The sequence below is a fragment of the Silene latifolia genome, chromosome 1 (assembly GCF_048544455.1).
Source record: "Silene latifolia isolate original U9 population chromosome 1, ASM4854445v1, whole genome shotgun sequence".
Taxonomy (NCBI): domain Eukaryota; kingdom Viridiplantae; phylum Streptophyta; class Magnoliopsida; order Caryophyllales; family Caryophyllaceae; genus Silene; species Silene latifolia.
In genome coordinates, this window is record NC_133526.1 from 29,156,869 (window position 1) to 29,228,957 (window position 72,089).

The window sequence follows — 72,089 nt, forward strand, 5'->3', positions numbered from 1 at the left end:
CATGAAATAGCACCTGATAGTTCAATTTCAGATGACGACTGAACAACTACGAACATGATGGTATTAAAATAATAATGTTAATAGTACATAAAGAATACAACTATCGTATAATATCGTATAATATATCCCGTGTGTGTTTTCTATGTACTTTAAAAGAGCATTTCAGATCATTTGTGAGATATCGCGTGCCGCGCACGCGCATTTCCAGCTAGTACCTTAAAAAAGTGTACAGAAGTAGCATAGTAAGCAAAATAAAAATGGAGGATTCTTATTAGCAAAGGTGACGTACTGTAATTGTATACTCCGTAGTTTCTATTGTATACATGGTCTATTTTAGAATTTTTCTAATTATTTATGTTATCGGGGAGGAGAATATAGGAGAAGGTTGGAAAGAAAAAAGTCCATTTTAATGGTTAGGCCCGTCTAATAGGGGGCGCTCTATGTGCATTTGCACTGGGCCTCAAATTTTTGGGGCCAAACTTGACATTACCCATATACTAATTGAGTAATTGAAAAAAAAAAGGGAAAGTAATGAAGTAAAGAAGACGGAAGGCACGCATACTTTGCACATTCCAAATTCCAATCCTCAATCTTCTCCTTTCCCAAATATAATTAAATTTCTTTCCAAAAAAAACTAAACTTGCTCTTTAATCCCATGAACCTATCTATCTAATCTAATCTTTTTTTAATCTTTAAATATGATTACAAAACATCACAAATCATTCCAAGTTTACAATTAGAGAGATTAGAATCAAAACTTTGTCACTTATCAGTTTAAATCGTCTACAAAAATCTCATATTTACACTTGGTTTCATGGAAATCGAAATAGGTACTATTTCTTCTCAATCTTAAATTCTTAAGGAATTTTAATGAATTTGATTATAATTTTAATGAATTTAACAATAATGTATTTGCAGCCATTGGAGGTAGGATAAGGAGTCGGAGATCAATCGATCGGACAGTCGTGACGCCAACTATAGTTCTGAAATTCGTTCTTTGATTTTGTAAATTTGAGGCCTCAATTTTTTTTGCACCGGGTCTCCACTTTTCTTGGGACGGCCCTGTTAATGGTGTTCGGTGAGGTTTAAGGTTAGTACTAAATAATTAGAAAACTTCAAAGGAATCGAACACCATGACCGCGAGACAGTTCATTTTTATAAATCAATAAAAAATAAACATTCAAAGGAATCACAGCTAATAAACGAGTTATCTTTGTAGGACCGTCTTATTTAAAGCCGTTTCGCATAATCTTTAGCATATCGCCCGTAAGGGTGAAGTTTAATGGTAAAACCTTAGTGAAATTTTCAGGAGACTCAGGTTCAAGCTCCTCAAAAGCAATTAGGGATGTCATTGGGGCGGGGCGGTGGTGGATATAAGCTCCCCCGTACCCGTACCCACCAAGAAAAACTTGTACCCATCCCCGCCCCACCACCCGTGGCGGGTACAAGTTTCCAAAACCATCCCCGCCCCAACAGGTGGAAATATAAAACCGTACCCGCCCCGCTTACTCATTAACCCGGCCAAGGATACCAGGTTCGGGGTTCGCCCCCACGAGCCACGACCCAGTTCGGTCGAACCGAATCTGGGTTCGTTCGCGAACGGTCCGGCGGAATTCGTGGACCAGGTCGGTCTTTCCGGCGAACCCTTGTCGGAAGAAGAAACAAGCCCAAGCGAAGCAAAGTGGGATAAAAATGAAGTGTAAATTAATGTTAGTATGGTACCTTGGATTGTTGGACGCCATTGTTGAAAGGATGGAAGCCATTGAAGAAGGCGAGCGGAAGGAGATGACTTGTTTTTTAATGTTTTAGAGGGAAAGGAGAAAGAGAGACGTGGTAGGTTTATGGGGAAAAGGAAATTGTTTATTATTTTTTATGTTTGCTTTTACTAGAAGGAATATACTTATATACTAATAAATAGGAGTAGGTGGGAGTGTGGGACAGTAAGTGGGTTGGATTTTTCTTTTTTTATTCTCTTTTATTAGTATCTCTTTTAGTCTTTTACAGCTGTCCATTTCAACTAAGCATATAATACTTTCCCACCTATATTTTCAACAAGCAATTATACATATTGAGTTTTATTTTATTTTATTTTAATTATAAACTAATAAAAATAATAATTTGGAAATAGATTGACCGTGTCCAAATTTGAAAAGTGGATACATTGTTTTGGAATTTGGAATTTATTTTATGTTATTTAAAGAAAGTTATTTTTGGAAAGCGAACCCAATTCTGAGCTTTAATACACTCTTCCGAACCGAGTTCACCATAAGTAGCGAACTCCGAACTCGAACTACGAACTCGAACCGGACCGAATCCCGAACCATGTAACCTTGAACCCGGCACACCATAATTTTATTCGATAATTTTTTTCGTAAAAGTTGGTTTAATCACTACTCCCTCCGACCCAGACCAAAGGTAACAGTTACCTAAAATGGACGAACCATACCAAAGGTAACATACTATAAATGGCATATTTTTGGACAATATAATCCTTATACCCTCCTCATATTTACACAAATGCCATCATGTGGCCCACCCACTAACTCCTTATTTAACTCACCTAAACTCATTTAATAATACCCACTACTCATGTGGCCCACTCACCAATCTTTCCATTTTTGCCCCTCCTTTTTACCTCTTTTCTTAAATAACCCATTTTTCACCATGTTACCTTTCGTCTGGGTCGGAGGGAGTATTAATTTCCATTTTTTTTGAATTTATCTTTATAATTTTATTTTTTCACCAAGTAAGTTAGTAAAAAACTTTATAAAATAGTTATTATTAACATTATATCTTAATTATAACTAAATAAGATTTATAAAATTATCATAATCCTACTAGTTTTTTTAATAATTTGTGGGTAGGCGGGTATTACGTGGATAAGATGCAAAATTCATCCCCGCCCCATGACCCATGACGGGTACAAGTTTCGTACCCGCACCCGCCCCACCACCCGCCAAAGCTCTACCCATCCCCGCCCCAACTGGGGCGGGTGCGGGGCGGTACCCACTTATACCCGCCCTGCTGACATCCCTAAGAGCAATCATGTGGAGTATTTATTATCTGTCACACTCGGGTGCCTTACCTGATATACGTGGTTTTCATGCATGGTATCACGTATATCTGAGGGTTTACCAGAGCGCACCAAAAGTAGTGGCTGCGGGTTCCCTCGTTACAAAAAAAAAATTAAAAAAATTTAGCATATATAGAACAAAAATTAATTAGTCTCATTATAGACGGGTATATCCGTCTAGAGATGTAGACGGGTCAAATAATCTCATTTTTGCATGAATAGTAACCCCATCACACTTGTTGTATGTCTTATTATGTAAGTGGTACATATTTGACCCGTCTACAACTTTAGACAGATAGGAGATTTTGTGAACAAAAATATGGTTGTCTATAATCAATTAACCACCATGAAAGCCACCACGAACTACCATGTTCAGTCCTCTGCTCGCACATTGATAGGAAAAGACTACGGTGTCGTGAATCCGCTAATTAACCTATCAAACAAACAATTTATAACCTTAGCTTGACTCTACTAACTTCTAAACAAGATAATAGTAAAGTGGAAGTAAAGGTCGAACCCAAGAGAAGAACTTTTAACTGACTTGAATTGTGAACTATTGACTACTAATGACAATTAAGACTGAACAATTAAAGCTAATCACAAACAATAGATATTAACAATGGTCAACATGTAGGAAACATAAAAGGAGAAACTTGATTTGGAAAATTCATGGAGATTGATTAAGAGATGAAAACTTTGCTAGAGAGACAATTCAACAAACAAGTATATTGGCAAGAATTCAATAATGGGAAGATGGGAAGAGACTTGGTGTAATCTCACTTTAATAACAACAAATGATAAGTTAGATTCTCCTTACATACCCTTCCTAAATTATTAACCTATTACCACCATATCAAGATTGTAACACACACAAATGACCATTCATATGCATCCATCAAAATTTACCCAACAACTCAATACCATGAGAGGTGACTAAACCTGAGCACAAAGATTTATACCAAGATATGTAGGCTAGGATCAATTCTCATAAGATGAACCCATACAAATGAGAAAAGACATAAACTTTCCTACTTATAATGTAAATCCTTTAATCAAATTCAACACACAACAAGTTTGCTTAAACAATCCTAGACACATGAACCCACTTCTCTAGAATTTGCACTAATTAAGTAAACAACATGAAGGGTAGCTAATCCATACATTCATTCACTTAACTAAGAAAGGATTAAGGAGTCTTACAAACACCAAAGTTGAAAACTTTGGAGGAATTACACCAAGAAAAAGGAACTTAGCCAACCATAGTCATCATATAACCCAAAGTTTTTATGGAATGGTTAAAGTTCAATTATTACAAGATTGATGCGAAATGCGGAAGCGGAATAACAGAAAAATAAAACAAAAGGGATATTTGCCTTGAATTCATGTGTCGAATTCAAGTCAATGGGATATTTACTCGGTGCTAGACCTATAACACGAGTAATGGTAATCGAACTCAAGACCTATTGAGTTACGATAGAGTTAGACTCGAAATGCGTCGAAAACTAACGGATTTTTGGTATGTAAACTACATACTCAAAAACAACAAAAACACAAGTGTTTTCTTTTCTTAATTTTTCATATATTTCTGAATTCCTATTATTGAAAAACTCATGGCCTTATATAATAAGGCACAATCGAAACTCCTAGGTAAGTGAAGAGTTGTCATCACTCTTTCACCAATTACAATCATAAAAGTGAGTAAAATGAAAAGCCTAAAAGCAATTATAAGCTTTTATTGAATACATTATTAGCAATAAGTAAATAAAAGATAAACATTTTATTAGCTTGCATTGGACCGTGTGCCAGTAGCTCCTTTTGGACCGTGTCCGTACTCGTATCAAAGATTAAGAGCGAAGTCTAAGATAAAATGTTCTTTGGGGTATTTATAGTGCTGCACACGAATCTAGGTTAAACCGTTACACAAAAGCCCAATTGCGGAAAATTAGGCCAGTGTTTCATTAAAAATGCGTAGGCTCTGGAGAAAGGCCGCAGGCTTCGCCCGGCTCGGAAGTCCTTCAGAATTCGATCATAACCTTGATCCTTTGCTTCTCCGTCTTCACTTGACCATGCTTGATTAGCTGAACTTCATGTCTTGGTTAGTGCAAAATGAAATCTCCATCTCGACTCATTGATATAGAAGCTTGAATTAACCTTGTAAGATGTGTAAACCAAGAAAAAGCTAAATATGTCCAACTAAAATCAAATTGAATATGCCTGTGTATGTCAAGCATTAGTGCACAAAATTGGCCTCACAACTCTCATAGACGTGAAGTGTGGGTGGTCGCTGGGTCTGTCGGTTCGTCTGGAATGAGTTTACGGTTGAAGGTTTGGGGTATGTGAAGTGTCATGGTTGGGTTGAGTAGGGGTCTGGAATCTGTGTTGGTTTGGTTGGCTGCGGTGGTCTCTTCTACAAGCTCATGGTTTTTAAATTTTCTTTCAGTCTTTTTATGTTCTTCCGAATAATTTTAGCCGTCATAATCCCAATAAGGGTAAGTGTAACACCCCCATATCCGGAGGAGCCTTAACTAGGCCTTCCTTAGTACATAAGGGCGTTACCATCTCGGTTACCCGAGGAAAGTAGTTATCAAACGTCAATAAAAGAACTATTAAGCTATATTACAAGTGATTCAAACCAAAATACAATACAAGGTACAACTCAAAGACTACTCGCTGTGACCATCATATCTCGTGAAGACTCATCCCTGCCCGGACTCCAGCTATCCACAACATCAACACCTGCTAAGACCGACTGCTCACCATAAGGGATCACGGCAGACACATAACAAACAAACAACCAAACAAGGTCAGTACTGAGATAAGACAAGACAATGGCAACTACAATCGACAATACAACCAATGATATCAGACTCAACCGCAATCACAATAATCCAACCAAACCTGTCACTGACTGTCCACTGGACCAGCCCTGCCAGTGGGGGACCGCAGTCGTTCCCACCTAAGCCCCGCTCATCATACGAGCGATAACCCTGTCCCATTAATGTGCACATCCCCTTCCGTGGCGGGTTCCACGAAGGACGAAACTAGGGCGTGAAGTCACTCCCGCAAGTGACCCCACTCAGCCGAGAACGCATCTCGAGAACCGTCAACAGCCGTCACAACCACAATCACAACACACACAATTACTATATCAAACAACCACAATACTACCACAACGACCGACACACTAGACCATCTACAGAAACTGAGTAGGCGAACCTACCTTTAAGCAACCGCAACCAATTCACGCCGACAGATAGCACATCCAGCGACCAAGCAAAGCCTATAACCATCATACAAATATCTATTACCAACAAGCAATCCTAACTATAGGGAACCAAGGCACGGATGATGATTATGACATACCTATTAGGGAGAAACTCAGCAAAAGACCGCTACCCGACACCAGTGACGCCCTCCCAAGGTTCAAAGATCTTCAAAAAGGCTTCCATGGAGGTTTTGAGGTGAAGGGAAGGGAAAGGGGCGACTGAAGGATAGGAGGAAAGTGGCGGAAGTGATTTGCGGATTTAACAAAACGCGATATAAAACCCTCGCTGAAAACCCGGTACTCGATCGAGTACCCAACCTACTCGATCGAGTGGCCCCCTACTCGATCGAGTACCCTAGCTACTCGATCGAGTAGCCCCTACTCTATCGAGTACCACTCTTAACACGAAGCTCAAACAGGTTTTGACACACTTCCCTAAGACTACTTCCGCTCCCAAGGTCGGTCAACGGTGGTCAAAGGGTCCCTAAAAGGGCGGGTATTACAGTCTTCCCCCCTTAAAAAGAACTTCGTCCCCGAAGTTCACCTCACCCATCTCCCGCTCGAGACACGAGAACAACACGTCCTCACTCATCCTCCCGCTCAACCCATTACTCCCTGGAAACACCATTCCCCCCCATGTCATCATCATCACCGTCTATACTTATATCTAATGACTTTTACTATTATCATGCAAGCACTATTACCGTTAACCGTTACCCTATATACCTATGAAACATCAAACTCGCCATGCGAATCACCACCTACGATCACCCGACATACGGTATCGACATACAGTATCGACTATCAAACTATCGATCAGGACATGTCTCATATCAATTATCATATGGTACAACCAACGCCCCCATGTTACTTAGCAACGTGGTTCGAGTACGATTTATCACACTATAACTATATTTATTATTATTTTTTTTATGACCGTCTCTTGAAACATACAACCCCTTCACTTTAAGTAATTAAAGCAAAACATAATACCAACAACATTATAAACAAGCAAAGCATTATTCCAAAATAGCCTTTTTATTTCGCGACATTACTCTTCCCCTCTAAAAAGGAACTTCGTCCCGGAAGTTCACCACCCTAATTATAACGCATTTTATTTATTATTTGTATCTTAACATTAAAGAAAACCATACTATTTGTTGTGGACATTACTCGCTAACTACATACTCGTTAAATTAGAAATCGTGCTCAAGTCACCGGAACAACTAGTTACTGTTGACAACATACGTTAAAATGATATGCACAAATATAGGCAGAGTTACAACTCCGACAAATAAATCGTAATGGGGCGTATCAATATTAAGGTAACAAGAAATTATGACCTCCTCACTAATTGTAACAAATATGCTTATAAAACTTCAATCATGACTTGTAACATATGAAATTAACGGTTCAAAGATGTTACTACGTACTCACAACTACTTTAAACATTAAACTCGCAAATATAAAACAATTGAGCATTTTTAATTTCCAAAAACCTCCTGTAACAGTGCTACTCGATCGAGTATGTAGCGTTACTCGATCGAGTGCCATGCTACTCGATCGAGTGTCTTGGCTACTCGATCGAGTAGCCCGAGATCAGAATGTTTCCTTTCTTCCTTTCCTGCAGCTACTCGATAGAGTGTGGGGTACTCTGTCGAGTACCTGCAGGTCAAGTACCTTACATAACCCGTCGTAAACCAACATATAACAACATGTCTGTCACATAAATTGAGTCGGGATGATGCCCCGACTCTCAATCATCCTGCAAAAGGTTAGAGTAGCAATTCCGGCCTTATGGCCAATCATACAAATCCAACTAAGTCTCAATAATAAAAGGAAATAGCTACCAAAGTCTAACAACAATATCACCATCTAACATCAACTACTACCAACAAAGATAAGAACGAGGAGTATCACTCCTCCTGCTGCTGCTGCTGCTGCTCGAACATCACCTCATCATTACCACCACCACCTCCAGCCATACCCGCACCTGATGAACCCACTCCCGCATCACCTCCTGCTCCTGCTCCCGGGCCCACGTACCATGGGGTCAAGCCACCGTAAGGGAAGGACTGAGGTGCCCCCCATGTCGACTGATCCACCCCGTAGGAATGGAAAACCCCTGTGTAGTCCCCGACTCCACTCCACCACACCGGATGCGGTCCCTCGGTCCCTATCCCCTGTGCGTAGGCCATCTCGTGCATGTTCCGGAGTGTCAAGGTAGATGACACTCTCTCCGCCGAGGAATCGGATCGCGTCTCCGGGGTGTCGAGGTAAGGGTAGCATGGAAAAGGCTGCTGCTGCTGCGGTGCTACTGGCTGTGGCCTAGTCTCTGAGGCCCTCTCTCTCACTCGACGGGGTCCCCTCACCACTCTAGGCCTCTCTGCCGCCTGAACTCCCGCATTCTCGCCCTTCGTCGGCTCCGGCATCTCCTCAAGGATGGTACCGTCGATGAGATAGGTCTGTAGTCAAGCGGGGTCCGTCATCCTCCTCCTCCTCCTCGTCATCGGAGTCCACCGTCACTACCGTCGGCTCCAAGGGCTCCGTGGGTGGGAGGTGCTCGGGAGCGGAATCTTCATCCAACTCATCCCATGTGCACCCTCCATGCTAGGGCTGCCGTCGACCAAGGTCCTCAACCATTTCAGGTCGAGATAGTATTCACGATCCATGGTAGGCATTGGGGTAGCTAGAGGCACGTACGCCGAAGAAGCCTCAAAGGAGGTTAGCTTTTCAGCTAACCGAGTGGCAATGGCACCACAACTCGTGCCGGAAGAGGAAGAAGCCATCAAGGCAAGGGCAGCACAAACTATAGAAGGAGCATTAAAGACCACTTTCCTGGCCCGCTCCGGGTTGAGGTACGACATCAAAAGTAAAACCTCATGATTGTTCAATTTACTGATATCCTTTCGGTCATAGAGGAGGTTCGAGAGAGAACGGAGGAAGACCCTCAGGGTAATGTGCTGAACATCATTAATCAGCATGTTGCTCAAGGTGGGAGCTTGCTTCCCAGTCAAGCAAGGCATTAGGCGGCAAACGCCGCACTCAGCTGGAATGTCAGTAAAGGAGTCCTTGGGAGGCTTGGCCAACCCAAGGTGAGAGGCAAACAGGTCCATAGTCAACAGAAAATTGGTATTCATCAATCTAAACTCGACAGTCTGACCCGCCGGGTCATAGTTAAAAGAGCTCATGAACTCCAAGGTAAGAAAAGGGTAAGTATGCTTCCTCAGCCTATACAAACCCGTAAAACCCAAGGTCTCGAATATGTGACGGACATCCGTCTCTATCTCCAACTCCTCTAATACACTAGTGTCTATACACTTTGTAGGTCTCAATTTGCGTTTTTGTAAGGCTACAAAACGCTCCCTTTGCTTGAAGTCAACAAAGACAACTGTAGGGTATTCGGGGACTGCGGGTACCACAGGTCCACTTCCTTCCCCTAACTCAGGTGGGTTACCCCTCCCCCGTTTGCTTTGGCGGGTTCCAAGGTTCGATCTCGGCATCTCGCTTTAGGTATAAGGTCAAACAATTTGTATAAAACATGTAGGCATATACTTCATACAATTTGAGTTCTATATACTTAGCAAGTTCACTAACTCATCAACCAGTTCAATATTGAAGCACATAAATCATGCAATTAAGCTTAGATGTTCAGCTAAGTACACACCTTTCATTAATGGTTTCCTCAATTTTAACATATAGTCTCAGTTTGTAGCCACTTATAAACCGCAATTATGAAAATTTGGCATGTGAACACATATTCTCAGCAATTCCAATATCCTAGCATGCTTCTAAAGGTCGTTCCATTTACATTGCTAATTACATGTTACTAATTCAAGAGAAAGAATAATTTATGGTATATCATCATCACTTTCATATCATGTTCAACAACTCAACTAAAATTTTCAGACGGTCTTTACAGCTGTGAAAATTTCGGCATATATTCATCACTCATCGATTCTATTAGCATAATGAAGTTCAACTCATGCTTATACTGTCAATTACAACATCAATTTTTCAATTATAAATCCCGAATTTCCATGTAAGGCACTTTTAAGACGGAGTTTTAAGGCAACTTTCTAAGGTAAAATCATCAAAATCTATCCCCCAACATGGTATAAACAATACTTAAGGCTCAATTCTACCATCTAACCATTGTAAAACAATCAAAAATCGATTTCAATTTTGGGAACCCTAGAAATTTCGGGTTCAATTTTGCAATTTTCTAATCTAATTTACAGCAATTAACCACCAACAAACATGGAAAGAAGGCATGTGAATCATGTTTCAACAATTAAAAGCACCAAATTGGTCATTATAATCGAAAATTTCAGTTTGTTTTTCTTTCCTAGCACATTCAAAGCAATAAACTATGTACATTAGGAAGGATAGCATACCTTGATTGATGAACAAAGTAGAGAAACGAAATTAAACCAAGAAATCAACCCCAAGATTCACTACTAACTCAAGAGAAAGAGAGGATTTGAGAGGAAATAAGGAATTGGAAGTAGGTTAAGTGTCGAAATATAGAGGAATAAGAAGAAGAAATAGAAAGATGAAGGGTTTTAAGAAAACCCGTAGGAATTACTGCACAGTAACCTACTCGATCGAGTGCCTGGGGTACTCGATCGAGTACCACCCTACTCGATCGAGTAGGAGCTAAATCATCGAGTAACTGCAGGAATTTTCCCACATCCCGACATCATAGCTTCCTAATTAGATCGAGTGAGGTCTACTCGGTCAAGTAAGCACTCGCACTCGGTCAAGTATAGTTAAGTACTCGATTATAAGTACGAAGTAACTTGAAGATTCCTGCAAAAACAACACCGCGTGTCGATTCCAACTAAGTTCGGAATTCGGCACTCATTATCAAGTTCATTCACGCACTACTATTATTAACAAAGCCTACCATATCGCCAAACAAATGAAGTTTATTCCACGTACACTACACCCATTACCCTACTCGGTTTACCTGCTACCGAGCCTTCCGTAAGCATGATCACGGCATCGTATTACATTTAAGCTTACTTTATATATTACCACTAAATTGAAACATTTAAATTAACATTAGTTCATTCTTTCATTTGACATATAATTGCATAATTTTCATAATAAACGAATCTATCACTTCTCGCATAAATGCATACTTTTAAACAACTTATTCGATCATGTCTTACATTCTATCATAAGCAATTCACCTTGCACGAATCAAATATTACGCAGCGGAAAAATTTCGACCATCCTATAAGGCAATAACGCATTACCATATGCTATGTCTCGAATTATAACTCACTATTCTATAATTATCATCATAGCAGCTACATAAACTTTCGTCTCATATCTCATAACCATCATATAAGCTCATTAATCACCCAACGAGCTTCAATAATCTCATCAATAATTACCATACTCGGCCCAAACATTACTATCACACCTCTATTAATTCTAACAAAAACTTAACCGGAGGTAGCTCCGGCACAATTAACACACATAGCACACATAGACACACGGACTCCACATTCCCATCCCATGTGACTGGCTTAAGTGTCATGGGGCCAAGATTTTGAAATGAGGGCGCCTACTCACCCAAAATCTAGCATCAGCCGGGGCTCCCATTACACATACACCAGGTTCATTTTATTAGACTCTCTACGTTCATTATGTTCATTTGTTACAGGTTCCAAAATCGTCGCTCTGATACCACTTTGTAACACCCCCATATCCGGAGGAGCCTTAACTAGGCCTTCCTTAGTACATAAGGGCGTTACCATCTCGGTTACCCGAGGAAAGTAGTTATCAAACGTCAATAAAAGAACTATTAAGCTATATTACAAGTGATTCAAACCAAAATACAATACAAGGTACAACTCAAAGACTACTCGCTGTGACCATCATATCTCGTGAAGACTCATCCCTGCCCGGACTCCAGCTATCCACAACATCAACACCTGCTAAGACCGACTGCTCACCATAAGGGATCACGGCAGACACATAACAAACAACCAAACAAGGTCAGTACTGAGATAAGACAAGACAATGGCAACTACAATCGACAATACAACCAATGATATCAGACTCAACCGCAATCACAATAATCCAACCAAACCTGTCACTGACTGTCCACTGGACCAGCCCTGCCAGTGGGGGACCGCAGCCGTTCCCACCTAAGCCCCGCTCATCATACGAGCGATAACCCTGTCCCATTAATGTGCACATCCCCTTCCGTGGCGGGTTCCACGAAGGGCGAAACTAGGGCGTGAAGTCACTCCCGCAAGTGACCCCACTCAGCCGAGAACGCATCTCGAGAACCGTCAACAGCCGTCACAACCACAATCACAACACACACAATTACTATATCAAACAACCACAATACTACCACAACGACCGACACACTAGACCATCTACAGAAACTGAGTAGGCGAACCTACCTTTAAGCAACCGCAACCAATTCACGCCGTCAGATAGCACATCCAGCGACCAAGCAAAGCCTATAACCATCATACAAATATCTATTACCAACAAGCAATCCTAACTATAGGGAACCAAGGCACGGATGATGATTATGACATACCTATTAGGGAGAAACTCAAAGAAAAGACCGCTACCCGACACCAGTGACGCCCTCCCAAGGTTCAAAGATCTTCAAAAAGGCTTCCATGGAGGTTTTGAGGTGAAGGGAAGGGAAAGGGGCGACTGAAGGATAGGAGGAAAGTGGCGGAAGTGATTTGCGGATTTAACAAAACGCGATATAAAACCCTCGCTGAAAACCCGGTACTCGATCGAGTACCCAACCTACTCGATCGAGTGGCCCCCTACTCGATCGAGTACCCTAGCTACTCGATCGAGTAGCTCCTACTCTATCGAGTACCACTCTTAACACGAAGCTCAAACAGGTTTTGACACACTTCCCTAAGACTACTTCCGCTCCCAAGGTCGGTCAACGGTGGTCAAAGGGTCCCTAAAAGGGCGGGTATTACAGTAAGGGTAATTCTGCATTCGGTTTGTGTTGTGCCCATCTCTATTTATCCTTCTGAGATGATGTTGGTTAGGAGGTTGATCAACAAAGTGGCTCTTATTTTACTACCAATCTACTTACTCACGTTTCTTGGCTACAAGTAGACCTGGCAAAATCAACCCGACCTGGTTGACCCGACCCGAAAAGGATGACCCGAGACCCGAAATTGACCCGAATTGCTGAACCCGAATGACACCCGAAGCCCGAAGTGACCCGACCCGACCCGAAAATGACCCGAGCTTTCATGCACCCGTAACAGACCCGACCCGAAATGACCAATCCGAAACCACTCAACCCGAAAATGACCCGACAAAATATAACTTTAATTGACCCTAATAGACTTGAAATGCCTCTCTTCTTTTAATCTTTGACCCGAAAATGGCCTGACCCGAATTAACCCGACCCGCTTGACCCGAAACACACCCGACCAACAAACCCGAAATAGACCTGTAACCCGAAATAAACTGACCCGATCCGAATTAATCCGAAAATTTGAGAAACCCGAAATGACCCGACCCAAACTGGCCCGACCCGAACCCGACCCGGTTGACCCGTTTGCCAGGTCTAGCTACAAGGTACTTGTCTGTTGGGTTTGTGTTTCGGAGTGTAGGAGTTTTTTCTCCTTTGGAGGCAGACTTTCGTGGTATGCTTTCCGCTTTTCCTTTCTACGTCCTAGTGGCGTAAGTACACTTTGCTCAGCCTCGACGGTTCAAGGGTCTCGTTGGTTTCCAGGAGTTGTGTCTTATAGCCTAGGGGATGAATCTCCGAGACACATTTTTGTGTCTTGTTGCAGGTATTTCTCCGAAGCACCGTTGACAAAAAAGAGTAAGGTTTTGTTCGAGTTTGTGGCGAGTTCTGATTGCCACTTCAAGATTGATTTGGATGATGATCATTGTGTTCAGCCGTCCACACACCATCAACACGCTTCGTTTACCCAATGCAGTTACTTTTACTTTTTTGCTTTAGGTTATGTTTTTATTAAAATAAGCGCACTTGACCAAATGAGTCAATTGTCATATGTATAGGTAGAACTTGTTTTACAGCTGCCAAAAAAAAAAAAAAAAAAAAAAAAAACTCTCATAGACGTCCTAATTTGACACAATTGACCCGATATAAATGACTCTATCACACATCAGCCTAAATAGAGCGTTGTATCCCAACCCTTCATCATCGTCCCTTTATTTCTCTATCTCTTGGGAGGTCTAACAATGGCGGAAAACGTTGTTCCAGTATGCTCTCAAGAACATGCTTTTCATCTTCTCGATCAGCAATTACTAATTCTCAACTCTGACCCTCTCATGTACACCTCTATTCACTTCTTTCTTCTATTGCTATAATTCTCATTATTCCTTTTTCACTACTATTTAGATTACTCTTTGCGATCACCTTTATTTCTGCTAATTTTCTGTTATAGTTTGATATCGAATCTCTTGTGCCTGTTTAATTCATATAGTTGGCAAATTGCGCTATGTTAGTTGAATAATTTAGGCCTTTCTAATTTAGCTTCTCGTTAATTGTCAATTCTCAGTGTATAGTTACTTGAATATGTTATTATGCTCTGTGCTGAATTGATTGCAGTTTGCTCCAAAATAATTGATTTTTTTGCATTTGCAAATCTAATTAGAAAATTACACTTCAGCATTCAATTGCTAGATTTTTACGGAGTTGACCGAACCTTACTACCAGCTATCGCCTTTTTCTAGTATGGAGAAGACTATAACCATGGATTAAAGAGAAATAATTAAAAATGAGTTTTTTTTGTTTACGCGAGGGTATTTTGGGGAAGAAAGGCTAAATGTTGCTCGTTTGATGACATGTTCATTTTTGATAAATACTTCAAACGAACCTCATTTTCTAGTTCTAGGTTAAACCCATTTAAGCAAAAATTTCTTAAAATTGGATGATGATGTTTTCCTCTGGAGGGAGAGACTACAAAATAAATTGCAAAACTAGGCACATTTGGGTCTGTATTGGTTGATGGAAATTGGTGGTTGGAATAGGTTGTTGGAGATTTAGTAGTCTCGTTTTGCGTCACTAACCAACTCGGCTGAAAAATTGCAAGTGTTTGACATGACATGGTGGCGAGTTTAGGTAGTAGTAGACACGACTGTTTTGTGCAAAAAAAATTTGAACAAGGAAGTGGAGTGTCAGAATGTCGTAATAATGTAATATAGTGTCAGGCATGTGACACACACTCAAAGTGAAATGTCGAAATAGAATAGTTCTACCTGGTCATGAGAACCCTGACACTGTTACTATATAGTAGATCTGCCGGTGGCTTTGGGTGTATGACATAGTTGTAATTAGATGAGTACTAATCCCTCATCAGTTACCACAATCATTGGTCAAGTAGTACGGAGTATGACTTTTGACATTTGGTACGTTATCTAATGGGCTGGCCTTATCTAGTGACTCGCTTGGTAAAACCAAATTCAACAGTCCTTGTATAACCTTAATTGGTGTAGTTGGCTGGTTAAAGACTAGTTTCATATGCGCGAAAAAGATTTTCCTTGGTTGGTGGGAATGTGATCAAATATGGTTCCAGCAAAGTGAAAAAGTATTAGTGTTTTTACATTTTGTGTAAGCAACTAAGCATATGCGGTTCTGTATGTTCAGAACTTTATATATGATTTATATTTTAGATCAACCTGCATTCTGTTGATGTGATATGCTTAAGCGAGGATTTGACTTGCTATATAGTGTGTGCAGTCAACCGAAGTACGATAGACGTCGCTGTCAAAATTTTCCTAGGTTGGTTTTTGTTGAACAAAGTTGTTTGCTTGGATTACTTTTGATGCAGAACGCCGAAGATAATGAGTACGTGGAGGGTGTGGAACCATCTTTGGAGTTTTTGATCACTTCTCTCGATATAACAGGCACTGGAGCCCCTGCGACTTTGTTGATCTTCAACAATGAGAAGGGGTTCTTGAGAAAGAACATTGAATCCATTTGTAGTGTTGGTAATTCTACCAAAGCTGGCAACCGAAAACATGGTTATATCGGGGAGAAAGGTACCATTTTATTAACTTGAAGTCTATAATGCGATAGTATCAATACATATTGTGCAACTGAGCCTTAATTTATAAAAGCAGGCACCATGTCTCAATGAGTCAATCAAAATGCATCGTGTGCGACTGTGTTGTGCACAAGGCTTATCAGGCGCTGCAAACTACTTTGTTTAGTTCCTTACTTTTTCTTTGATTTTTTCTTATTTTGCCCCTTTTGTTGCCGTTTTATGTCTTATCGCTCTTCTGAATCTGAAAAAGATATTGCTTCACACTACTTATATCTGTGAAATACTCCGTACAAGTTTGTTAGAAAAACATTACCCTTGAGCACACACCTTCATTTACGCCTTGCGCCTTGTCACGATGACCCTCGTTATCACCGTGCACTTTAAACCTTTTAAAACTAACAAGGATATATCATTTTTTCCTAGTATATCCTTTACTTTGTAATTTTATTACGAGTACTTAAAGTTCTGATAGCGGAGGAACCTAAGGAAAGTGTTAGAATTATGATGGGCATCCTTTCTTTGTAAGCTTTAGTTCTCAAACTGCTCCCTCCCTGCACACACGTTTTCTCCAAGTCACCTTAAGAGATTAAAGAATTGGAGTAAGTAATTTTTTTCTGCATTATGTGATTGATCTACTGTATGATGGTTTCAGAACCGTCATTATCTGTTGAGTTTCTGTTAATTCATAAATTTTATGTCTTGTTCTAGGTATTGGCTTCAAAAGCGTATTTCTGTTAACAGCTAATCCCTACATCTTCAGTAATGGCTATCAAATACGGTTTAGTGAAACGCCTTGCACTGAGTGTGATATTGCCTACATTGTTCCGGAGTGGGTTGACAAGCCTTGCATCTCAGACATCCAGGAAATCTATGGTCGTCATACATCCCTGCCAACCACTACATTGATTTTGCCGTTAAAGGCTGATAAAGTTAACGCAGTGAAGGAGCAACTGTCAAGTCTCCATCCAGAGCTGCTCTTATTTCTCTCAAAAATCAAGCGGCTTTCAGTTAAGGAGGATAATGTTAACCCCAAGCTAAATACCGTTCGAGCAATTTCAATTTCTAGTGAAAGGGACTTTGTATCCAAGAAAAACATTGATGCAGAGTCATACACAGTTCACTTGTCTGCTGAGGAAGGTGGTGATGACTCACAGGACGAATGTAGGTATTATATGTGGAGGCAAAAGTTTCCTGTGAAGAGTGAGCATAAGGTCGAAAAGAGGAAGGATATCGAGGAATGGTCCATTACCTTGGCTTTTCCTTATGGCAAGCGTCTTGACCGAGGAATGACGAGCTCTGGTATATATGCTTTCCTTCCCACTGAGACAGTTACAAATCTGCCATTCATAGTTCAGGCTGATTTTCTTCTGCCATCATCCAGAGAGACTATTCTTTGGGATGACAAATGGAACCAAGGTATCCTTGACTGTGTTCCCAGTGCTTTCATAAATGCATTTGTCGCCCTTGTGAAAACAAAGGAAGATGCTCCTGCTTCCAGTCTGGCATCCATGTTGGCATTTCTACCTGTTAAAAGCTCGGCCTACCCTAAGTTGAATGGTATCAGGGAGGCGATCAAAGAGAGGCTGAATCAAGAAAGCATTATTTTGTCAGAATCACACTCGAGTCAGAAGTTTTTTCATAAACCAAGTGAAGTTGGCAGGTTAATGCCAGAGTTTTGGAAGATATTGTTAAATGCAAAAGCTCGAGGAGCAAAACTTCATAACCTGTCTTCCCATGGGAAACACATACTAAACTCCTCTTTCGATAAAAGTAAGTACAATGCCGAGCTTGAGTTCCTAGGGATCAAGGTTGTTGACCATGATTGGTACCCAAAGTGCATCCAAAGTTGTAATCTTGTGGGTTTAGGGGAAGATACTTACATGGAGTTGCTTTGCTTTCTAGCGAAAAATTGGAACTCATTCGATAGAGCATCTGTGAGAAGTATACCACTTCTGAAATATGTTAATGCTGCTGGCGATGTTTCTATGTTAACCGTGAATGGAGCAGTAGATCAGTCATATCTTCTCTGCCGATCAAAATACCCGAAGGATATTTCTTGGCTTATTAAGTGGAGCACAGAATTCATATCTGCATCAAAGCTAGTTTTCTTACCTCAAAAGATGCAGGAGAGCTGCTTAAAAGTGGATGCTATATTGACTTGGATGAAAGATCATGTCAAAGTAAAGACTCTAGACGTCTATGAGTACTCAAATATTCTTAAGAACTCACTCCGAAGTAGTAGCTCTAGGCTGGTCATAACTTTTGCTCACTTTCTCCATCATTCTTATGGAAAACAATTTCTTCAAGATACCGAGGTGAGAAATATATGCAGCCAGATGCCACTTGTTGACCGTTATGGTGGTGTGTATGTTGGAAAAAAGGGAGTGCTTGTTCCTGCAAATGGGAGCAAGTGGGTTGATTTGTTGGGCTCTAATCCATGGAGAGATGAGGAGTTCATGGAGCTAACTGAAGATTATATGACTTCAGGCCAACATGCTGGTCATCACACTCCTAAAAATGAGCTGGTTAAGTTTCTTCGAAGATGGGCTGGTGCTTCCGACATCCCAGAAATATCTCCGCCGAACACTTCTATTCCTGCCGTTTCTGGACCGTTGAAGAAGGAGAATGTGTTCCTTCTTTTGGATTGGATTAAGAGTTTGAGATCCAGGGGAATTGGGTTGCCTAGGCAATTCTTGAGATGTGTTAAGGATGGGAACTGGCTGAGGGTTAGAATCAGCGGTAGTACAATTTACAAACCTCCATCTCAATCATTTCTTCCTAGTTCATCATGGGGAAGTCTACTCCAAAATGGTTCTGACATGGTTGACATACCATTGGTTGATCAGCAATTTTACGATAATAAATTAACCTGTTATGGGGAAGAGCTAAAAGCGATTGGAGTCATATTCGAATGTGGGCAAGCTTGTGAATTTATTGGCAAACGTCTCATGTCCATGGCTGAAAGTTATAACCTGACCAGTACCAAGGTTATTGCCATGCTCAGTTTCATCCAGTTTTTGAGGACTAAATATCTCCCAGTAGATGAATTTATAAACAGCATAAAAAATGTGAAATGGGTGAGGACCTCTTGTGGAGACAGGTCCCCTGTCGAATCGGTCCTCTATGTTGAATCCTGGAAAGATGCATCAACGGTCAGTAATATACCTTTCATTGATCAGAATTACTATAGCAAGGATGTTCTGAAATACAAGATGGAGCTGGGTCTACTAGGGGTTATGGTGGAGTTCAATGAAAATTATCAGATTGTGATTGACAATTTGAAACCCGCTGCAACTCTGCACAGTTTGACCTCCAAGTCATTACTTTTTGCATTCAAGTGTATAAGCAAATGTCGTAAAACCGATAAACTTGTTGCTTCTTTGAAATCTGACAAGTGCTTGAAGACAAACAGGGGATATTTGTGTCCTAGTCAATGCTTCCTATTTGATCGAGAATGGGGCTGCATTTTGCAGGTATTTGATGATTTTCCTTGCATTGATGTTGACTTCTATGGAAGCAGCATATTCCTTTACAAAGATGTGTTGGGTAAAATTGGAGTGGTGGTGGAATTCGATGACGCTGTAAAGAAATTATGTGCAGTGTTCAAGCAAAGAGTTTCATTGAAATCTTTTACGAAGGAGAATGCCCTTTCATTTATTGCATGCTATAGAAATTTGAAGAATGCTAGGCGAACAGTTACTGGGGATTTAAGAGCATGCATACAGGAAACGAAATGGATAAAAACCCGGCTTGGGGATTTTAGGTCACCCAAGGATTGCATCTTGTTCAGTTCAGAATGGCAGGCTGTGGACCAGATTACAACACTTCCTTTTGTCGATGACGTGAATTGCTATGGTGTAGCCATCCATGAGTGGAGAGATGAGCTTAGAAGTATGGGTGTAGTGATTGATCTCGATGAAGGGTCTCATTTGGTTTTGTGTCATGTCCTTTTCCCACGGGATGTTAAGGGTATAACTCCTGCTAGCATTGTTTCCTTGCTCAGGTGTATCAGGAATGCTAAACTAAAAAGCCCAGAATCATTTCCAAAGGATTTCTTGAAAAAAGTTCAGCAAACAAAGTGGGTGAAATCCACACTTGGGTATAAGAGTCCACAAGAGTGCTTGTTATTTGACCAACGAAGGAATTTACAGCGTTGTGACTGTCCATTCATTGATGAAGAGTACTACGGGCAGTTATCATCATCATACAAGACAGAGCTCGCTACTCTAGGAGTCACCATTGATTTGCCTAGTAGCAATGCAAATTCAATGCTCGCTAGCCACCTCATGTCTCTTACCGAGTTTACCAAGATTGAGCGGATATATTCATTTTTGAATGAAGTAAATTGGAAACCGAATGCTGGGGATTGGAAAATCTGGTTCCCAACAAGCTCTGATGATGGCATGTGGGTCAGCCCAAATGAATGTGTTTTGCATGATGCAAAAGGTCTTTTTAAGTCACGTTTTCATGTGCTTGATGGAGCGGAATACAAGCCAGACCTCCTTATGTTTTTCTCGAAGACCTTTGAGGTCAAATCCAAGCCCTCTATTGACGATTACTTCACCCTCTGGAAGGAGTGGGAAAACTCAAGGTCTACATTATCAGTTGATGAATGCCAGGCTTTTTGGGGGCAAGTGATGATGATTCTCAACTCGAAAAACGAGAGTTTGATTTTTGAGAGAGTGGCGAAAGTACCTGCTTTTTCCAGTGGATCAACTGATGCTCTTTTGCTGAGTAAGCATGACGTGTTTATCCCGGATGATCTCTTATTGAAAGATCTTTTCGACAATTATTCCCTAAACCCAATATTTGTCTGGTATCCGAGGAAAAATATGGGCGCCATTTCCCATCATAGGCTGTTTCATTTATTCCTTAAGATTGGAGTTAGAAAAATCTCTGAAACTGTCAGAAAATATGAGCTGTCTGACTTGAAATGCAAAGAATGGAAGCAGGTGAACCCAAAGGATGTTTATATTTCAAAAGGTCTCATAATGCTCATATTAGGATTTCTTGCTGATCCAGAACTGAAGATCGACGTAAAGAGGAGACATGACATGGTCAAAAGTTTACTCAATCTCACTTTTTTTGAGACTTCAGAGGCTATTTCAACGATTTACAGCTTGAAGATTACTGCAGGGGAGATGGTTGAGGTTAGTAGCAGTCAAATGGTACGTTGGCAGAGGGATGGTGATAAATTTATCACTCAGAAACTCGACAAAACAGGTGGGTTGAAGAACGTTTTAGAATATGCGACAATGTTTGCAGAAGTTGTATCTCGAGGATTGCTTTGGGAGAAGGAGGATTTGGTTTCTGGACTTAGTGAACTCATCAAGCTCGGCTTTTTGGTGGAATTTGTTGAGGATGCGATTGAGTATCTCCTGAAGTCCAAGAATTTGCAGGTCTTTGCTGAGGATGAGGATTTCCTCGCTACTGTCTCTGCGGCTTTATAGGTATGATTTTCTTGGTTCACTTCTGGCCATTTTAATTTAGGAAGGACAGTCGTGAATTGTGGTTTGATTCTGGTAGTGCAATTTCTTGTGCATTCACTTATGATTGTTAGTAGGCGTGACAAAAGTCAGTCGAGCTGAAATTTGTGTAATGAGGCTCATAAATACCTGAATAGATTACTGGAAATTACCGGAAACACAGTTGCCTACTCTGACTTGTAGTTAGCACAAACTTTGATGTGCCCAATATTGACATGGTTTGCCCGACATGATTAATTCAAGCTACACCCGATTTTATTACAGGACGAATGACAAAAATCTTAATAGACGGCTACTGAGATGACCAGATTCAAAGCTGCATGAGCCTACCCAAATATGACCCAAGGATCTGAAATTTAAAATACAATAGCTCGACCTACTCGTATGACCGGTTTGCTATGTGTTTTTGATAGTGCAGATTTTCTAGACTTCATCAGTTCCTGATACTTGTGTTCTTTGTTGCACTGTCTGAGATCATTTTATTTGTTTCGCAACAATAGTAATACACTCCCATCTTTCTTGTTTACCATGTTTCTGTAATGCACAATTCTTTTCCATCACCGGTTCTAGCTGAGACTGCATGTTTACATCTTCTGTAATGTCTTTTTCCTTTTTTCAGGCTTGCTGCTATGGTGCCAAGATTTGGGTTTCGTATGATCGCAATCCCTTTTTTGTACCGGATGGTTCCCAGTGATGTCTACGGAGATCGTAATTTGGTACCACCAGTTGTCTACTACTACTACTACTACTACTACTACTACTACTACTAGTTTGTTGGGTAAATATTGAATCTCAAGTGTGTTGCTGGATCAAATATTTCATCTGAGTTGTTGAATAGTACATTATCAACTTATGTGAACATTTTCGGTATTTTCTTCTTTGACAAATATTTGTTCTTATGCGACTTGGAATATGTTTTGGTGTAAAACAGTAGTCGGGTGATGCTCCTTATAGGCATGTGAAATAAGCTTTTCTAAGGGTCTAATAGTGTAGACTGTAGAACCACCATGTTTGGCCGAATAATGGACAGGATGGTTCAGTCCCTAAAGCCGATTGAAAACATTAAATCCTAGGTTTTTTGCGAATGTGTGAACAAGCCTTGTTAACTTCAAAATTTCAACCATCATTCATTTTCGAATTAACAAATTCTGGCTTAAAACTTGTTTAACAATAATAAAATCTCAAGTTTTCAACTACTACATATATGAAAGTTCTTTACGATTGCACTTCCACCTAGTGTAAGACGGAGTACTTTATTTTTTTTTGGTGTAAACCGGGGGTGTCCACCGTCGACAACAGTGTATAATCCCCTCGCCGCGCGTGCTCTCACGAAGAGGTAAACGGCTGGCCAAAGAGTTTGCTCCATTCCCATTGGCGGGATCGAACCCCTAACCTCATGGTTAAGGGATGAGGTGAGCAACCACCACACCAAACATATTTGGTTAGTACTTTATAAAGTATGAACCAAACAATCCCTAACCCACACGGACTCCACAACTAGAAAGCTTTACCAACTCAGTCACATAAACTTACTACTATCTCGACCCCCCTCAAAAAAATAAGTTTATGATGGTCGGTGGATTCTTGCCGTCTGGACCTCCTAAATTCGCCCTTGTAGACGCTAGTAGTATGACACTATTTACGACCTTGTAGTCATATATATGTATTCATAAATTCTCTCAAGTTAAGCCTCAAACTTGATAAAACGCCTCACTTTTAATCAGTAGAGGATGCAGGATTTGAAGTCAGTGGGAGCAAATGAGTAATAATAATATAAGGTAATCTTGAAAAAAATCCAATTTTTCCTTTTTCAAAAATTTTGAAATTTTTCGTAGCGAGCGCTCTGCTAACCCCCTCATCCACCATGGCTTTTTAAACTCATATAGGTCGATCAAATCGTGAATACCATGCAAAAAGGTGTCGTACTATCAACGTACTACAATTAGTCCATTCACAATTGTTTACCACCATTTTTCCACTATATAATCCCCCTCACTTCTGCTTAAAGATTAGTTGGAGAATTACATACTTCGTTTAATGGAGAATTCTGCAAATATGGCGTCAGCTAAACAACACATACACCAATTACGGAAAAATAAATTTTGGATTGGAGTTGGTGACAAAAATCCGTTGCGTAATGATTTAAGAATGGGTGTCAAGTACCTTTCTGCTGAATTGTACTCTAAAGATGTTCACTTTTTGATGGAACTTATTCAGGTCTATTGATTCTTACCCTAATTAATTATCGTATCGAGTTACGGGTTTGTTTCAATTTCATCCTCTATTTTGTACTCCCTATCATTTTGTTCGTCGCAATTACTTGTGTAGGGTGACTAGGGTCTACTTATACAAATTTATTGTAAAACGGAACATTTTCTTACATAAACTTATTCTATTGTTTGTTTTTTCAATTGGGTGTGATGAATTTGGTCTTTATACAAATTTGAAGAAAGGGAAATGAACTATGTTCATGTTTGCAACTAGGATTAACCCATTTGATGATAGAATTTTTTTTTAAAGTCTTTTGAGTGACGGTCTCACCTAGTTTGAGCGGCGGTTATAACCTTAATGCCTATTTCAATTCACAAATCTCCATAAAACCGTCTTACACGAGTTTATGTAAATTTTTGTATTCCACTAGAAGTTATTTGGCTATTAAATTCTGTGTGTGGATCCGTTGTACATCATTTGTCAGAAATTTGGCAGTTATACATCCTTGACATCCATTCTGATTAAGTTAATTGTACTCCTGCAGTTTGGGTTTTCCCAATTTGCTTGTTATAGTAAAGGCTAATACGGGTCCGCTGTTTGGATCCGATTAAAATTGGATGCTGATGATGTTATATTTTGGATGGAGAGAGTATATAACTAATAAATAATGTGATTGATATTGGATACAAAATTAATTGCTAAATTAGGCACATTTTTGGTCTGCACTAGATTGCATGATGACTGAACTGTATTTGGGACTCTGGGGTTGTTTTGGTTGATGAAATTGGTTGTTGGAGCTGTACTAGTCGGGTTCTCACTGTCGTAAGTCGTAACTCAGCTGCACCTGCCCGACATGACACAGTGTCACAGTGGCGAGTTTAGGTAGCAGACACATTTTTTTAGACCAAACAGTGAAGTGTCAGAATGTCGTAAGATCAGAGTGTCGGACATTTGAGACACACTCAAAGTGAAGTGTCGAAGAACACAGTTATTATGTGGTCGTAACACCCTTAATACTCCAGTGGCTTTGGGTGAATGTCATCGTTGTAACTAGATGATCAGCAATCCCTCATCAGTTCTCACAATCATTGTTCAGTAAGTAGTATGATTTGACGTTTTGTACGTTATATAATGGCCTAGTTGGCAAGCAAAATTCAGTACAGTCCTTGTATAACCTTAACTGATGTAGCTGGTAACTGGTTGGTTAAAAACTAGGACTATGCCAAGTGAAGAGAACATAGTGTGGGCTGTTGCTTTTTTGTTTTTTGTTTTATGCGCGGAACCTGAGGCTTTTCTATAGTTCACTACTGAAAATTGTCAAGTTACTTTTATCTTTTTGGTGTCCTGGGAATGTGATTAAACATGATTCTGCCATAGTGAAAAAGTATTGTTGTGTATTCACAATTTGCCCAAGCATATGCAGTTTGGTATTTTCGGAAATTTATCTATGATTAACACGTTTGGTCAAGCGGCATTATATTATGTTGTGGTAATATGCTCTCTGCCAAATATTTACTCAGTTGAATTTGTTGAACAAAGTAGCTCACTAAGATAACCTTTGATGCAGAATGCTGAAGACAATGAGTACTTGGAAGGAGTAGAACCATCATTGGAATTTTTGATAACTTCTCGTGACATAACAGGCACCGGAGCCCCTGCTACTTTGTTGATCTTTAACAATGAGAAGGGGTTCTTGAGAAAGAACATTGAATCCATTTGTAGTGTTGGTGATTCTACCAAAGCTGGCAACCGAAAACGTGGTTATATCGGGGAGAAAGGTATCATTCCATTGACTTGAAGTCATTGTGCAACTAGCCTTAATTTATAAAAACAAGCTCCATGGCCTTAGTGAGTCACTAGTCAAACTGTGTCGTGTGCCTTGCGCATAAGTCTTATCAGGCGCTGCAAACTACTTTGCATAATCCCTGATTTTTTTTTCTTCTGTTTCTCTTATTTTGCCCTTTTCTTTTCTCTATTATGCCCATCTCTCTTTTTAATCTGAAAAAGGTATAGTTGCACAAAACCTTTTTTTTTTATTGTATAAACTATAAATTTGTTAAAAAAACTGTGCATGAAGCAGACGCCTTGTCACCTTGGCCCCTCGTAATCTCCGTATACTTTGTACCTTCTAAACTAAGAACAAGGATGAATTGTGTTTGATGTCTTGAGCCTTTGCACCTTAATTTATAATCTGGTTCTTTGTATGCTTACAAATATTATCTTCCTTTGTGGAGGAACCCAAGGAAAGTAAGAGTATTTTGATGGGACATCCTGATTTTTTAAACTGTAGTTCTTAAGTTGGTCTCTCCCTGCACACACCTTTTTCTGCAGGAACTAGCATTTTCTGCAGTAGTTGATTGATACGGAGTATACTATAGTACTTAGTTATGCAGAAACGATTATGACCGTTTTAGAATAGCTGCTATCCGTTGAGTTTATAATTGATCCCCATTTGTTTTATGTCTGGTTTTAGGTATCGGCTTCAAAAGTGTATTTCTCTTAACAGCTAATCCTTACATCTTCAGTAATGGTTACCAAATACGGTTTAGTGAAAAGCCTTGTACTGAGTGCGATATTGCCTACATCGTTCCAGAATGGGTTGACAAGCCTTGCGTCTCAGACATCCAGGAAATTTATGGTCGGCATACATCCCTGCCAACCACTACATTGATTTTGCCTTTAAAGGCTGATAAAGTTAAAGCAGTGAAGGAACAACTGTCAAGTCTCCATCCAGAGCTGCTCTTATTTCTCTCAAAAATCAAGCGGCTCTCAGTTAAGGAGGATAATCAAAACCCAAAGCTAAATAGTGTTCGTGCAATTTCAATTTCAAGTGAAAGGGACTTTGTATCCAAGAAAAATATCGATGCCGAGTCCTATACTGTTCACTTGGCGGCTGAGGAAGATGGGGATGAGTCACAGGGCGAATGTCGGTATTATATGTGGAGGCAGAAGTTTCCTGTGAAGGTTGAGAATAAGGTAGACAAGAGGAAGGATATTGAGGAATGGTCTATTACATTGGCTTTTCCATATGGCAAGCGTCTTGATCGAGGAATGACATGCTCTGGCATATACGCTTTCCTTCCCACTGAGACAGTAACAAATCTGCCATTCATAATACAGGCTGATTTTCTTCTCCCATCATCTAGAGAGGCTATTCTTTGGGATGACAAATGGAACCAAGGTATCCTTGATTGTGTTCCCAGTGCTTTTATTAATGCATTTGTCTCTCTTGTGAAAACAAGAGAAGATGCTCCTGCTTCCACCCTGGCTTCCATGTTTGCATTTCTGCCTGTTAAAAGTTCGGCCTACTCTAAGTTGAATGTTATAAGGGAGGCGATAAAAGAGAGGCTCCGTCAAGAAAGCATAATTATGTCAGAATCACACTCGAGTCAGAAATATTTTCACAAACCAAGTGAAGTTGGCAGGTTAGCGCCAATGTTTTGGGATATACTGTTACATGCGAAAGCTGAAGGAGCAAAATTACATAACCTTTCTTCCCATGGGAAACACATATTGCACTCTTCTTTGGATAACAGTAAATACAACGACGAGCTTGAGTTCCTTGGAATCGAGTTTGTTGACCATGACTGGTATCCAAAGTGCATCAAAAGTTGTAATCTTGTGGGTTTAGAGGAAAAAGTTTACTTGTGGTTGCTTTACTTTTTAGCGATTAATTGGAACTCATTTGATATAGCCTCTGTGAGAAGTATACCACTTCTGAAGTATGTAACTGCTGCTGACACTGTTTCTCTCTTAACCGTGAATGAAGCTGTAAATCATCAGTCATATCATCTCTGCCTCTCAAAATACTCTAAAGATATTTCTTGGCTGATTAAGTGGAGCACGGAATTCATATCTGCATCAAAGCTAGTTTTCTTACCTCAAAAGATGCAAGAGGTCTGCTTAAAAGTGGATGATTTATTGACTTGGATGAAAGATCATGTCAAAGTAAAGACTCTGGATGTTTGTGAATACTCAAATCTTCTTAAGAACTCACTCAGAAGTAGTAGTTCTAGGCCGGTCATAGTTTTTGCTCACTTTCTTCATCATTCATACGAAAACCACTTTCTTCAAGATACTGAGGTGAGGAATATATGCAGCCAGATGCCACTTGTTGACCGATATGGTGGTGTATATGTTGGACAAAAGGGAGTGCTGGTACCTGCTAATGGGAGCAAGTGGGTTGATTTGTTGGGCTCTAATCCATGGCGAAATGAGGAATTCATGGAGCTAACTGAAGATTATTTAACGTCAGCTCAATATGCTGGGGAGCGCACAGCTCAGAATGAACTGATTAAGTTTCTTCGATGTTGGGCTGGTGCTTATGACATCCCGGAAATACGTCCCCCAAACTCTTCTTTTTCTGCCGTGTCTGGACCGTTGAGGAAGGAAAATGTGTTTCTCCTTTTAGATTGGATTAAGAATTTGAGATCTAGGGGAATCCGATTGCCTGAGGAATTCTTGAGATGTATTACTGATGGGCACTGGTTGAGAGTGAGTGTTAGTGGTTGTATACTTTACAAACCTCCATCTCAATCATTTCTTCCTAGTTCATCATGGGGAAGTCTACTGCAGAATGGCTCAGATATGGTCGACATACCATTGGTTGATCAGGAACATTATGATAATAAACTGACCGGTTATGAAGATGAGCTAAAAGCAATTGGAGTAATGTTCGAATGTGGGCAAGCGTGTGAATTCATTGGCAAACATCTCATGTCCATGGCTAAAATTTATAATCTGACTAGTACCAAGGTTATTGCCATGCTCAATTTCATCCAGTTTTTGAGGACTAAATATCTCCCAGTAGATGAATTTATCAACAGCATAATATATGTGAAATGGGTGAGGACGTCCCGTGGATACAGGTTCCCTGTCGAATCTGCCCTCTATGCTGAATCCTGGAAAGATGCATCAACAATCAGTAACATACCTTTCATTGATCAAGATTATTATAGTAAAGATGTTATGAATTACAAGACCGAGCTGGGTTTACTGGGGGTTATGGTGGAGTTCAATAACAATTATCAGATTGTGATTGACAATGTGAAACCTGCTTCAACTCTGCACCGTCTGACGCCTAAGTCTTTACTTTTTGCTCTCAAGTGCATAAGCAACACCCGTAAAACCAATAAACTTGTTGCTGCCTTGAAATCTGCGAAATGCTTGAAGACAAACAGGGGTTACTTGCGTCCTAGTGAATGCTTCCTATTTGATCGAGAATGGGGATGCTTGTTGCAGGTATTTGATGATTTTCCTTGCATTGATGTTGATTTCTATGGAGGTAGCATATTCCGTTACAAAGGTGTACTGAGGAAACTTAGGGTGGCGGTGGAATTTGACTACGCTGTTGAGAAATTTTGTGCAGTGTTCAAGCAAAGAGTTTTGTTGAAATCTTTTACCAAGGAGAACGCCCTCTCGTTTATTGCTTGCTATAGAAACTTGAAGAATGCCAGGCAAACACTTCCCGAGGAATTAAGAGCATGCTTTCTGGAAGCTAAATGGATCAAAACCCGAATTGGGGATTTCAGGTCACCAAAGGATTGTATCTTGTTCAGTTCAGAATGGCAGGCTATAGACCAGATTACAATACTTCCTTTTGTTGATGACGTGAATTGCTATGGTAAAGCCATCCATGAGTGGAGAGATGTGTTGAGAAGTATGGGTGTAGTGATTGATCTCGATGAAGGGTCTCATTTGGTTTTGAGTCGTATCTTTTTCCCACAGGATGTTAAGAGTATAACTCCTGGTAGCTTAGTTTCGTTGCTCAAGTGTATCAGGAATGCTAAACTGAAGAGCCTGGAATCATTTCCCGAGGATTTCTTGAAAAAAGTTCAGCAAACAAAGTGGATAAAGTCCACTCTTGGGTATAAGAGTCCACAAGAGTGCTTGTTATATGATCAACCAAGATTTTTGCAGCTTTGTGATGGTCCATTCATTGACGACGAGTACTATGGGAAATTATCTTCGTACAAGACAGAGCTTGCTACTCTTGGAGTCACTGTTGATTTGCCTAGTAGCAATGCAAATTCAATGCTTGCTAGTCATCTTATGTCTCTTACTGAATTTTCCAAGATTGAGCGGATATATTCATTTTTGAATGATGCAAATTGGACACCGAGTGCTGGGGCTTGGAGAATCTGGTTCCCAACTAGCTCTGATGATGGCATGTGGGTCAGCCCAAAGGAATGTGTTCTGCGTGACACAAAAGGTCTTTTCAAGTCACGTTTTCATGCTCTTGATCGAACAAAATACAAACCAGACCTCCTTATGTTTTTCTCAGAGACCTTTAATGTCAAATCCATGCCCTCTATAGTGGATTACTGCATCCTCTGGAAGGAGTGGGAAAACTCAAGGTTTACATTATCAGTTGATGAATGCCAGGCTTTTTGGGGGCAATTCATAATGAATCTCAACTCAAAAAACGAGAGTTTGTTTTTTAATAGTGTAGCGAAAGTACCCGCGTTTTCTAATGGATCAACTGATGTTCTTTTGCTGAGGAAACATAAAGTGTTCATCCCCGATGATCTCGTATTGAAAGATCTTTTCGACAAATATTCTCCAAACCCAATATTTGTCTGGTATCCGAGGAAAAATGTGTCCGCCATTTCCCATCACAGGCTGTTTCATTTATTCTCCAAGATTGGAGTTCGAAAAATCTCTGAAACTGTCAGAAAATATGAGCTGTCTGACTTGAAATGCAAGGAATGGAAGCAGGTGAACCCAAAGGATGTTTATATTTCAAAAGGTCTCTTAATGCTCATATTAGGATTTCTTGCTGATTCAGAACTGAAGATCCACGTAAAGAGCAGACATGACATGGTCAAAAGTTTACTCAATCTCACTTTTTTTGAGACTTCAGAGGCTATTTCAACGATTTACAGCTTGAAGATTACTGCAGGGGAGATGGTTGAGGTTAGCAGCAGTCAAATGGTACGTTGGCAGAGGGATGGTGATAAATTTGTCACTCAGAAACTCGACAAGTCAGGTGGGCTTAAGAATGTTTTAGAATATGCCACAATGTTTGCAGAAGTTGTATCTCGAGGATTGCTTTGGGAGAAGGAAGATCTGATTCCTGGACTTTGCGAACTCATCAAGCTCGGCTTTTTGGTGGAATTTGCTGAGGATGCAATTGAGTATCTCCTGAAGTCCTTGAATTTGGAGGTCTTTGCAGAGGATGAGGAGTTCCTCGCTACTGTCTCTCCGACTTTATAGGTATGCTTTTCTGGTATGCCTTTTCCGGCTTTGCTTCTGATTTCTGGCCCATTTTATTTAAGAACAATTGTGAATTTGTGGCTGGATTCTGTTCATGCGATTTCTTATGCTTTTACTGCAGATTGTAAGTAGATGTTACAAAACTCATTCGTGTTTGAAAATGTGTGCGGTGTTCCAAAGCTCATTTTATACCTGAATAGATAACCTGGAAATGACCAGAAACCGGTTAACCCAATCTGACTCGTAGTTAACTAGTTAGTGCAAGCTTTGGTGCACCCAATATTGACATGGTTTAATGACCTGGTCTGACATTACCTGAAATGACTAATTTAAGCTACACCCAATTTTATTGCGGCGGTGGCACAAACCGAAATGACCAGACTCAAACTGCATGAGTTGACCCAAAGATGACCCAACATATCCCAAAATTCAAAATACCTCTAAGATCTCGGCCTACTTGAATGGCTGGTTTGCTAGGTGTTAATGTTTGATTATTAGTGCAGAACTGCAGATACTCTTACATCTTTCCCTGTTTAAGTTTGTTCTGAAATTTTCAATTTCATTCCAATCACTGGGTCTATAGCTTGTTTATATCTTCTGTAATGTGTTTTCTAATTTCAGGCATCCTGCCATGATAAGCAGACTGCTGTTTCGTTTTTATCACAGTCGACTCATGTTTTGTATCGGATGGTTCCCAGTGATGTCTTTGGAGGCCGTACTTTGGTATTACTTCTAATCGTCTACTACTACTAGACCGTTTGTTGGGTAATACTGAATCTCAAGTGTTTTGCGGGTTCAAATTTTCCATCTGGTTTGTTGCATTTTAATTACTTGTATATATGCCGAAACCTAGTAAACTTTGATACGAGTCTAGTCAGTCATATGACGATTTCATATAATTTAGTCCAGGTAGAACTTGTCTTCAACATTGGTTTGGCTCGGTTAAAGCTTGACTCTTGCATTGTGTGATTTGCTTCTTAACCGGCGTTAAGTGCCAAGCTCATCTTTTTCATGTTATCGGCTTGCATAAAAAAAGACTCAAATGGTCGTCCCAACCTTCGAACACAAACCATGCATATAACCTTCAATAATTGTGTGATACTGTATAAATCTTTATTTTATTTTATCACGCTTTCAAGCCAAATTAAGTAACGGATATATTAATAAATCCACTCTATTTTCCCCCAAACAACAAACAATTAACAGATCATTTAGCGCCAAATCTGTTGGACCTCTCATTTTTCCCTAATCTACCAAATCTAATCTTTCTTCCCTAAATCTCTTAATTTTCTCTCTTTTTTTTTGTCAATTTTCTCTCTTTTTTTTTGTCTTACTTAAAACATTCTCAATTTTTCTCCAAAAAATCCTCCAACAACCTAAAAACACAATGGGTTGTGGAGTATCAAAACTTGACCCGAATCAAGATGACATTCCGGAACGCATTAAACCGATCCTCCAACGTAGACTCGAGGAAATCCGAGCCAAGAAAAACAACAAGAATTCCGATGGTCATTCCAAGAAAGATCCCCTAGGCGAAGCTCCCGATTCTCATGAATCCGATAATGGAGAGCAAGAACAAAACCAGGACGACGAAAATGTAGCTACCAATAAAGTTGATCATACATTCAATGTTACCCAAGATAGTCCTCCTACATTGCAAAAAATAAATGATGAAATTATGCCCTTGAACGACGAGCAACTCGTAGGAGAATGTCGAATAGACGACAAGACCGATGATATACGATTTTTGCGTAAGCGACATGTATCTGAAGGATCATTGAATATAGTTGAGGAAGAAATTGATTTAGATAATTATAATCGTGCTGATTTAGGCCGTGCCTCGCCTAGCTTCAGGGTCTATTGCACGGATTTCCCTGTCGAGGATGACGACCTTATTGTTGATGGTACGCGTTTTCCGGCCTTAATATGTGGTTCGAAATCCATCAGTGTCGCCTTTACGACTCCCTTTCCACCTAAAAGAGAATTACTGACTAAATTTCGATATTACTCATTTCAAACTCATACCATCAGCAACTCAGCGAATAATTCCACATTCGATAATAAATGAGACACTTATCGATCTTCTCTTAATAAATAAACGAAAGTTTGATCAAAATTATGTTATGGTTAAAGGATTAATTAGCATATATTTGTTCAAAATGCAGAACATGTTAGTGATGAAGACACCATGGAGGATCATAGGCACAGTATAGGTCAAGAATCAACTTGTTCCAATGAGGTAATTAATTATCTGAAAGACATTAATTAAATTTTTTGATAAATATAATATGGAGTTTGAATATTATCATTTTTTAAATTTTAATCTTGTATAATACGGAATACAGAAGTTTATTATAAAACGAATTTCTACGTTTATAAAACGAGTTTTCTAAATAACTATTTTTATCTATTACTAAGGTTATGTATGAGTCCGTTTTACACTATATTAGTGTAAAATTGCTACCACAAAACTAACTAATCTAGTTAATTTGTAATTAAAATTATTAATACGATTAAAATGTAATAAACAGGTATCGGTGAGACACATTCCGTCAAAGAAATCGAAACGAGGAAGAAAGTTTAAGATAACAATGCCAAAGGGAGGAAAAATTTATAAAAATATGCAATCCTTTTATTATTTTCCTTGTTCATCACAAACTAATTCAAATCTCTTGCAAAAAGCAGCAGCTTGATCTTAGAAGATGTTTAGTCAAATTATAGTACACCAGTACATCATCATCATCGGATGATATTAAGTTTCAGTCCATTTTACTAAGGGATTCACATGTTCTTTTTTGAAATTTCTGGTGTCCTATTGTAAATATTATAACACAAATTTAATTTTATTATTTTCATGAATTAAAGAAAAATATACGGAAAAAAATTATGAAATTTTCGCTATCTTGGGGCCTACATCCCAAAACAAGGATCGGCCAATGTATATAATGTACAGTAGTGTATTACTTACTTTCTCATGTAAATTAACTTTTACAGTATTAAAACTCAATATACTATTCGATAACATTTATTCTGGCACCGTAATCACAAAAGCTTCAATTTTTGTGTAGTCATTCATCCCTGTCTTCAAGATCTGTAGCTTGTAAATTGTATTGTTAGTGATTAGGAATACATTTTCCTTTTCATGCTTATATTTTTATTTATTTTTTACCTTTTATGTAAACAATCATGATGGGTCATTTCGGGTTCGGGTCAAACGGGTCGCGGGTCGAAAAAACCGGGTTTGTAACTCTAAAAAACGGGTCGGGCGGGTCGGGTCAAATTTTGACAGGTCTAATTACAAGGTATAATGAAAGAATTATAACAACTACAAAATAAATTAAATAAGGTAAATACACATTCAGTGCCATATATACGAAATTAGCCGTTGGAGCGAGATATGGAGATCGTATTACCACCCCCCTTTCAGTTGGTGCGTGTAAGTTGACGACGCCCAACTTGGACAGAAGGTCTTCGAACGAGGGGCGTCCAAGTGCCTTTGTTAGAATGTCGGCCAATTGAAGTTTATTAGTAGGAACGTAACTCGGTTTGATAAGGCCATTCAAAATCTCGTCCCGAATAAAGTGGCAATCCACTTCAATGTGTTTAGTGCGTTCACGAAATACCGGATTGTGAGCGATGTGAAGAGCCAACTAATTATCGCATGAGAGAGCAATGGGCGAGAGATGTGGTATACCGAGAAAATTAACAAGGCCTTTCAGCAACTTGAGTTCGCATACGGTATAGGCCATAGCCCGATATTCGGCCTCAGCGGATGATTTAGACACTGTAGATTGTTTCTTAGTTTTCCACGAGATGAAGGAATTCCCGAGGAAAATAATGTAGGCCGAGAGAGAGCGACGACTTGTTGGGCAAGTAGCGTAGTCCGAGTCGCAATAAGCATGGAGGAGAAGGTTGGCGTTGGAGTGAAGAAGTAAGCCTTGACCAGGGTTAGTTTTAAGATAGCGTACAACTTGAACAGCGGCCTGCCAGTGGTCGGTGCGAGGTGTGTCATGAATTAGGCGAGAGTGTGGACCGAGTAGGTTAATTTGGGCAGGGTACTGGTTAGATAGACTAGTCGACCCACTAGTCGACGATATGGTTGTGGGTCGTGAAGGGTAGGGGACTCGGATTCGGCAAGACTATGATTTGGTTCCATTGGGACGGGCGCGGGTTTGGACCCTAGGAGACCGGTTTCAGTGAGGATGTCCAAGGTGCATTTCCGTTGTGAGATAGACAGTCCACTCGAGTTCCGAGCGATTTCCAAACCAAGGAAGTATTTGAAAGGACCCGAGTCCTTCATGTGGAAACATGTGCTCAAGTAGTTTTTGAATTGTTGAATCATAGTTGCGTTGTTTCCACATATGACCAGGTCATCGACATAGACAAGAACGTGTATCTCGGCATTGGTTTTGATAATTGAGAAAAGGGAATGATCATAGGGACATTGTGTAAAACCGTATTGCTTAAGGGCGGAAGCGAGTTTTGCGTACCAGCATCGGGGGGCTTGCCGAAGTTCGTAAAGGGATTTACGAAGACGGCATACTCGGTTGTCAGAAGAGGAATGGAATCCGAGTGGCGGTTTCATGTATACTTCTTGAAGGTCGCCATGTAGAAAAGCATTGTGAACATCCATTTGATCGATATGCCAATTCTTTGCAGCGGCAATAGTAAGAAGAGTGCGAACGGTAACCATCTTAATAGTAGGGGCAAAAGTTTCTGTATGATATTTGTCGGTTGCCCATGATGACTAGACGAGCTTTGTATCGCTCAACTGACCCATCTGTATGATATTTGATCTTGTAGACCCATTTGGAGCCAATGGCCTTTTTGTGAGGCGGAAGAGGTTCAAGAGTCCATGTATTGTTGCGTTCGAGGGCATCGATTTCACTCTCCATTGCCTCGCGCCATTGTGGTACCTGCATAGCTTCTTTGAAAGAACTTGGCTCGTGATTTTTGGTCACGGCCGCTAGAAAATTTTTATGGTTAGAAGAAAATTTATAATAAGCAATAAAATGGGAGATAGGATATCGAGTACTTGAAGACGATGATGATGATGCCGTGGCGAGATGAGTCAAGGGGCGTATAGGTGGACGAACATAACCGGTGAGACGGGTGTTGGTAATTTTAGGTCGATGTCCCTTTCCCATAAGGTCATTGGTGGTTGCCTCGGGTGGGGTGGATATGGGAGTACTGGGTGCATCCGTAGGTGAATGGAGATCCGAAGTGAGGTCGGGTGTTGTGGAGGTTTCTATCGAAGGTGTGGGATCCGTGGTGGTAGTGGAGGAAGAGTTGGGGCCGGTGGTGGGAGATATGGATGTGGAAATAATAACATTCTCAATAGGCTGTAGTGTATCATCGAGAAAGGAATACGTGGTGGGAGAAGTGTCGTGGATGTTTAGAGATTGATACGGAAACTCATGTTCGACAAAGACAACATCTCGAGAGGAAAAGTAGGTACCCGTATCTAAGTCATAAACTAGTCATCCCTTTTTCCTAAAAGGGTATCCTAGGAACACGCATTTCCGACCACGAGGAGCGAATTTGTCATGAGATCGATTTATATATTTAGCATAACAAAGACATCCAAAGGTGCAGATATGGCCCATGGGTGGTGGTTCGTTAAATAACATTTCGTAAGGAGTCTTACCATTGTGAATTGTGGATGGAGTTCGATTAAGGAGATAGACGTCCCCCAAGATACACTCCCCCCCAACAAAGAATGGGTAGACTAGCTTGAAAGCAAAGGGCACGAGTAACATTTAAAATATGACGATGCTTTCGCTCGACTCGGCCATTTTGTTGAGGAATGTCAACATTTGAGGTTTGAAAAATAATGCCATTTTCACGAAAAAATTGTTCAAAACAATTGAATTCACTGCCATTTTCGCTTCTAAAATCTTTTATATTCTTTTGAAATTGACGATCGACCATAGCGAAAAAGTTTCGTAAAGTTTGTCGAGTGTCACTTTTACGACATAATAAATAGACTCATGTAGATCGAGAAAAATTGTCAACAATATAAGAAAATATTTCGACCTACATGACATATTTTCAGAGTAGGGACCCCACAAATCACAATGTAAAAGATAAAAAATGCCAGCAGCTTTGTTCGAGCTTAAAGAAAAAGGGGCGCAAGTTTGTTTAGCGCGAATACAAATGTCACAGTGTTTTCTATGAAATGAAGAATTAGAAAAGTTTATCTTAGTAATAAAAGGAAGAAAACGAGAAATATTGGAGGACGGGTGTCCCAACCGACGATGCCATAGCTCGAGAGTGTCAAAATTCCCAATGGTATAAGCATGTACCTTGTCATTTCGAACATCTTTCAAATAATAGAGCCCTTCGCTTTGTTCACCCGCACCAATCACCATCTTCGAGGTACGGTCCTGAATTAAACAAAGTTGTTGGAAAAATTGTATAGTTAGTGATGTATCCAGTAATAAACGCGAAACGGAAATGAGATTACATTGCAAATTTTCGGCGTATAAGACATTACGCAACATTAGACGAGGGGAAAGACAAATATCGCCACTGCGATTTGCGATAGCTAAGTCCTCGTTTGGTAGACCGACAGATAAGGGTTCAATAGAATGTAAATTAGTAAAGTGAGAAAGACAACCCAGCATATAATGAGAGGCACATGTGTCAATAATTCAAGAGAGAGTAGAAAATTTACCACTTAGACGATCATGAGTTTCAGTTTTACGATTCTTCCACATTTGGCTTAATTCCTCGAGTTCGCGAGCATCAAGCGTATTAAAGTCAATTCTGTCAAAAGTATTAAGAGAAGAGCGAGAAGCGGAGGTACCATTACCACTGAGTCCGCTGGATGCCGAGGCCATGTGAGCACGAGGAGCCGTGTTGGCCGAGGCAGTGGGCTTGCTACGGTCCTAATTTGTTCGACGGGGGTCAGGGTCAAAAACAGCCTGACTAAGGTCCGTCGCATTGGGATCAATATAGACGCGGTCACGAGGTCGATTGCCCCATCATTCGGGGAAATTTCCCGTGACACTATAACAAGTCCGCAAGTAATGACCATGCTTTTGACAGACGATGCAATAAGGTTGATTAGGATTATTATTGGGATTATTGTTCGAGGTATTGGGTCGATCAGATGAGTAGTCCCGATGTCACCTTTTACCAGATTTCGAGCCATAGGTGGCCTTGGCTGCAAATGCCATGGGTTCAGGGCGGGTGTCAGACGCATGTTTAGATAGGGATCGAACCCCTTCCTCTTGAAGTAAACAATTATAAACAAGATTAAGGTTGGGAAGGGGAGTGATGCCAATAATTTGTGAACGAGCAGTATCAAAACGATCATCTAATCCCATTAAGAAATCACGTACCCGATCTTTTTCACGACGAGAATCAAAGATGCTTACCCAATTACAAGGGCAAACCTTGCACGAGCAGGAAGGAAGAGCATCATGCTCCATCAATTCGTCCCACAGACTAGTAAGACGGCCATAGTATGTCATGAGAGATTTGTTTGGTGCTTGGCGGCACGCACTGATTTCGGCCTACAAGCGATAGATACGGGCGTTGATAAGTAGAATTTTAGTCGTGTTTTACCCCTCTTTTATACCTTACTCCGACTCAATTTTGTGTGCTTAAATGATTAAATAGCTCATTTAATTACTAATTTATAATAATTAGTCGTCTTAGCTAGAATTAATAATAAGTCGGATTCTTATTTAATATGAGTATTACTATTACTTTATTACGAATAATGTGAAGGCAAGGAGAAATAATGAGATGGAGAGCGAGTAAAATGATACGGAAATTGAGGAGCAAATTGGGACGAGACGGAAAGAAGAAGGGTCAAGGCAAAGTCAAATGGATTAAAATACACAAAGAAAGTAAAGTTTGACAATTGATTTTTGCTAAAATCCAAACCCCCTGCTACTTTGAAGTTACTCGCCATTTTCAACACTCAATTGCCAGAACATAGATTTAATAATGGGTTATTCTACATGGTGACCCTGAACTTTTTCAGATCCCACGTGGTAACCCTACAAATCAGAAAACAAAAATGGTAACCCTGAAGTACATTATTATGTATCACCGTAACCCTTAACTAAAAATCCGTCAATTTGCACCGTTAAGTGCTGATGGGGCGTGTGATGTGGCTATTTGGTCTTGATGTGGTGTGTGACATGGATTGCAAAGAGGGATTAATTAGTTAGTCGTATTAGTTAGATTTAATAAGTAGTCGAGTTTTTAATATATTATAAGTATCATTATTATTTTATAAATTTAATATGTAGGCGAGACGGGATTGCAAGGCGGGATTGCGAGACGGAATAATGTAAGATGAAAAACAAATAAAAACGACACAAGTTAAACCATCTTCTACACCGCCTCGCACCGCCACCGTGGCTACCACCTCAGACCACCACGCCAGCACCCCCCTCTCGCCGACCTCCACCATGGCGACACCAGAAGCAGCCCAGAATTCATCAACGAGCAGCAACGACATCAACAAATTGAGGCTCCCCATGCCAAAAGCACCACCATCCCCACCCAACCCCACAGTCCCACCTTAGAAACCTCTTCCACTCTCCATAAAACCCAGATCTAGTGTTTTTAGGGGAGTGAGATGAGATTACAAGGGTGGGGGAGAAGATTAAGGGTGTCGGATTTCGACAGACGGCGACGGGATTGGTGTTTCGACGGGCAACTGCAGACGGTGAAGGGTGAGGAGGCGCCGACGGTAGTTCGACGAAGGTTGGTGAAGGGTGGGGTGACGGCGATGGTAGTGGTGGTTATAGCAGAGGTTGTGATTGTGGTGGATTGTTTTTTTCTTTAATTTATTCATTTCCTATGTATATTAGTAAAACAGCCTAGTCATTAGCCATATCAGCGAATATTAGCCATGTCATTCACCACATATGACACTTAATGGCCCATTTTGACGGAATTAAAGTTCAGGGTCACGTTAATTATATTTAAGGGACTTCAGGGTTACCAAAAACTTTTTTTATTTTGTAGGGTTACCATGTGTGATTCGAAAAAGTTCAGGGTCACCATGTAGAAAAACCCTTTAATAATCAAGCCTTGATGATTCACCATTTTCAACAACAAAAATCAGCCAAGCTACGCACCTACACCCACCGTTTCTCCTGCACTTCACCACAATCACCGGCCTCTTCATCATCTCCTTTGCTCGACTCGGCACCGGAATCAACCAACAAACCACCTGCATCTCGCCTGAACAGGACAGTAGCATCACCGCCACCGGAGTTCACCTCGTCCGATTAGACCAACACCACAACTACAACCATGGCCCGAGTTCATCAAACCCGACATTAATTCTGTCCTACAACAATGAGCAGCCCAGAAATGAACCCAGATCGAGTCGCCATGACTCGATTGCGGCATCGAAACCTGAGTTGAATTGCAGTCGATGCTTTTAAGGAAGAAGGAAGAAGAAATCAAGAAGGGGATTTAATTGCAGCTAACGGGTGAAACTTCGCAGCCGAGGGAGTTAATTATGCCCGGTCGGGTGAAGGTGATGGCCGGTCGGGTGTAATGTTACCCTGCCGGGTACAATTCTTGAGGAAGGTGTTTTGGCTTTTGGCAGTAAAAGACAAATGAAGCTTTGTTTTCTTTTGGGTTTAAGTGTGTCGTGTGACACAATTTTGAGGGAGATTATTATTATTATTATTATTATTATTATTATTATTATTATTATTATTATTATTATTATTATTATTATTATTATTATTATTATTATTATTATTATTATTATTATTATTATTATATTATTATTATTATTATATTATTATTATTAGTTGTATTAGTATTATTAGTGGTATTATTAGGCTCTGTTTGGTAAAATTAACTGAAAAGGTAGCTGAAACATGAAAAGGTAGCTGAAAACTGAAAAGCTACCTGAAACCTGAAAAGGTAACTGATAAAGTAGCTGAAAATTAGGAACTGATAAGGTAACTGATTATATTAAAAGATGTTTGGCAAACTAACTGAAAAGGTAACTGATTTTGATGAAATGACGTAAAAGGATATGATAATTATTTAACAGTATAGATTTAAAGGGTAGAAACGGAAAATTAAACCAAATCAAGTACCTGAAATCTCAAATGCTACTCTAGGTAGCATTTCATTTCAGGTAGCTTATTTGGTTAAATAAGCTACTTGCCAAACGTTTACAAAAAAATAAGGTACCTGAAATTTTGGTCAAATAAGCTACTTTGACCAAATCAGGTACCTGAAATGTCTTGCCAAACGGAGTCTTAGATTAGACTAGTATAAAAAGGAGACTACAACACATTAGACTACACATTACACCTTAGAAATTAGACTATATTATTATTCTCTCCCAATATTGTAGAACCCTAGATATATATATTTCTTTACCAAGTTTGAATCTCTCCTAATCAGATGGCTAATCCTTCTTTAATTAGAACAAGTTCTTCAATAGTTACTTCATTATTAGTACTAGAAATTGGGTTGTTGCAAGATTGAAGATTTCTCCTTTCTTATTTCAACACAAGTTCCTTTCTTTGCTATTGAATTGGTATAATTTCTCTCCTTAGTTTCATTTGTTTACATTTGCTTACTCTTTAGTTTTGTTGAGTTGTTTATGCTAGAATTCTTCTCTTTGTTGTTTGATTGTTGTTTTTCTCTCTCTTGTTCATCTTTTTCTAGTTCACCATTGTTGTTTTCACCCAAAGATTGAGTCTTTGGGTTTCTTGTGTCAAAGATTGTATCTTTTGGTTTAATCTTTATCTTTCTTAGCTTAATTTGTCTATCATTATAGTTTTGTAGAATTATTGCATGATTAATTGTAGAATCCAATTTCACATCATGTTTATACATAAAGAATCCATCTTTATTCATTGCCTTGCCTTAAAAACCATGATTAGTGACTAGTATCCTTACTAGGGTGCGATTAGACCCTAACATGAGTAATTTATCTAATTGAGTTTCATTAAATTAGTTGTTGAGGAGGGGTTGTTGGGTTTACCAAAGGAATTGAATTATGGTGTATATTTGGGTATAATTGTTGGTTTTGACCCTTGTCCACCAACGGGAGTTGGTTAGGTTGGGATTGATTACATTACCCCTTTTTGGTCGTGTGCCGACTTGGTTGAGCCCGGGAGGGAGAACCCAAGTGGGGTGCCTTTGTTTTTCGGCTTGAAGTTCACCTTCGGGAGAAGGGTAGGGATGACCGGGAGTTTATCGCGGGCTTAAGCCCTTGATCTTGATGAGAGGTGAGCGGAGTCGGCCCACTTTGGTGAGCCTTGAGTCTTGAGTCGAGGGAAATCGAGTCATGAGCCCGGGAGGGAGTTGATTCGGTATCACTAGTGTCCCACCATGAGCCCGGGAGGGAGTTGGTGGGCGAATTAGAGGCGTCTCCACCCAATACACTTCCCCCTTAACAACTAGTTGAAGGAACTCATGATTTATTACGAATGTCGGTGGTTTGTCGTTCCCTAGGCCTTAATTAACTTGAGTAAATCGTATTTAATAGCTTGTTTTCTCGTTCTATAGTTTAATTAGTTTAATTTATTTCTTGTTATTTAGTTTAGTCCTTTATATAATCATTCATCCCTGTTTTATCCGACTTAGCTAAGCATAAGAATCTAGACAATTAATAATCACCCATGCTCCTAGTGGTTCGACCTCGACTACCCTTTACTAGTTGAGAATTTGTTTGATCGGGTACGATGACCTCTACCCGCGTATCAGGCTTCACTTTATTGACTAAAGCATTGTCGAATATTGTCCCAAACCAGTTTGGCCTCGTGACGATAAGAGATTGATTTGGCTAACTCGATTTCAATGGAATTGTAGATCCAAGCCGTGACAAGGGCATTGGTTGAGAGCTAAGTCTTGAAATCGTCTGCAGTTTCAGGTGGTTTGATTATTGTCCCGTCAATATAACCCATCTTATATTTAGCGAGAAGGGCAAGACGGAATGCGCGATACCACTCATCATAATTATTACCACTTAAGGCAATATGCGTGATTTTGGTGCCCGGATTCTCGAATTGAACAACCGAGACCGACGAGGATGATTGAGATGTGTTTTGTGACGGATTTGTCATGATTATGATTGTAGGATGAGAGATGACGGAAGAAGGAGAAGATTTTAAAAGAGCCTGTTAATTGATACCATATTGAGATTTGGAGAACATATGAGTTAATAATATGTTTTATTAACTTGTGATTTACATGGTTGGCAATACATCAATATATAATATATATGCATAGGATTACAAGGTATAAGGAAAGAATAATAACAACTACAAAATAAACTAAATAAGGTAAATATACATTCACTGCCATATATATGAAACTAGCCGTTGGAGCGAGATATGAAGATCGTATTAAACTATCAATTTTTATGTGCAAGAAACTCTACTTCACATACATACATATTGCAATGGGAATATGGGATCCTCTCCAAGGAGAGGTCCAGTATATCCTTAACAAATAGAGTGGGTAAGATGGTTATTTCAACATCTATTGATTTCATCTTCCCTTCGTTAAAAGTTGTATTGGAGAGTCCAGTTAATGGAGAGGAACTTCTCTCGTATATAACAACATCAACTAGTAATTGAGAATTGACAAATTGTTGCATAACCATCTCTTACTTAAGATTAACCCAATAACACGAGATCCACTTAAATTACCTACTAAACAAGTAAAATACTATGAGTACCATTTTATTTCGATAAACTGATCCTTTATATTAACCATTTACATGTTCAAATATGTTAGTATTCACTATAAGATGTCAGGTTAGAGAAAGAAAATTATTAAAATTTAGGAATATTCTCTTGCGTATTCCTATACTTTTTGGTTTTCTAACACTACTACAGATACAGGCTATAACAACGGTCAAAAACCGTTGTTATATAAAAAAGCGGACGTTGTTAAAGCGTCCATTGTAAAAGGTTATAACAACGGTTGGTTTTCTTAAGGAACCCGTTGTTAAAAATATTAACAACGGTTTTAAGTATAAAAACCCGTTGTGGAAAGTGTGACTCAATTTTGGGGGGAAAGTTATAACAACGGGTTTTAATATACAAAACCGTTGTTATAACTAAAGACAACGGGTTGTTTGTAAATAACCGTTGTTGTTTGTTCTTAAAAAATAAAATAAAAAATTAAATTAAATATTACTAGATGCATGCATAATTACGGCCCGTTAGAATTCCGATGCATGCATTATTACTGACATCACTGTACATATGAACGGATAATATGGAATGAGAAGGGTTAGTAATAATATTTGAAGCAGCATTATTGAGAGATATGATGATGATTATGACACAACTTCCTAACATATATATTAATTAAAAAGCAACTCAACCCACACATTGCTTAGTATAAATACATTGCATTATCTCAACTAACATTTCCATTATCTCAATATATTCATCTCCAAACCCTAACTGCTAAAACAAACTCTACTTAATCTTTCAAAACAAACTCTAAAAACTCCAACAAAATGAATGATTTCATCCTTAAGACTCTTACCATGATCGAGAACAACTACTTCATCCGCCGGTTCCTCCATATTGAGGAAAGTTTCAGGAGCTACCTTGCGGATGCTCGATCCGTACTGAAGCACGCCAAAAAAGATGGCTTGACGGAGCAGCATCAGTTGCAGCTATATGACGATATAGCAACTGCTGAACGGAACCTCCAAATAGCCAAGGAGGAGAGGACGGATACGATAGAGCAGAATAAGATCCTCTATGAAAATATAAGAATTGCATTTTTATATATGTAATTTTTTTTTTAATTTATGTATTTATAAATATATATATATAGAGAAGGGTTCTTATAAGGCCTTCATACCTTATAAGGCCCTAAGTCTTTATAAGAGCCCTTGGATGAAGGGATTGAAGGGATGAGATGAGGAGAGAGGGCGTGGTTTTTAGAGCAAAAAAAAAAGGAAATGGTGATTGTGTGAGAGAGGGACCACTTTCACTGTTAATGTACTGCCTCCATATCAAATCCCGCGGACAATAGCAATAAACAAAGCCTCCTAAATCATTTTGCATGCTTCCCTCCTCTTTTCACCATTCAAAACCTCTCAACAAGCAAAACCCATAAAAATCATCAAAAAAACCGAATAATTAAAAATCCATTATAAATCATCAAAAAGAGAAAAGAAATTTCATTCCCACTGTTTAACTACATCATCTTTCCGTATAAAATTCATTCGCTTTGTTGAAAATAAATAATTTGTCATTGTTCATCACAAAAAGACGATCAAAATGACAGTCAGGGTTCGTGAAATCGATTATATGCAGATTGAAGTTGCCGTCGATGGTGAGTTCCGAATGTTCATTATTGTAGGTTGTAGTTATTTAATTTGTGTTCATTATTCTTAATACTGTTGTACTTTCATTGTGTTCATCATATTTGTTCTTTCATTTTGGTAGCTTGTTGTTGATCGAAAAAAATGATGGAAATTTAAAAGCTTGATCAAGTACGAATTATAACTTTAGTGGGTTTTAGTAAAACTCTGACCCAAATATGTATAACTTCAATAATACAGTGTACACATGCAGTTCTTATATTCATCGTGTTATAACTCCAGAGGTTTTTTGTAAAACTCTTTGACAATTTCCTGCAGCTGTGGCTAGAGTTATACATTGTGCGTAATTCAAACCCTAAATTGTGCGTAAAAATCTTACTAAAGAACCAATTTTGATATAGTTATACAGGCTGTGGGTAGAGTTATACATTGTATCATTAGAGTTATTCAGACTGTGTATAGAGTTATACATTGTATGATTACAGTTATAAACGTTTTGTACAGGAGTTATACAACACATCACTGCAGTTATCCATATATAGGTAAGAGTTATACAAGTTGTACAACACATCACATTCTGGATCTACAGTAATACACTCTACAATGTATAACTCTAGGCATATAATGTATAACTCGTAGCATATAATGTATAACTCTTAGCATATACAGACTGTGTTTGGAGTTATACATTATATGCTTAGAGTTATACATTGTGTAGCTAGAATTATACATCGTATGACTAGAGTTATACAGACTGTTCATAGAGTTATACATTAAATGCATAGAGTTATACAGTTTGTGTCTAGAGTTATACATTGTATGATTAGAATTATACGATCTGTGTCTAGAGTTATACATTGTATGATTAGAGTTATACAGACTGTGTATAGAGTTATACAAATTGTGTACAACAGATTACACAACACATGACTGATTATGAGATAGGCAAAATTTATTACAATTATGAGTTTTACAAAAAATAACAAGAGTGATACAAATTGGGTACAAGAGTTATACATTCTGTGAAGTACAGTTATCCATATATAGGTAAGAGTTATACAAATTGTATGACTAGAGTTATACATTCGGAACTACAAAGATTACAATCTACAATGCATAACTCTAGGCATATAATGTATAACTCTTAGAATATAATGTATAACTCTTAGCATATACTGATTGTGTTTGGAGTTATACATTCTATGCCTAGAGTTATACATTATATGCCTAGAGTTATACATTAAATGGCTGCAGATTATACATTCTGCCCGAGTTATACATGTTATTTGCATGTGTTTTTCTCCGTCATTGTTTTTTCTGTAATTATTATTCGCTTAGTTTGTCTGCGTTTGTTAGTAAAACAAATTAAATAAAATAAAACAAAGAAGATGATGGAGAGGATAGTAAAACAAATCCAACATTTAACATACATGAACTTAATTAATACATATAGATACATAAACTTAATGCATTGCTAAAAATACAGATCTTAGATGTTCATATAGGGATGCATTCTCTTCTATGAAATTCATCCTCTCCTCCTTTGCTATTTGGAGGTTTCGTTCCATGAGATGCAATATCTTCTAATAGCTGCATTATCTGCGGCTCTAACAGCCATTTTTTTTGGCGTCCTTGAGTGCGATCGAGCGTCCTCAAGGTAGCTCCCGTACCTCCTCTCGATGTCCAAAGAACCGGCGTATGAAACTCTTGTTGTACTCGGTCATAATGCATGTATTACGAATGGTATCATTCATTGTTGTTGAAGGAAGTTTGGAGTTTATTATTAGGTTTTAAAGATTTAGGGTTTGGAGTTTAGGGTGGAGATAGGGATATAATGGACTGGTTATTGAGATAGTGGAATGAATTTATAATTAGTAATGTGTCCTTTGAGTTGTTTTTTAATTAATATGTTTGGGGTTTGATGCTTAAATTAATACGAATTTTGTTTAGGAAGTTGTGCCATATTCCTGCTTCAAAATCTTATAACCCTTCCCATTCCATATGTTGTGCCGTTTCATTAAATGTATAACTCTTAGAATATAAAGTATGACTAGAGTTATGCATTATATACCTAGAGTTATACATTATTTGTTAAGAGTTATACATTGTGTAGAATGAGTTATACATCTTACAGTCTCTGCCTAGAGTTATACATTGTGTATCTAGAGTTATACATCGTATGACTAGAGTTATACAGACTGTGCCTAGAGTTATACATTGAATGACTAGAATTATAAATACTGTAACTAGAGTTATACATTATCTGACTACAGTTATACATTATGTGGCAGAGTTATACATTGTATGACTAGAATTATACAAACTGTGACTAGAGTTATATATTGTATGACTAGAGTTATACAGTATCTACCTAGAGTTATACAGAGTGTGACTATAGTTATACATGATATGGTAAGAGTTATACATTGTGTAGAATGAGTTATAAATCTTACAGTGTCTGCCTAGAGTTATACATTGTGTAGCTAGAGTTATACATCATATGACTAGAGTTATACATTGTGACTAGAGTTATACATTGAATGACTAGAATTATAAATACTGTGACTAGAGTTATACATTATCGACTACGATTATACATTACAGTGCCCCAGTTAGACAGTGTGACTAGGGTTATACATTAAATGACTAGAGTTATACATTGTATGACTAGAGTTATACATCCTGTGACTAGAGTTATACATTGTATGACTAGAGTTATACAGTATCTACCTAGAGTTATACAGAGTGTGACTATAGTTATACATGATATGGTAAGAGTTATACATTATATACCCAAAGTTATACGATCTGTGCCCAGGTATACAAATATCTGTGCATAGAGTTATACAAAGATATGTGTAAAGTTATGTATTTCTTAATCATTTCATGGATGTTTGATTCTGCTCAGATGGTCGCAAGGCAGCGGAAACTGAGTATTGTAAGCATTTGGCAGCGGAGTTTACACCTTGTGTAGGGCAACAATTTTTTGAAATCGACGAGGCAGTGACATTCTATAAAGTTTATGCATTGGCGACCGGGTTTGATGTTCGGAAGTACTCGACGAAAAAATGGCGCGACGGTGAAATCAAGACAAAGTTGCTGGTTTGCAACAGAGAGGGATTCACATATGTACCAAAAGGAGAGGCAGTAATTAAAAAAAATGAGACCGGGATTAGGGAAGAAGGAATGCAATGGGGAAAAAGAACTGCGAACCAGAGGAAATATACATCAAGAGAGGGTAGGGTGTAAAGCACATGTCAGGCTATTTATGAAGAATGGAGTACTAGTAATTGACCGATTCCACATGGGGCATAATCACGAGCTTGTATCGAGTGAGGATCGTCAGTTTCAAACGATGTCGCGGAACATAGAAGATTTTCACAAGTACTTGATAATGTACAACTCAAGGGTTAGTTTACTATTAAACAAACATCCACTAATTGAATGACAAACTTCTAAAGTTATTCACCGAGATGATAGAGTTATGTAAACCTAAAAGTTATAAATAATAAGAAGTTGCATAATAAATCAATGGAGTTATGCATATGTTTCAAGAAGTTATAAGAATAGCTGAAAGAGTTATAGTTGAGGAATTCTTGGTTATTAATCAAAGATCGATAAGGATTTGTTGTCCACTGCAGTTGAGGATAGGAGCAACTAGGACGTACAACATGTGTAAGGAGTTCGTAAACGGGTTCGAGAACATTGGTGCATCCTTAACTGATTTTAAGAACTTCCACCGAGATGTGAAGTGCTTCATCCATAAACGGGACGGTCAATTGTTCATTGACCGGTTCAAGAATATGGCACAAAATAGGCAGGGGTTTTATTTTGATTATGAAGTTGACAAGGATAACGACCTTGAAGCGCAATATGGGCTGACAGAACCGCTAGAAGGAACTACTCCGTTTTTGGAGATGCAGTGTCGTACGACCCAACATACTCAACAAACAAGTACGATATGATTTTCACGCCATTCACTGGCATAGATCACCATAAGCGATCAGTGACATTCTGTGGGGGCATTGATTGCCCATGAAGACCATGAATCCTTCCAGTGGGTTTTCAACAGGTTTTTGAATGCTATGGGAGGAAAGGAACCCAAGTACATTATCACAGATCAGTGTCCGGGCATTATTAAGGCCGTACCCCTTGCCTTCAAGACTGCACGACACCGATTTTGCATGTGGCATATAATGAACAAGGTGCCATCAAAGGTCGGGGTGACAAGGGAGGATTATAAGGAGTTCGTTCAGAAATTGAACAACATTATATGGGACGACAACATAGAAGCAGGCGACTTTGACGCTAGGTGGGCAGAAATAATGGAAGCGCATGGTCTTGTGAACGAAGAGTGGTTTACAGAAGCGTACGATAAAAGGAGTCAATGGGTGATGGCACATTGCAGGGACTTGAACATGGGTGGTGTAATGAGGACAACCCAGAGATCAGAGAGCAGTAATAGTTTTTTTAAGAAGTTCGAGCAGAAGTCAGGTACGTTAGTGGAGTTTTGGATGCGTTTTGAAAGCGCTATGGACCATCAACGGCATACGCAGAAGAGACTTGACCATGAAAACCGACACTCAACACCGGAAACGGGGACGCATTTACCCATAGAGGAATATGCGTCAAATGTTTATACCCGGGAGGTTTTCAAGGAATTCCAACTAGAGGTCATTTGCTCAATCGATACATGTAAGAGTGTCGGCTATGCTGACGTCGATGGAGTTGAAGTGACTGTCGTAAAGGATTCAATCAGACATAAAAGTTTCAACGTAGAGTACAACCCAGGTAACAACATTTTGGCATCAACTTTATGTGGTAGTTGGCTGAAGTTGCTAGATATAGTGCCAAAGTTACATTGTCTGAACATAGAAGTTATACAATTGTTCGATGAACTGCAGATTATCTCATTTGTATAAATCTGACAACATTTTGAATAACTTAAGTTTTCTGAATGTATAACTTTTCTAATTATATGCATAACTCTACTTGCAGAATGTATAACTCTTGTTGCCATATGTATAACTCTACTTTCAGAATAACATTAGAAGTTATTCAATTTTTCACTGAACTGTTGTCATTTGTAGTATAACTCTGATTACATTTTGAATAACTTTAGCTTTCAGAATGTATAACTCTTGTTGCCATATGTATAACTCTACTTTCAGAATAACATTAGAATTTATTCAATTTTTCAACTGAATCTATGACTATTTGTAGTATAACTCGATTAGAGTTTGAATAACTTTAGCTTTCAGAATGTATAACTCTTGTTGCCATATGTATAACTCTACGTGATAATGTTTAACTCTTATTATTATATGTATAAGACTACTAACGGCATAATTTAATTAGATTACAGGGACACAGGCTACACAGTGTAGCTGTATGATGTTTGAAAGGATGGGATTTCTGTGCCGACATATAGTATGGATTTTGTCGGCTAACGGCACAAAGACAATTCCAGTTGATTACGTTTCTACAAGATGGAGAAAGGATGCATTGAAATTCAGATTATCAGAATGTGATGGTGAACAAATGGAAACAAATAGTAGCGCTGATGCAAAAAAAGTTGCGATGGTGAAGTTGTGGTCAGAAGTTCATGCAACCATTGGCTTACTTCGTGGCACGAGTGAGACTGAAGTTGTGAACTTAAGCTCGTTAATTAGAGAGTTCAAGGAGAAACTTTTACCGTACAAGAAGGATTTAACAAAGCAGCAAGAATTTGAGCAAATCCTTGGTTGCTCGGCCAGTGACGAGGTAACGATACTTCCACCAAAACAATCGAAAAACAAAGGCAGCGGTAAAAGAATGGTGTCAGCTAAGGCTAAAGCCATTGCCTTGGCTTTTAAGCCAAAGCGCATGTGTAATAACTGTAAACAAATGGCACACCACGATAAACGGAACGCCCTAACCCATTCTCGAGCATCCACCGTCTTCACCAAAGATCGAAGGAGTAGAAGAAGAAGAAGAGGAAGAGGAAGAAGAAGAAGAAGAAGAAGAAGAAGAAGACGAAGACAACGAAGAATAGAGAAACATAACATCTTTGTAGTAGTAGGCAGTAGAAAAATACCTCCGTCTCAACAAATTATTTACAATCTTTTTTTCTTTAAAAGGTAAAAAATCTGGTGAGACGGAAGGGGTATTTAATAGCTAGCTTTTGTCTATTTTGAAGGGGGATTGCACCTTCCAGATTGTATAACTTCAGTAATATGGTGTGTGAAATTTCAAGCTAATGTTGTATAACTCTTTTACATTATTTTGATGACTTCTGTTCATGGCAACATATCCAATATTTAAAAGTGGCTTTAAGAACGAATTATAATTCCAGTGGCTTTAAGTAAAACTCTTACCTATATATGGATAATCTGTACTTCACGTAATGTATAACTCTTGTACCCAATTTGTATAACTCTTGTTATTTTTTGAAAAACTCATAACTGTCTAATAAAATTTTCCTTTTACATAACTGCAGTCATATGTTGTATAACTCTTGTACACAGTTTGTAGAACTCTTGATGTTTTTTGTATAACTCTTAGCTGTCTAATAAATTTTGCCTTTTTTTCATAACTGCAGACATGTGTTGTATAACTCCTGTACATAATTTGTATAACTTTACTTCATAGAGTGTATAACTCTAACACTTATCTGTAAAACTTGGATTTTCATTATGACTGACCAAGATGATATAGTAACAATATATTCCAAAAAGTTGTCTAAGTTGTTAAGGACTTTCTTGACAACATACTAGAGTTGCAAAAAAAGAGAATACAGAATCAAAGGAAATACATTCTATTTTTTCGCAGGTTTTTATCTCCTCTCCGCGCCGCTTTCCGTCCTGGCTTCTACTTGCTTCAGGATCTGTAATTTCTCGCCAATGAAACCGTTGACCTTGGACAAACTCCTTCCCGATGATGTTCATGTCAGCTAGGAGAAGCGTCGCTGCCAACTGGATCACCAAATATCGACGGTTCACCTTCCTCTCGAGATCAACGTGACCAAAACTTTCACCCTCGTACATTAACATGTGCATCATGGCGAACAAGCCAGACTCGGTGTCGTTTATCGTTTGCTGATGCCAGGCAAACTGGATCTCGACGGAACTGAACAGCCGTATGTCTTTCCCTCTGTTCTTCTCGTTGTCCCTAGACTCCACGTAGTCGCTCATGAGGCTCGCTTTGGCAGACAAGAACGTCAAAAATTGAAATTGTAAAAGCGGTGACAACACTTTTTAGTTGAACATAATTACAAATTACTTCCACTTACAATAACGTGACATGCTTTGCATATCTCCGATTGCCGCGGACTTGAATAGTACTTATTGTCCAGAAGATCAATCGTCCTAGAATTAAAGTTGATACACACACATGCATAATGGGCTTCAATCTTAATGGGTACGAAGATTAAATCAGCCTTCAAGCTGAAATCTGTCCCACAGTCGGTTCGGAAGACGTCCCACGTATTGTACAACCTATCGGTGTCCGGTGTTTGTTGGACAGGGTTTCGTACAAGGCTCAAGATTATTTCCTGTTCAAGTAGCAGTATATGTGTGAGGATACCAGTGGAGTTATAGGGGTTGTGCATTGGAGTTGCACAGTAACTCTTATAGCATAATGAAAAATGCCTAAGTTCATACTGGTTGTTAATAACTACTCAAAACGAAATGTTTAACTCCAGGGAGGGTATGTATAACTTTAGACTTATTTTCCACTGTGAAAGTTTTAAAGAGGGTATGTGCAACTCTTATAACATATTAAAGGATTGATTAGGACCATACCATATGACGGATACCGGAGAAAGAAGAACGAAAAATCGCGCAATCCTGTGCCTCCAATCGATTAAGCAACAAGGACCAACACTCAATTACTTTTTCATCCATTGGCGTCTCAGGGAGCATAGACAACATTTGCAACCTATTAATTGTTCCGTGTCGGCCATAACTCACAAGTGGTTCACTGTAGTTCAGACAGCAGGTGTTAATCAGGCTATAACATATACTAAATGGGAAGGTAACTGCTATTAAAATGACTGCATCACTTCACTGATGAAACGTATAACTGCAGTTTAGGAGTGTGTAACTCCATTAACGATATATATAACTTCAGTGATGAAACATATAACTCCATGTATTACTCTAGGTATAACTCCAGGACTCTAATGTATAACTCCAAAGGATATATTGTACAACTCTGAGCATATACTGTAAAACTCTACGCAAAATAATGTAGTATTCCAGTAAACCAATGTGTCTATATTGATAAAACTTAATATGATAAAACGTTAGGATTTCAGACAGCTTACTCATTTGGAAATTTGTAGTCATCAAGGAAAACGTAATCAGCCACTTGTTTGCGATACACCAGGATATCCCTAGTTAATGCCTTGTTCATCTTCAGCATCTTGGAGACCACTGTAAGGTCGGCGTCTGGTTCCCCGCAATATATGGTGCAACCAAGGCCATCGCCCTTACCCCGGGAGCGGCTATTAACAGCTGAGAGGGCCCGACTAGACGGCGTCCGGCCCAGGGCTACTTTGGAAGGTGGAGTCTGATAGGTTGAACTGACTTTAGAGCAAGGTCGTTTAGAAGAACTGTTCTCTCCGGCGATTCCAACACCTCTCTTCCTTCCACTTGTGTTGCCGGCTATCCTCTGTTTATCACGCACCTCCTCCATTTCACGGTCTTTAAGCTCCTTAAAAGCTGTTACCCTGGATAACACATCTTCCCTGTCCAAGTTAATGTCACTGAGGACAAGGGTTGCAGCAATTTCCGCTCGCATGAGGTCATTGCTTTCCTTAGTCCCTAAGGTACAGTCGAATGGCTCTCCACGGTACAGTAACATATGAACCATGACGTACAGACCACAGTCATTGTGAGTATGTCCTGTTCCCTGCCAGTTGAATTTAATGTTGACAAAAGGAAACCCTTCAACTTTCTTCCCTTTGTCGAGCCCTTTGTAGGCCATATACTTTCCCATTGCATCAGCCTGGCGGAAGTTAGGCAAGGCGTTTAAAAGGGGAAGACCAATTAACAAAACAAATGGAGCTGATAATTAATCTAGTCACCGTTTTATAAGACTTACGATGTCGCGCAATCCCTCCGTATGGTAATTTCAGAAGATCCTCATCGTAAGAACGATTATCAAGATACTCGATCTGCTCAGAGAGGAAATTTATGCAAATGCAAAAGTAATAATCTTCATCGCCAGTGCTTACCGGGACGAAAACCTACAAACATGCACCAAAAATCTAAGAGCTATAAAACATAATTAGCAGATTAGAGGCGTACATATTGTGCGTAGTTGGAATTATACATTCAATGGTTAGAGTTATACATTATATGTGTAGAGTTGTACATTCAATTTCTAGAATTATACAGTATATTCTTGCGATTTGTACATTATGTGCGATGCGATGCACAGAGTTATACATTATACTGTATATGCTTAAAGTTATACATTATATGCCTAGAGTTATGGAGTGAAGTTAGCCACTCATCAAAACTACGAGCATATCTTGTATAACTCTAGACAAATAATGTATAACTTCAGTCCTATAACGTATAACTCTAGTCATTAAGAAAAGCTAGAGTTATATAATGTATAACTCTTGCCATATGATGTACAACTCTAAGCATATCTTGAAAGCTAGAGTTATATAATGTATAACTCTCGCCATATATTGTATAACTCTAGACAAATAATGTATAACTTCAGTCCTAGAACGTATAACTATAGTCATTAAAAAGCTAGAGTTATATAATGTATAACTCTTGCCATAGGATGTACAACTCTAAGCATATCTTTGTTAAACTCTAGGAAAATAATGTAGTATTCCAGTATGTAAATGTCTCTATATTGATATCTGAGCTCACCATATCGGAGTCCAGTTGGAATGGACTAGAACACGACTCTTGCCACATGTCCCACGAGGCACAAAAGCCTTCAGAATTATCAACAACCAAGTTTTTCTTCCTGCCTTGCCAAATTGCAATTGCTAGGTCCTATAAAAATGATAGACGGGGGTTGGCAGCTTGTATCACAAGTTACGTACAATTTTGTCACAAAATAACTTGCGGAGTTCGAGCACACTTACAGCGTGATCTAGGCCAAAGAAACAGCGTGAACTTGAAACACTACGGTGTTCGCGTGCGTAAGGCGATTGAGTAGTACAGACCAGGCATCGATGACGTTGGCCAAAATCTGAGCCCCGGGCATCAACGATCGGAGATCAATACGCGTTATGCGGTTTGGACGAGGATATGTGACCAATTGTTCCCTACAAAGGATTAGAAAAATTGAGACACGCAAAGAAGGGAAAAGATTCATGGGTCATTTGACCGTCGTATTGAAATATAGGTAAAACTTATCTTCTACTTACACTTTCTTATGGTCGTGGAATTGATCGAAGACATAATCCATTACATCCTTCCTCACCCTGAACACCGTCCTGAAACGTTCCTTGTTAAATCGCAACCACTGTGAGCATACGTGCGGTCGGGTTCGGTGCCCCGAATCGTGAGAACACCCTAGGTTCTCGGTACAATGTCCATACACGGAAGGGGGCGGTTGAATGCGATAAGAAAGGATGGTGGATCATGTCACATCGCGGCACAAAAATAGGGGGTGGGAGTGGTGCAACCGGCTCAACCCTAGCACCATCGATTTCAACTACCAAACCTTCTTTGGCAGCACCAATCGTTCGCTCCTCAACCCCGGCAAATGCCTCATTCACATCTGCCGTGCTCATGAAAGTCAGCGGGATTTGATTTCCACTCCATTCCGTTGAAGGATTCCCCGGGGTGATCTCCGCACCATCGACAACATCTACGTTTACACCCCCATTGTTAGAATGTTGTTCAACATTCTCAATTACATCCTTTTTAACAGTGGCCTGAATGAAAAATAATAAAATTAAACACCAAACGTATAAGTCTGGCCATAAAATGTATAACTGTGAGCATAGAATGTATATCTCTGGCCATAAAATGTATAACTGTAAGCATATACACTATAATGTATAACTCCAGGTATAACTCTAGATATACCTCCAGCTATCTAAGGTATAACTACAAAGCATATATTGTATAACTCTAGTCATATACTGTATAACTGTAGTCATAAACTGGTTAAGAGTTGTACCAACCGGCCGTTGCAGTGGCACAACAGTTACAAGGCCTCAACATAAGTTTCAACAAAGTTATAGTTTATCAACTTAGAGTTATACACGACCAATAAAAAAAACGATTGTATAAAAAGTATTTAGCGCAAATTAACAAACTTACCTCGCCACCAGGACCACTCCCGTCGCTGAAGTCCACATAAAGCTTCCTTCATTTCAAAGATGGAAAACATACACTCCATCAATTCTTGTGTCTCCAAACCCACCTAGGGACCGTAGATTTTTCCATCTCCTTATCCGACGGTTTATTGTCGACAATCTTTCAACATTTTCTTGCAATCCCTCCCCATGAACTTGCTCATGCACCTCATCACCTACCACGGGCCGAGATTCGAGATCCTCGACGGTCCGTCGGCCTTGGCCTACAATGTCTGCTGCTCTTTCATGGTCAATGTCTGACAATCTTCCAACATTTTCAGCATACATGTTCAATTCCTCCCCATGAACGTGCTCATACCCCTCATCACCTGCCCAGAGGCGAACCTCATCGTCCTTTGACCGTCCGTAAGTTTGGTCAATTTCCTCCTCGGTGTAACTCGCCTCCAACAACAGTTCTCTGACAGTTGGGACGGGAGTGCACAAAACTTGATCCTCTAACCCTGGGCTAGCAGGTGACAACGGCTTAGAAACTACTGTATCACCTCCCACTTCCTCCATAATCTTTGACCAAGAAACTGCAACTGATTTCATTGGCGTGTCGGCTTTGACGGACTCTCGACGCGGCTCAACACGGGGGTTACCACCCCTGCCACCCCCATCATTGGCGAGACTAGACAGAACTTCACTTATTTGACGCGTAGATGCATCGATTCCGTCAGATTTTTGGGGGGCTCGGTAACTACCTCTCCAAATGCAGGAGCGTTACCAACAGAAACCTTCAGCCTTTCTGCAATATGTTCTGCTTCAGCGACGTACTTTTGAATCTTTTCACCCTCAAAGAATTCTTGAGAGGCCTGACTAGGATTTAGGCCCGTCGGATCACTAGTTACAGCTTTGATCCTTGCGGTTGCATCTGCGTACCATGAATAGAACACAATAGCGTTCCTTTGCATTTGTAGATAAAGCTCGTGAGTACACTGCATTCAAGAAGTACAAAGTAAGTTAGTTATATTATAATAGATGGGTACGTTCAAATTTGAACAGAATCCATCTCAGAAATATATAATAGTTTGCACTTACATCGACAAATTTCTAGCTTTCAATTCCTGGTCATCCTCGACACCTGCTGGTAGTTCTATCTGAATGAACTTCTTCTCAGAAGTTGAGCAGGAAAGAGAGGGTGGGCGGGCTGATAGCAACAGTAGTTTGGGTTCACGCGGGTCGCTGAGGCTGCTACTGTCCACACTCCTTCCATAAGAGGGGTCTTGAAGGCACCTCGGATACCTGGTCTTAGACAAGGTTAAAGTACCCAATCCCTCTTGACCCACCTCAAATTTTACCCTCTCTACAAGCGAAGTTTTATCCCAATGCTTAATCAAAGGAAGATCGTGGCGGCACGGCTTACTCTTGTAATCATATCGCTGAAAGTAGCTTATCATGAGGAACGGGATACACACCCGTTCAACATTGTTACCCCTTTTTACAAATCGACCGCTTTCACCATCATGTCCAAAATATAAGAGCACCAGTCAAAATGCGGGATGGCTTTAGGATCTTCTACAGCCCTTAACAGCTTCCAATCTATCCCGCTGTTTGGGGTGGGTGCGAGGAATGAAGACATACAGAACAAAACAAATAGGCGGCAAAATTGATCGTCCGCCTCCTCGTACTCCAGAAGTTGCTTGTAAACTTTCCCTAAGGGTATTGCACTATTCCCTTTGGCCACCCCGTACGCTTGCCGCCATTTGTCCTTCAGCTCCTTATTCTCGGGATCGTTGGACCCCTTCTGCGAGCTCACAGGCACCAAAGGGAGAGGGTTGGGTCCGAAAGGTAACAAGAAACAGTCATGCACGTCATGCTTACTGATCATAAACTCCTTCTTCCGCGAAGCCCTGAACACATATGACCCGTCAGAGAAGGACTCCAAGAACAGGCGAATGTGTGCAAGTGGGAAGCTGCTAATCTTGAGCTCCAAAAGGCCACCAAACCCAATTTTCTTAACAAATGGACACCGATCCTCATTAAGCTTTTCAATGAGAGAGACAAGTTTTTGAGGTCGACACGAAACCGTGATTTCATGCACCCTCTTTACCCTTGGCTTGACCTCAACCATCTGGGGAAAAGCAAGGACAACACACAAAATTAGACATACTGTAGTTGCAATTAGAGATATTTGGAACAAAGAAATAGACATACTGTGAATTAAAGTAATACAATAAATGTTCGAGTTATACAAAATATAAGTAAAGTTATACATTCGATAATAGAGTTAATCGAAAAATATCAAGAGTTATACATTCTGACAAAAAAGTTATTCAAAATGAAATCGAGTTATACAACAAATGACAACAGATTATAAAAAGGTCAAACTTTGAACCTGGAATCGGCTCCCTTCTCAAGATTGGTGCATCATCCATCCGTAGAAATGACAAACAAAAAGGGATTCAGATTAACAATGACAGATTATACATATACATATAATCTGTAGTTGACAAACAAAAGAAGAGATAATCAGAAGAGTTATACAGAATAACAGTACAGTTTGACCTATTATTAAAATGTATAACTTCAAGTATATACTGTATAACTCTAGGCATATCCTGCATAACTCTAGGCAAATATTGTATAACTCCAGTTATACATTATGACAGCAGAAGTTATTCAACAAATGACTGCAATAGAATGTATAACTCTAGCAATAGAAAGTATAACTCTGGCCATGTAATATATAACTCTAGCCATACAATGTATAACTCGGCCATATATTGTATAACTCCGATTATACATTATGACAAAGGTTATTCAACATGTAATCAGAGTTATACAACAAATGACTACAATAGAATGTATAACTCTAGCAATATAAAGTATAACTCCGGCCATATAATGTATAACTCGCCATACAATGTATAACTGTAAGTATATACAAAGATAACTCTAGCAATATAAAGTATAACTCGCAATATAAAGTATAACTCGGCCAAATAATGTATAACTCGGCCATACAATGTATAACTGTAAGCATATACAGTATAATCTATAACTCCAGGAATAACTCCAGGTATAACTCTAGGTATAACTCCAGGCATCTAATGTATAACTCAAAAGTATAAATTGTATAACTCTAGCTATACATTGTATAAATTCAGGTATAAATAGTATAATCAGTAGGCATATATTGTATAACTCTATGCATGGAAACTAATTAGAAGTATAGTTATACATATAACAATTAGAGTTTGACATTATGAAAAAGGAGTTGGTCACAGAATCAAAAGAGCTATACATCTAGAACCCAGAGTTATACATCTAGATACCAGAGTTATACATATTGCGTACTAAAGTTATACATCTAGTAACCAGAGTTTTACATTAAGTAACCAGAGTTATACACATTGAGTACTAAAGTTATACATCTAGTAAGCAGAGTTAGACATCTAGTAACGTATAAATCAAAATCAAAACTTTTAACCTGGATATCAACTCCCGTGTCAATACTTTCTACAACATCCATCTTTAGATGACAAACAATTGGGATTAGAGTTATACAGATATTTAATTGAAGTTACACATCATTCTATAAGAGTTATACAAACAAGACGAGATTTTTTACCTTCGATTCAGATTTCTTGGAAGATTTCTTGGCATTTTTCTTGGCAAAAACCATTGTTAATTATCAAATGACCTCGAATTTGATCTGCACAACCATAATTAACAATTGGACAAATCAACATCAAAGAAACCCATAATTGAAGATTGAAAAATCAAATGAACTCTTTTTATGATAGTTTAACAAAGGCAATAATTAACAAAAAACAAACTACAAATCACTAAATAAGGAATGGAAAAAATACCTTATAAAAAAATGGAGACAGGCGAGTTTACAGTCGAGTTGGAATTAATTTGTAGTGATGAAAATGGCGTTTGTTAGGATGGAGTTAATTGGTAGTGATGAAAATGGAGTTATCAGAATTGTGAAGAAAGAAAAGGAAGACGAAATGACAGGAAATAGAGGGAAAAATACCCGCAAGTTATTTTGAATTGTCTAGAAAATGAGGAGGGAAATGATCATAGACTGATGGACAAACAGTGTAGCATGCATGGGTTAGTGGGTAGGAGGAGAGAGGTAAATCAAAAATATTAGTTTAATGGGGTTTAGTGGGGTTTGACTGCGAAATCGTGGTCATTCGTTTGATTGATCCAACCGTCCACATTAGGACTTATGGACTTAATATATCTAAGGACCTTAGTTGATCTCTTCTCTATATATATATATATATATATATATATATATATATATATATATATATATATATATATATATATATATATATATATATATATATATATATATATATATATATATATATATATATATATATATATATATATATTAATTATGTTTATCTTGCTTCTTCATCTTGCTTCTTCATTGTTTTACTAACTAATTATGCGAACAATACTTAAACAAATAACATAATGGTCGATAAAAACACATACATGCAAAAGAAATAAATAGAAAAAGAAAATAATGACGATGAAACTAACAAAGGATGACGGCGAGATTTACCCGATAAATACGAACGTAATAGACGATGAAATCAACAGTGACGGCGAGAAGAAGCGACGATGAGAAAGTGAGAAAGAGAGAAAGAGAGAAAGAGAGAAAGAGAGAAAGAGAGTGTGTGTTTTGTATTTGTTTGTCTGCTGTGTTTGTGTTTGTGTATTAAGGGTTGTGTTTTGTGGTCAGTAGAGACTTCATTTGTGTGGTTTATAGTATGGAAGGTATTGACAACGGTTATTAAACAACAACCGTTGTGAAATATGTTTTAACAACGGTTGTAAAAAACACCCGTTGTTAAATAAGTTTTAACAACGGGTTTCAAAAATAACCGTTGTGATTACTTTTCACTAACTTTGCGCCAATTTTGCGCCAAATTATTAACAACGGTTGTGCATGTGTAACCCGTTGTTAAAACTAATAACAACGGTTTTTATAACCATACCCGTTGTAATTGATTTTAGTAAAATTCGCGTCATACATTCTACAACGTCTATTGTGATTTTCGTGAATAATCGTTGTTAAAGGGGCGTTGTAGTTGCCTGGATTTGTAGTAGTGTAAGGTGTACCTCTCGTTTTTCAATAAAAACTTTGACCGACAATAATTCTATGTTACGAGTTCAAAAAACGATATTTTTTTTCAAACCAATTATCTCGTTAAGGCCTTCAATTTGAAAAACAATTCACCACTTTTTGAACTCGTAACCTGTAGTTATGGTTGGTCAAAGCTTTTTTAACGAATAAACTTTGACCGGCCATAATTCCCGACTACGAGTTAGATGGTGGAGAATTCTTTTTCAAAGTGAAGATCTCTTAAAGACGATCAATTTGAAAAAAAAAAGTTTAAAGTATTCTAAACTTGTAGCCAAAAGTTATTGACGGTCAAAAGTTTTTTTTACAAGAAAAGAGGGGTACATCTTAGAAAATGAAACAATTGAGGGTTACACGAGAGAATATCCCTAAAATTTATCGGAATTACTTTTTCACATACGGATTTTGTTAAATATATAAGTCATAACATGAACCCTAAGATCTTGAATTACATGATTATCACAAATGTAATTTTATTTAATATTAAAACAAACCTCCGGACAACATGATGATAATAAGTTTTGTTGAATAATAAACCCTTAGTTGAGAAATGAGGTTTCTCTCCCTTTGCCTATAAACCTTTGATGTATGTGTTTGTAATATTTTGTGATGATCTTTGTGATGGACAAAGATCAATATTTATAGGTAGAGAGAGGACCAAATTTCATAACATACAACATAATATTAACCTTCATTCAAGGTTTAATTAAGATTAAAACTTACTCTTTGAAGTATAACCCTTAATGTTTATTAGCAAATTAATATGAAATATATGTTTTTGAATTGTAACATATTCATTATTTACAAAAGAAAACATCTCTTACTAATGACCATAAAATGAATAAGACTAATAACATCTTATGTCATGAATTACATAGATGTTTTCTTACAGTCTCCCACTTGGTCATTAGGAAGATATTTTAGTATTTTCATATTAAAATCATAAGGCGCGCATGATGATGCGTGTCATTTTTATGATGTTTTACATCTCTTTTTACACGCATTTCAGAGCTCATTTGTGTAATATTTGTTGCTTTTCTCCCTATTTCCGTCTACTTCCGTATTTTGTACTTTATTGCAGAAATGTGAAGAATTCGACGGGAAATCAAGCCAAATCCGCCCCCGAGTAATCTGCATTGCAAATGACGTAAAGGAATCACTTAAGGAACGAGCTTGGTGCGCGATCCAAGGCCCAAAAGACAAGTCCACGAGAATAAAGAAGTCAAGTAGCAGCTCAGCCAGTCGATCGACTGGACCCATCAGTCGATCGACCAATTATCGGGATCCAGAAGCTACTGTTTGCTGACATTCAGTCGATCGACCAGCCTGATTAGTCGATCGACCAGATTTCTTTACCAGACGAGAATTAGAAAGTCGTGAATCTCAAAGCCCGTGAAGTTTAGGTTTTAGAAATAAGTTGTTGCGCTTATTGCTATATAACGTAACACCAACATCGAATATTAGGATATCGGAGAATACATTAAGTTTCACATCACAATAGTTTAGTTTATTTTCCGAGTAATTAGGGTTTGGTATATCGACTATTGCATTGGAATTTCTGCCCTTTTGTTCTTAATCTTTCCTCTGGAATTTTCGGTATTTGTTCTGCCCTAATCTTAGTTTATTGCTTCGCTTTCATTAATAGTGTAGAATTGATAGTTAGTGCCCTAAAGCCAATTGTCATATTTTCGCTGTTATTATTTACATTAAGCATGAATACAGTAATCGTTGTTAGTTTATTTGTTGTTTTTACATTCACCATGAGTAGCTAAATAGTTAGTGCTAGGATGTAGGCGATTTATGGCTAGGCGGCATTAGATTGAACACGGACTGAACCCGCGTGTCAGTCGATCGACTGACCTAGTTGGTCGATCGACTGACCTTGTAAGGTTGTTATTCGTTTTAATTGTTTTTAAACTTGTATTTAACGAATCGAATGCATGCGACCAGTTAGATACCTATTTTGTGACCGACCCATTAGACCGAAAGGTAGGGTAGGTTGCTTGACCGTCAATTAATTCGACTAAACTGTGCTAAGATCGAAAGATAGGTATAGTTTAGACCATTAGTCGCTTTTCAGGACGAAAGTTAGTATTAGTGACATTAGGGACCTTTAGCGAGATCGAGAGATGCTATTTGTAGGAGTGGACCGAGAGGACCTCTTATTTCCCGCCTTACCTGTGTTTATTTCAGACCGACTTAGTTTGTTTGCCTTAAGCTATAATGACCCGATCATCCTAGTACCCTTCTTTTATCTGTTTAATTCGTATTTTTAGTTTACTTTCCTTTTATTGCTATTAGCTATAGAACAATTCAAATCAACCCCCTTAATTGTTACCTTAGACTTTCATTAGACAACTAAAGTTTACAACGCCTCCTGCGGATCGACCACTGTTACCACTAGCCTAGGTTAGTCTTAATAGGAGTTTATAAATTTTATCTTTGGTACTCACAGCGACGGGTATCAAATTTTGGCGCCGTTGCCGGGGAGGCAATAGTCCTGATTTTAGTTGCTTTAATTTTAGTCTCCCTTTTATCTCAGGGAATCTCGGTTCCTTGAGACCGTTCTCATGTCGTTCTTCCTGAGATTTCCGCAGAAAGAGAATGAACTTTTTGGGGCTTATGTCGCCAGGCTTATGGAGTGGGTAGAGCCCAGACGAGAAGCATTCTCTCCACTCCAAATATTCTTGACCATCATCCATGGGGTGACCGAACCTACGCGAGCCTACCTAAACTCTAAGGTGGACTTCACAGGGATGCCCGAAAAAGAGGCATTAGAGTTTTTTGATTGGTTTGCTGCCGAGTCTCTTAAACCCAACTTTGTGCTTCCTGAAGTACCTGTCCCTATTACTACTGCTGTATTAACCCCTCCGCCCCAGATTGGGAGCAAGAAGGAGGAAGAATCTGTTATTTTAGATAATGCAGGAGCTGGTTTGGGGAAGGAAGAGCCGTTGGATGCTCCAGCTGCGACAGAGCAGATCGTTTCAAGAGGAGGTCTTGGATGCTTAAGCTATGGGACTGACGAGGAGGTGGAAGATGAGCCGGTCAAGGTGAAATGGACAGATTTGGAGTCCGATGATTCCAACGAAATCCTTGATTGGGGAGAAGACGAAGCTGATCAGCTGAGTTCTCCGTCTGTCGAAGCTAAGAAGGGTGCAACTGATAATATGAGCACCATTGAGGCTACCTCTAGTAGCCAGAAGCCGACGAAGTGGGCCATACCTTGGTCCTTCTTGATCAACTATTAAGTTGATCAAATGCACTACAAACTTCATTTTGATTTCGTTAAGACATTTTTTTTATTATTTATTGCTTTTGTGTGCGCGAAAACTTCGCTTTTATTTCGTTTGCTTAGGATTTTAAGTACTTTTGACTTCGTTCTGGGTTTTGCGCAATTTTGGGCGCGTACTATTGTGCATGTGCAGGTATTTAGAGCTTATTAGCTCAAATCATTGAGCAATTACGAAGAAATAAGACTCTGCAGCAGTATTTTCAGTCGATCGACTGGCACCATTGGTCGATCGACTGAACTGCAGGTCTAAGGAGCTACTGTTCACGACCACCTGGTCGATCGACTGGTTGATGAGGTCGATCGACCACTACTGCTGCTATGTTCATTCACGACCTCTCCCCTGCTGTGTTTGGTCGATATGCGGTTCTAAGGGAGTCTTCTACTCCACCTTATTTCCGTCAAATTGTCTATTTCTTCTATTGCCTCATTTTTGCACAATTTTACGTTTCAAAATTGTTTTCTTCAGTCTTATGCGTGGTTTTTAATTGTCTTTTCAGGTCCTTATTGGTAGCACTGCTGGCTACTGAAACTTCCTAGCTCACGCTGGTTTGGGGAGGTTTCCTTTGCTGCGCTTAAAGTCTTGTGAGTTCCCAAGTCTTTACTTTATGTCATTATGTTTTTATTTCCTTTTTCTCGCAAATTCCCGTTTCTCTTCGCTTTCATTACATGATTTTGCACAATGGGGACATTGTGCGATTTGGTTTGGGGAAGGGTTTTGCGTCGCATATCATTTGCTTGCATCCACGTTTTAATTTTGTTTTTGCATTGTTTCATTTCATTCCTTCATAAATCCAAAAATCCAAAAAAATTGAAAAATTTCAAAAAATTCCATAAAATGCACGTTTATTTTAGCATATAGGTCGAGTCGGAACGGTAGTATTTCTATGATGATTTTGCATTTGCACCTGTTTCGCCTGAGCCTTGCTAGATTGACATGTTATTAGTAGAATCGTAAGTGCATATCTACGAGTTTTCGTTACATTCTTGCTGAACTTTAAACTTGACTTAAAATTGGCAACCTACATCATATTTTCTGAGTTTTAGAGCCTATAACTGGTGACATTCATGACCAGTTCATCTAGGAATGTGAGTAGTACTCCTTATGAAACATGTTTCCTTAATTTGCATAATTATGAATTTGATCTACTTAATACCTGTATGCATTCGGTTTGTGGTTAGTTGACACATGTGGTAGAGGTTCCCCTTTTCTCATTTTACCCATAAGCTTCACTATGCCAAAAATATCCTTTTTTGTCCCATTCATGACATCCTACATTTAGCCTGTCCTTTGTCAAGCTAGTAGTCTGTTTTCTTGGGATTGTTACTCGTTTTTGGTGGCATTTGCTCTGTTGAGATGATGGTTGGGAAATGAAAGAAGGAAATAAAGAAACGAAAAGAAAAAGAAAGAAAAAAATGAAAGAAAAATGATTCGAAAAAAAAGAAAAGAGAGTTCTGTACTGTTCAATACAGTCGATCGACTGCCACACATGGTCGATCGACTGAGAATCTAAAAGAGAAAGTCAATTCGCATAACTTATCCTTATCTTTTGGCGATTTTTGCTCCCATGTTCCATTTATATCATATGGGGAGTTTATTGATTTGATAGTTTGGAGATTGTGAGTTTTGTGCTTGCTATAGCACCGTTCATTTGTTTATGAGCAAGAAGTTGGACGTTGCCATTTGGTTCCGTTTTGGTACTAGCTTGATCACCTGTACCTCCACTTTACCATAAAATGTTTTGCCCTTTCTTACCCATACCTCACACTTCCATAATTATACCTCGGCATGTGTCAATGGTCATCTGTTTGGTTGGAATGCATATGTATGGTCATAGAGGTCATCTTCATAATTTATTGCTGGCATGTTTTCATAGGTCGCAGTTAGGTGAGGGTCACTACAAATTTACTTCTTTCTATCTTACATATATTTCACCTGTACTTATTGAGTGATTTGAGCGACCCGTGAGAGTCCAGTTTGATAAGTCTTTACAGTCAACGGTTCAGCAACCTTTTAACGATTTTATAATTCGTTTGCATGATTCATATTGCTAATTGATTGTTGGTTGTGCATTAAATTGGTTTAGGCTTTACAGTTGTCAATTCGCTCTGAGATTGAACTCGTTCCATTAGGTCATTAGATCGAGTCTAGTTCTTGCTTGGGGACAAGCAAGGTTTGGTTTGGGGAGATTTGATGCGTGTCATTTTTATGATGTTTTACATCTCTTTTTACACGCATTTCAAAGCTCATTTGTGTAATATTTGTTGCTTTTCTCCCTATTTCCGTCTACTTCCGTATTTTGTACTTTATTGCAGAAATGTGAAGAATTCGACGGGAAATCAAGCCAAATCCGCCCCCGAGTAATCTGCATTGCAAATGACGTAAATGAATCACTTAAGGAACGAGCTTGGTGCGCGATCCAAGGCCCAAAAGACAAGTCCACGAGAATAAAGAAGTCAAGTAGCAGCTCAGCCAGTCGATCGACTGGACCCATCAGTCGATCGACCAATTATCGGGATCCAGAAGCTACTGTTTGCTGACATTCAGTCGATCGACCAGCCTGATTAGTCGATCGACCAGATTTCTTTACCAGACGAGAATTAGAAAGTCGTGAATCTCAAAGCCCGTGAAGTTTAGGTTTTAGAAATAAGTTGTTGCGCTTATTGCTATATAACGTAACACCAACATCGAATATTAGGATATCGGAGAATACATTAAGTTTCACATCACAATAGTTTAGTTTATTTTCCGAGTAATTAGGGTTTGGTATATCGACTATTGCATTGGAATTTCTGCCCTTTTGTTCTTAATCTTTCCTCTGGAATTTTCGGTATTTGTTCTGCCCTAATCTTAGTTTATTGCTTCGCTTTCATTAATAGTGTAGAATTGATAGTTAGTGCCCTAAAGCCAATTGTCATATTTTCGCTGTTATTATTTACATTAAGCATGAATACAGTAATCGTTGTTAGTTTATTTGTTGTTTTTACATTCACCATGAGTAGCTAAATAGTTAGTGCTAGGATGTAGGCGATTTATGGCTAGGCGGCATTAGATTGAACACGGACTGAACCCGCGTGTCAGTCGATCGACTGACCTAGTTGGTCGATCGACTGACCTTGTAAGGTTGTTATTCGTTTTAATTGTTTTTAAACTTGTATTTAACGAATCGAATGCATGCGACCAGTTAGATACCTATTTTGTGACCGACCCATTAGACCGAAAGGTAGGGTAGGTTGCTTGACCGTCAATTAATTCGACTAAACTGTGCTAAGATCGAAAGATAGGTATAGTTTAGACCATTAGTCGCTTTTCAGGACGAAAGTTAGTATTAGTGACATTAGGGACCTTTAGCGAGATCGAGAGATGCTATTTGTAGGAGTTGACCGAGAGGACCTCTTATTTCCCGCCTTACCTGTGTTTATTTCAGACCGACTTAGTTTGTCAAGCTATATAATGACCCGATCATCCTAGTACCCTTCTTTTATCTGTTTAATTCGTATTTTTAGTTTACTTTCCTTTTATTGCTATTAGCTATAGAACAATTCAAATCAACCCCCTTAATTATTACCTTAGACTTTCATTAGACAACTAAAGTTTACAACTGCCTCCTTGCGGATCGACCCTGTTACCACTAGCCTAGGTTAGTCTTAATAGGAGTTTATAAATTTTATCTTTGGTACTCACAGCGACGGGTATCACATGATATGCTAAAATTTCTTAATTGGTTATCATAAGTGTCTTTGATAATCTAGCGATCAATGGGAGTCATGGCGTGTACATGTTATTTTGCAACATGCTTACTTCCATTTACTACTACATTAATAATTTTCATATCTAGACCATAAGTAAGAGTATCGTAATGGTCACATAATGTCTTGTATAAAAGACTTATTCTGTTTTATTCATCTAATACTTGAGGTGTACACATTAGAAAACAGAAAAGACAGATGTAAACGTTATATATATAGAGCTCAATAATTGTCGTGCATAAATAGAAAGCAAATGGCATAATATGGAAATTAGGAACTATCTGTAAGACCCATACTCTCAGTGTGTTTCTGAAAAGTTGGTGCAAGTAGTCCTTTCGTAAATATGTCTGCCACTTGTAAATCTGTACTTATTGATTCAACGACAATTTTCTTTAGTTTAACATCTTGCTTTAGTAATAGGTATTTGAGGTTCATGTGTTTTGAACCTTTGGTTATCCTGTCATGCTTTGAGAAAAATGTTGCAGCTTCATTGTCACAGTAGATAAGTAGTGGCTTAGAGATAAAACTTAAAGCACCAAACTGTGAGATAAAATTACGCAACCATGTTCCTTGAATTGAAGCCTCATAACATGCCACATATTCAGCCATCATGGTGGATCCGAAAAGCAACTCAGATTTTTGACTTCTCCATGATATTGCACCTCCACATAAGAGATACACATAGCCAAGAGTGCAAATCCTAGTGTCAGGACATCCAGCAAGATCTGAATCATAATAACCAGTCACCTGTGGATGACTTGATTTTCTATAGGTGAGCATGTAGTTTCTTGTTCCCTTTAAATATCGCAGTACTTTCTTTGCAGCTTTCCAATGAGCAATTCCTGGGTTGCTTTGAAATCTACCCAACATGCCAACAACATGGCTGATATCAGGTCTAGTACAGACCTGTGCATACATCAAACTCCCCACAAGAGATGCATAAGGATACTTTGTCATTTCTTCTCGCTCCATAGGAGTCTTTGGACACTGCTCAAGAATTGAACAAGTTTGTCTCCCTTATGCAGTGGCACAGGACTAGAGGAACAAGTCGCCATGCTAAATCTCTAAGTACTTTGTCAATATATGCTTTTTGAGACAATCCTAAAATTCCTTGTGATTATCACGGAATATTTCTATTCCTATCACATAAGAAGCCTCACCCATATCTTTCATTTCAAAGTTTGTAGAGAGATAATCCTTAGTTTTACGAATAAACCAAGGTCGCTACTAGCTAATAAAATGTCATCAACATACAAGACCAAAAATATGAACTTACTCCCACTGAACTTGAGATAAATGCAAGGGTCAACAACGTTTTTAGTGAAACCGAAAGCAGTTATGGTTTCATGAAACTTTAAATACCATTGCCTCGAAGTTGTTTCAATCCATATATTGATTTCTTAAGTTTGCAGACCATGTCTTCCTGACCTTCAATTATGAAGCCTTCAGGTTGACGCATGTAGACTTCTTCTTCTAAATCTCCATTTAAAAAGGCGGTTTTTACATCCATTTGATGTAATTCTAAATCATAATGAGCTACTAATGCCATGATAATTCTTAGAGAATCTTTTCTTGAAACATGAGCAAAAGTCTCATTATAGTCAACGCCTTCTTTCTGATTAAAACCTTTGAAAACAAGTTGAGCTTTATATCGTTCAATTTTTCCGTTGGAGTCACTTTTGGTCTTAAAGACCCATTTACATCCGACGGCTTTATGGCCCGGAGGCAATTGAACGATTTCCCATACTTGATTACTTTCCATAGATTTTAATTCATCTTTCATGGCATCAATCCATTTATAAGAATTAACATCCTTAATGGCTTGTGAATAAGAAATCAAGTCCTGAGTTCCTTGAGATTCTATTAGATAAAGCTCGTAATCATCAGGAATAGCCGATCTCCGTTGTCGTTGAGATCTTCTTAACGGCGGTTCTTGTGGTACTTCATCATCATTATGATTGGTGAAAGTCTCATTATGAAGTTGATGATCAATTATTTGGTTTTCCTCATAATTGTGAATGGGTTCAACAATAGGAGGATTTCCAATATCATTCGAAATTAAGGGTATAGGGATTGGTACCCGTATTTCTTGAATGATCACTTCTTGTTGTTTAGTACTCCCATTGATTTCACCATTCTCATAGAATCTGGCGTTACCGGTTTCAACAATTCTCGTACTATGGTTAGGACAATAAAACCTATATCTTTTGGATTTTTCAGGGTAACCAATGAAGTGACCACTGATTGTCTTTAAATCCAATTTTTTTTCATGTGGATTGTAAATTCTAGCTTCAGCTTGGCAACCCCATATTTGGAGATGTCTTAAACTAGGTTTCCACCCTTTCCAAAGTTCAAATGACGTCTTTGAAACGGACTTACTTGGAACTCTATTTAAAATATAAACAGTTGTTCGTAACGCATCCATCCATAACGATATAGGCAAGTTAGCATGACTCATCATGGATCTAACCATTTCCATATATGTACGATTTCGCCTTTCAGCTACACCATTCTGCCATGGCGAACCAGGCGTTGTGTATTCAGCAATAATTCCAAGTTTTTGGAGAAGTTTAGCAAAAGGTCCAAGATGTTGTCCTATTTCGTCATACCTTCCATAAAATTCACCACCTCTATCAGATCTAATGATTTTCACTTTCTTTTCTAATTGTCTTTCAACCTCGGTAATGTATGCTTGTACAGCATCCACATATTGAGATTTTTCATGCAATAGATAAAGATAACAATAACGTGAATAATCATCGATAAAAGTAATGAAATATTTTTCTCCTCCGAAAGTTGGAACATCAAATGGTCCACAAATATATGTATGTATAATTTCAAGAAGTTGAGTACTTCCTGTGGCTCCTTTCTTTGTATTTTTCGTTGTTTTTCCTTTAATACAATCAACACAAGCTGTAATGTCAGTAAAATCAATGTCCGGTAGAACACCATCTTTTACTAAACGTTTTATTCTTTCGCTAGATATATGACCTAGTCTTTTATGCCACACGAAGTAAGAGTCATTTTTGGATGACTT

At 38.8% G+C, this 72,089-nt stretch overlaps 5 protein-coding genes across 6 annotated transcripts; 4 read left to right on the top strand and 1 right to left on the bottom strand.

Annotated features, from left to right (window-relative positions):
• Positions 1 to 14,481: 14,481 nt before the first annotated feature.
• Positions 14,482 to 22,783, top strand: LOC141602018 (uncharacterized). Its single transcript, XM_074422329.1, has 4 exons — positions 14,482 to 14,653; positions 16,154 to 16,364; positions 17,078 to 21,819; positions 22,475 to 22,783. Exon 3 carries the CDS (start codon positions 17,542 to 17,544, stop codon positions 21,817 to 21,819), a length of 4,278 nt encoding a protein of 1,425 aa, XP_074278430.1. The 5' UTR covers positions 14,482 to 14,653; positions 16,154 to 16,364; positions 17,078 to 17,541; the 3' UTR covers positions 22,475 to 22,783.
• Positions 14,562 to 17,534, top strand: LOC141642924 (protein NO VEIN-like). The gene is made up of 5 exons (XM_074451921.1): positions 14,562 to 14,582; positions 15,996 to 16,052; positions 16,154 to 16,364; positions 17,078 to 17,434; positions 17,524 to 17,534. Exons 1-5 carry the CDS (start codon positions 14,562 to 14,564, stop codon positions 17,532 to 17,534), a joined length of 657 nt encoding a protein of 218 aa, XP_074308022.1.
• A 972-nt stretch (positions 22,784 to 23,755) lies between the features above and the next one.
• LOC141602012 (uncharacterized) lies at positions 23,756 to 32,118 on the top strand. 2 transcript variants are annotated; one of them, XM_074422324.1, is made up of 4 exons: positions 23,756 to 24,072; positions 25,634 to 25,844; positions 26,540 to 31,294; positions 31,903 to 32,118. In XM_074422324.1, the coding sequence occupies exons 1-3, from the start codon at positions 23,893 to 23,895 to the stop codon at positions 31,279 to 31,281; spliced, it is 5,133 nt and encodes a 1,710-aa protein (XP_074278425.1). In that variant the 5' UTR covers positions 23,756 to 23,892; the 3' UTR covers positions 31,282 to 31,294; positions 31,903 to 32,118. The 2 variants fall into 2 exon arrangements, with proteins under 2 accessions (XP_074278425.1, XP_074278422.1); XM_074422321.1 differs by having other exon boundaries at positions 23,760 to 24,072; positions 26,540 to 31,281.
• Positions 32,119 to 32,543: 425 nt separating this feature from the next.
• On the top strand, positions 32,544 to 34,332 carry LOC141657844 (uncharacterized). Its single transcript, XM_074465241.1, has 3 exons — positions 32,544 to 33,185; positions 33,447 to 33,520; positions 33,813 to 34,332. The coding sequence occupies exons 1-3, from the start codon at positions 32,669 to 32,671 to the stop codon at positions 33,972 to 33,974; spliced, it is 753 nt and encodes a 250-aa protein (XP_074321342.1). The 5' UTR covers positions 32,544 to 32,668; the 3' UTR covers positions 33,975 to 34,332.
• Positions 34,333 to 69,322: 34,990 nt separating this feature from the next.
• LOC141642929 (secreted RxLR effector protein 161-like) lies at positions 69,323 to 70,024 on the bottom strand. The gene has a single exon (XM_074451931.1). The coding sequence runs from the start codon at positions 70,022 to 70,024 to the stop codon at positions 69,323 to 69,325; it is 702 nt and encodes a 233-aa protein (XP_074308032.1).
• Positions 70,025 to 72,089: the final 2,065 nt, after the last annotated feature.

What these genes read in the sequence shown, in the direction of transcription:
- LOC141642924 (XM_074451921.1), top strand. Translation starts at nt 14,562, where the DNA reads ATGGCGGAAAACGTTGTTCCA. An exon ending in TGGCGGAAAACGTTGTTCCA is followed by an intron (nt 14,583 to 15,995) that starts GTATGCTCTCAA and finishes TTTATATTTTAG; the next exon opens with ATCAACCTGCATTCTGTTGA. An exon ending in TGGTTATATCGGGGAGAAAG is followed by an intron (nt 16,365 to 17,077) that starts GTACCATTTTAT and finishes GTCTTGTTCTAG; the next exon opens with GTATTGGCTTCAAAAGCGTA.
- LOC141602018 (XM_074422329.1), top strand. Translation starts at nt 17,542, where the DNA reads ATGTGGAGGCAAAAGTTTCCTGTGAAGAGTGAGCATAAGGTCGAAAAG.
- LOC141602012 (XM_074422324.1), top strand. Translation starts at nt 23,893, where the DNA reads ATGGAGAATTCTGCAAATATGGCGTCAGCTAAACAACACATACACCAA. An exon ending in TTTTGATGGAACTTATTCAG is followed by an intron (nt 24,073 to 25,633) that starts GTCTATTGATTC and finishes CCTTTGATGCAG; the next exon opens with AATGCTGAAGACAATGAGTA. An exon ending in TGGTTATATCGGGGAGAAAG is followed by an intron (nt 25,845 to 26,539) that starts GTATCATTCCAT and finishes GTCTGGTTTTAG; the next exon opens with GTATCGGCTTCAAAAGTGTA.
- LOC141642929 (XM_074451931.1), bottom strand. Translation starts at nt 70,024, where the DNA reads ATGGAGCGAGAAGAAATGACAAAGTATCCTTATGCATCTCTTGTGGGG.
- LOC141657844 (XM_074465241.1), top strand. Translation starts at nt 32,669, where the DNA reads ATGGGTTGTGGAGTATCAAAACTTGACCCGAATCAAGATGACATTCCG. An exon ending in TGACGACCTTATTGTTGATG is followed by an intron (nt 33,186 to 33,446) that starts GTACGCGTTTTC and finishes TTCAAAATGCAG; the next exon opens with AACATGTTAGTGATGAAGAC. An exon ending in AATCAACTTGTTCCAATGAG is followed by an intron (nt 33,521 to 33,812) that starts GTAATTAATTAT and finishes TGTAATAAACAG; the next exon opens with GTATCGGTGAGACACATTCC.